Raw genomic sequence first — 71283 nt, forward strand, 5'->3', positions numbered from 1 at the left:
TTCCCAGTCAGGGCACACAGGAGAAGCGCCCATCTGCTTCTCCATCCCTCCCCTTCTTGTTTCTCTCTCTCCCTCTCTCTCTCTCTCTTCTCCTCCCCTCCTGCAGCCATGACTCAATTAGAGCGAGTTGGTCCCAGGCACTGAGGATGGCTTCATGGCCTCTGCCTATGGCGCTAAAAAATGGCTCTAGTTGCAATGGAACAAGGGCCTCAGATGGGCAGAGCATTGCCCCCTAGTGGGCTTGCAGGTGGATCTCGGTCCAGGCGCAAGCAGGAGTCTGTCTCAGCCTCCCCTCCTCTCACTAAAAAAAAATAAATAAATAAATTAGCAAATCAATATCCAATGATTGGAAATCACCTAAATATCTATTCATAGGGAACTGGTTAAATAAATAATGGTTGTAAACAGAACAAGTGAGCTTTTTGTGTACTAGTGTGGAAAGACTTTCAAGAAATAGGCAAAGCCTGACCAGGCAGTGGTGCAGTGGATAGAGCATCGGACTGGGATGCGGAGGACCCAGGTTTGAGACCCAGAGGTCGCCAGCTTGAGTGCAGGCTCATCTGGTTTGAGCAAAGCTCACCAGCTTGGACCCAAGGTCACTGGTTTGAGCAAGGGGTTACTCAGTCTGCTGAAGGCCCACAGTCAAGGCACATATGAGAAAGCAATCAATGAACAACTGAGGTGTCACAACGAAAAACTAATGATTGATGCTTCTCATCTCTCTCTCTCTCTCTCTCTTTTTTTTTTTTTTTGTATTTTTCTGAAGCTGGAAACAGGGAGAGACAGTCAGACAGACTTCCTCATGCGCCCGACCGGGATCCACCTGGCACGCCCACCAGGGGGCGATGCTCTGCCCCTCCGGGGCGTCACTCTGTTGCGACCAGAGCCACTCTAGCGCCTGGGGCAGAGGCCAAGGAGCCATCCCCAGCGCCTGGGCCATCTATGCTCCAATGGAGCCTCGGCTGCGGGAGGGGAAGAGAGAGACAGAGAGAAAGGAGAGGGGGAGGGGTGGAGAAGCAGATGGGCGCTTCTCCTGTGTGCCCTGGCCGGGAATCGAACCTGGGACTTCTGCACACCAGGCCAACGTTCTACCACTGAGCCAACCGGCCAGGGCCTTCTCATCTCTCTTCATTCTTGTCTGTCTGTCCCTGTCTATCCCTCTCTCTGACTCTCTCTCTGTCTCTGTAAAAAAAAAAATGTAGAAAAATGTTAGAAGTATGTGTGTAAGTACACAGCCTTTGCTGTATAAAGGAAATGAAAAAGAATACACAGCTTTTTTTTTTTTTTTTGTATTTTTCTGAAGCTGGAGACGGGGAGAGACAGTTAGACAGACTCCCGCATGCACCCGACCGGGATCCACCCGGCATGCCCACCAGGGGCAACGCTCTGCCGAGACCAGAGCCACTCTAGCGCCTGGGGCAGAGGCCAAGGAGCCATCCCTAGCGCCCGGGCCATCTTTGCTCCAATGGAGCCTTGGCTGCGGGAGGGGAAAAGAGAGACAGAGAGGAAGGAGGGGGGGTGGAGAAGCAAATAGGCGCTTCTCCTATGTGCCCTGGCCGGGAATCAAACCGCGGTCCCCTGCACTCCAGGCCGACGCTCTACTGCTGAGCCAACCGGCCAGGGCCAGAATACACAGCTTTTAAGGCTTGTATATGCATAGGATTATCTGAAAAGATAGAGGAGAAACCATCAATGGTGCTTACTTAATAGAATCAATGAGAGAGACTCTTCAATGTTTACCTTTCAATATTTTTATGTTTGAACTGAATAAATTCATTATTTAGTTGAATTAAATAAAAAAACAAATACATCACTTTCTTTAATCTAGATGTCACATTTATTTCCCCAGATACTGGGGTTTAATAGTGTCCCATTATTGAGAAAAATTGAACATTTTTTTTCTTTCTTTTTTTTAATTTTTTCTCTGAAGCTGGAAACGGGGAGAGACAGTCAGACAGACTCCCGCATGCGCCAGACCGGGATCCACTCGGTACGCCCATCAGGGGCGACGCTCTGCCCACCAGGGGGCGATGCTCTGCCCCTCCGAAGCGTCGCTCTGCTGCGACCAGAGCCACTCTAGCGCCTGGGGCAGAGGCCAAGGATCCATCCCCAGCGCCTGGGCCATCTTTGCTCCAATGGAGCCTTGGCTGCGGGAGGGGAAGAGAGAGACAGAGAGGAAGGGGGGGGGTTGGAGAAGCAAATGGGCGCTTCTCCTATGTGCCCTGGCCGGGAATCGAACCCGGGTCCCCCGCACGCCAGGCCGACGCTCTACAGCTGAACCAACCGGCCAGGGCCAAAATTAAACATTTTTATAGACAAAAATGTATATGGGGATGTACTATTTTCTAAGTAATTTTGCATAAATTAACACATCAACTTTCTTAAGCCTTATATAGAACAGATGGTTACTCTCATTTTTTAGAGGAGGAAACTGAGGATCAGAGAGGTCAATGGTCTTGTCCAAGGTCACCCAATCTGTAAGGAAAGGAATGGAACAGGAGCCCAGGGACCTGGTAACAGGAACAACAGGAAATATAGATAAAATACCACACCTTCACCTGTCAGAAAGCCAGTCACTCATCAAAAGGAGAATATTATTTCTGTCTTCCTTACTGGTTTGGGGATTAAGTGAGATGACATATGTAAAATTCTTAGCGTTCTGCCTAGCACAGAATCAATAATCAAAACCTTTCTTTAATTATTGAAATGTTTTATTTAAATAATGGAATAAGATGTTTTAATTCAACTGATATTTATTGAACTCTCTACATGTGTACCATATAAACTCAGAAGGGGAGACGTACACGAGAATTGAAGGAAATATAAGAAACAGTCTTTGCCCTAATGATGCTTATCGTCCTGTTGGTGAGAGAATGTTTAGGTAGATACACACCTCTTGTCTAGAAATACAGTTTATGATTGTTAGTATTTATCTGATTTTTTCATGCTAAACCTCATTGTAAAATTAAAAAGCAGCTGAATTTTTATCCATTTTTATGTGCAATGCTTTTAAATGATAAATGACAAATTTTGCAGTGAAAATTAAATGTTTTTTCAGATTATTTGATGCCATTTTAGATAGTGTTGTGTGCAACTTTTACACTATCAACCACCCTCCACCCTGAAGTCCTGGGTACATATCTAGTCCCCTTATCATCCTGTATTAATACTGTTTTGGGCATAAATGGTGCCAAAATTGTGGTGTTGTCATGTGTTACCATCATTATCTAAAATGTTGTTGTATTGACATACACGATGCTCACATTGGGCTTCTGACAATTCACAGATCAGAAAAATAAGAACAGAATAATGCTGCATTTCACTGAAAAGTGTCATATAAGAAAGAGCAGCATTCTTCTTTCTGATTTAATTTTTTGCCCCAAAGTTTGAGAATGAGAAGATATAATTCACAATTCAAATGAAAAAAGCCCTGACTTCCTTCTATCTTGTGGAGAGGACCACAAATGTCCTTAGTCACCAGAGAGCTTGGTTTGTGTGGAAACACCTTCATCTACCACCACTTAAAAATGTGGCTGGCAGCCCTGGTCGGTTGGCTCAGTGATAGAGCGTCGGCCCAGCGGGTGGAGGTACCAGGTTCAATTCCCAGTCAAGGCACACAGGAGAAGCAGCCATCTGCTTCTCTACCCCTCTCCCTCCTCTTTCTCTTCTCTCTTCCCCTCTTATAACCCTGGCTCAAATGGTTCCAATAAAGTTGGCCCCAAGAGCCGAGGATGGCTCCATGGCTTTGCCTCAGGTGCTAAAATAGCTTGGTTGCTGAGCAATGGAGCAGCAGCCCCAGATAGGTAGAGCATGACTGGGTAGGAGGCTTGCCAGGTGGATCCTGGTTGGGCGCATGCAGGAGTCGCTCTCTCTGCCTCCCCGCTTCTCATATAATAATAATAATAATAATAATAATAATAATAATAATAAAAGGTGGCTGGCAGAGCCCTTAGATGATGCAGACCACAAAGGCCAGAATAACAAAAACAAATGTAACTAGGATAATAGGCCAAGATCTGGAGGGCATGGGTCCACCTTGAGCTGCTTACACAGGTTAGAAGAAAGGCATTCCATGGGAAACCTGCTGCCTCTTCCAGTAACAAAACTAACAAGAAAGAGAACCCTTCCAAAGTATTTGGCACTTCTGGGTTTAGGTAAGCAAGCTGCAGTATTCAACTTTTCTCCAGGTGACTTACAGACTCATTGTATATATATATGTCCAGGATCTGGAAAAGAGCAAGAGACAGAATGGTGCCAGATGGTAATAAAGTGTCCAGGTCCCTTGTATAAACAACACTTAGTCAACCCTGTTCGCAAGGTATATAGGAGAAGAGAAAGCAAGGAACAAGCCAAGACTGCCTATGAGAGAAGATGAAGAGTCTGAAGAAAGACTGAGCATTCCTCCATGTATGTAATGAACACAGGAACAAAATCTCCCCATGAATAAACATCAATAAATAAAAATTTAGATCTCCTTATGTTATCATTGCTTTCCTGAATTTTAACCGGCATTTTCATTTTGTCTCAGTTTTTAAAAAGGGGGTTCAGCCTGACCAGGTGGTGGTGCAGTGGATAGAACATCAGAGTGGGATGCAAAGGACCTAGGTTCAAAACCTTGAGGTCGCCAGCTTGAGCGCGGGCTCATCTGGCTTGAGTGCAAGGTCGCTGGCTTGAGTGTGGGATCCTAGACATGACCCCATGGTCATTGGCTTGAGCCCAAAGGTCACTGGTTTGAGCAAGGGTTACTCACTCTGCTGCAGACTCCCGGTCAAGGCACATATGAGCAAGCAATCAATGAACAACTAAGAAGCTGCAACAAAGAATTGATGCTTCTCATCGCTCTCCCTTCCTATCTGTCTGTTCCTATCTGTTCCTCTCTCTGACTATCTCTCTCTGTCAAAAAAAAAAAAAAAAAAGGATGGGTTCAGTGTGGACCCTGCACTGGAATAGAAAACTCACCAGTATCAGTTCAAAGAACCTGGAGAAGAATGTTTAAGATACATGAATGCTATTGACTCAGAGAAAAGAGAAATGGCATTGATGGGAGAGCTTCAGATGTTGAAGAGTTTTGGTTTGTCTTGAGCAAATTAGATGAAGTAAAAGAAATTGAGACTGGATACTGTGATAGTAATGCCCATCAAAATAAAAACCACCACTTCAGGGACATAGGTGCTGGTGTAAGACTTAGAGAACCAGGAAGTTATCGTGACAGGTAACGGCTGACAACACTGCCATCACAGAAGTTTGGCCTAAGCATATGCTCTGTATGGGCACTGGCTCCAGCAAATGCCATAACACACACACACACACACACACACACACACACACACACACACACACACACACAAACATTTCTATGGATGAAGAAGGGGTGCTATAATAAATCTAACTGAAAGTATCCTCACAGGATGATGATTTCTCAGAAATTCCTAACTGGCCAGGTCATGATAGGTAATCATGCCTCAAGCATATTTTACTTCTTTAGCAGGATACTGTCTTTGCTTTAAGCACGCCCTGTCCATTGTTTCTGTGCATCTGGGTTAACATGTCTTTGAAATTCCTCTTCTTCAGATCTCTTGGAAGAGAACCACCCTCAAGAGAGCACATAATTGTAACTATCCTATAATCTAATCCCTACCTTGTTTTTTCCCCATCTTTAAAAAATCTTGCTGCATTTCCTCCTTAATTTCAAATGCATAAAAGAAATTGCAAAACTCATTTTCCAGAGCATTTGAGATTTTGTTTTCTGGCATTGTCATCAGTTTGTTTCACATAAACTTATAAAAATTATCCATAGGTTTGGACGTGTCTTACATCTGATAAGATGTGGTGGCCTTAGACAATGATGAGTTATGGACAAAGCAATCCTGGGTCATTAATGTCAACGCATGGTATTCATGGTATTTACAGATGACAATAAAGAGAAAGAAAATGAGCTGAGTCATGCAATCAATAGAGAAGATAATGTTCTTTGAAACAAAAGTCATTAACATATTGGGGGTGAAAATAGAAATCTATGAAGCTTGGATTGGTTGAAGAAGAAATAGAGCATGGGGGTAGAAAGGTAAGAATTCAGACCAATTAGAGCGATGGAGGCCAAGTTCCCCACCATGATGACAACTTGTCAACCTAGCAGGGATAAGTTCAGGTCGTGAGAAGTAATTTCCACCAGGCATTCCCATATCGGGAGAGACATGCAAAGAAAATGTGGCTCCGTGTTCACTTATAACAGATCCATGGTTCTCATGAGGGCCTGCCCAACTGAGTGGTGGACACATTAGTCTTCTGTGGTTGCCATAACAAAGTCCCACAGACTGGGAGCTTAAACAATATAGATTTATTTTCTCATAGTTTTGGAGGCTAAAAGTCCAAGATCATGGTGATGGCAGAATTGGCTCCTTCTGAGGGCTGTGAGAGAGAGATCTGTTCCAGACCCACTTCCTTGGCTTCTAGATGTCTGTCTTCTCTCTTTATCTTCACATTACCTTTCCTCTACAGATGTCTGTGTCTAAAATTTCTCCTCTTCTTTTTTTTTTAGTTCATGTGTGAGAGATAGACAGACAGACAGACACAGACAGACAGGAGAGAGATGAGAAGCATCAATTCTTTGTTGCAGCATCTTAATTGTTCACTGATTGCTTTCTCATATGTGCTTTGACTGAGCAGCTGCAGCAGAGCCAGTGACTCCTTACTCAAGCCAGTGACCTTGAACTCAAACCAATGACCTTGGGCTTCAAGCCAATGACCATGGGGTCATGTCTATGATCCCACACTCAAGCTGGTGACCCCGCACTCAAGCTGGTGAGCCTGTGCTCAAGCCAGCAAACTTGCGGTGGTTCTCTGCATTCCTGTCCAACTCTCTATCCACTGTGCCATCACTTGGCCAGGCCAAATTTCCTCTTCTTAGAGGACTACCTGCCCTGGCTGGTTAGCTCAGTTGGTTAGAACATCATCCTGGAGTATAGAAGTTACTGGTTCCATCTCTGGTCAGGGCACATACAGGAACAGATTGATGTTCCTGTCTCTCTCTCTCTCTCCCTTCCTTTCTCACTAAAATCAATAAATTAAAAATAAAATAGAATACCAGTTATACTGTATCAGGATCCACTCCAGTGACCTCATTTTAACTCAATTACCTCTTCAAAGACCTTTTCTCCAAATAAGGTTACATTCTGAGATACTAGTACTAGTACTTCAAAATATAAAGTTGTGAGGGGAACATAATTCAGCTTACAACAGGGAAGAAGAACAAAATGTGGTCCAGACTCTTCTCTCAGATTCACTCCCTCTGTTTGCCTTAGAGATAAATGGCTTTTGAGTGTTTAGGGAGTTGGGGCCTCACCTTTGTAGCAGTGAGGGGAGACAGGACCTTGGCTTCAACTTTCAGTCCTGTGTCTACTCCTTTGCTATTCTCCCCTCCTCCCATTTATTTATGAAGATACCATATTTATTCTGTATAAGTTCTCAAATTCTGGATCTAGCTAATTGCATTTCATGTTGTCATTTAACACATTCTTCTATACCCTGTATTTCTTTCTTTCCTTTTTTTTAACGAGAGAGGGAGGGACTTACAGGGACTGACAGAGACTTGCAGGGAGGGAGAGAGATGAGACACATCAACTCATACCGGTAGCACCTTAGTTGTTCATTGATTACTTTCTCATATGTGCCTTGACAGGGCAGCTGCAGCAGAGTCAGTGACCCCTTGCTCAAGCCAGTGACCTTGGGCTCAAGCCAGTGACCTTTTGGGCTCAAGCCAGTGAACATGGGGTCATGTCTATGATCCCACGCTCAAGCTGGCGACCTTGGGGTTTCGAACCTGGGGCCTCTGCGTCCCAGGCCTATGTTCTATCCAGTGCATCATTGCCTGGTCAGGCATGTACCCTCTATTTCTGGAAGAAAACTGGTAATTAAATCTAGAGGTTAGATCAGACTCAGGTTCAATTTTTTTGCAAAATGATTCCCCGTAGTGAACATGACTGACACCGTTTTATGAAACAAGCTGACTGCTAGTTCACCCCAGGAGGGGTGGGCCTGTGTCACCTGAAAGGAATGTTCTTGCACAGATAAGTGGACCCATTAAGTTATTTACTGCTTTGGATTACACAGCTCTCAACAAGCATGTACTGCGTGACTACAAGCCACTTGTGTCAGTATGTGCCACTTGGCTCTATATAACAAGCTTATCTGTTTTGGGGGCAAAAATCCATTGCCTTGCTGTTACCTAAAACACTGCTTCTGTCCACAAATTCCCTTAATAAGCTCCTCTTCTCTCTCTCTGCCTCCCAAACAGCCTCTTCTCCAGATCCTCCATGAGGACAAACTAGAGGAAAGGAAAACTCTTTTTTACTTAAGCAGGATTGTGTTTGGAATTCTTGTTGGGCGTCCCTCTACCCTGCCACCCTGAGTTTGACCATGTCCTCTGTTGGAGGCAGGTCCTCCAGCAAGGGATCCCATCCCTGCAGGTGTGTGAGTCCTCTGCCCAGGGAGATGAGCCAGCCGAGGGCAGGGATGGTGATCAGCAAGGCTTCATTAAGATGAGGCTTCAGGGCCCTGGCCGGTTAGCTCAGCGGTAGAGCGTCGGCCTGGCATGCGGGGGACCCGGGTTCGATTCCCGGCCAGGGCACATAGGAGAAGCGCCCATTTGCTTCTCCGCCCCTCCCCTCCTTCCTCTCTGTCTCTCTCTTCCCCTCTCGCAGCCAAGGCTCCATTGGAGCAAAGATGGCCCGTGCGCTGGGGATGGTTCCTTGGCCTCTGCCCCAGGCGCTAGAGTGGCTCTGGTCGCGGCAGAGCGACGCCCCGGAGGGGCAGAGCGTCGCCTCATGGTGGGCGTGCCGGGTGGATCCCGGTCGGGCGCATGCGGGAGTCTGTCTGACTGTCTCTCCCCGTTTCCAGCTTCAGAAAAATACAAAAAAAAAAAAAAAAAAAAAACAAAAAAAAAGAAAAAAGATGAGGCTTCAGAAGTGAGCCTTGGAGGAGGAGGAGACATCTCCCAGGTGAGCAAGGCAGTGTCGGGGGTACTGCAGACAGAGGAGCAGCACAGGCAGAGGCAAGATACCTAGCACTGATCCTGCGGTGTGCTGAGGACCTGGGATTACTCCTCGGAGAGGCTGGGGAGCTACTCTAACTTTCCTGGCAGCTCAAGACATAGGGCCATTTCCTAGTTTATTTAATAATAGGCAAACACTCTGGTGTCTGCTCATTTCAGTTCATGGTCTCGGAACAAATGGACCCAATTAAAAAGCCATCATAGCGGAATTCAGTGGAAAGGGGAAAAGCCCTTGATCAAATCAAGGCTAAGCAGCCCTGGGGCTGGTTTGTGCCCTGCTTCGATGGAATCATTACTTGCACTCTGCCCTCTCTTCTCCCAGACACTGCCCTAGACCTGCAGACCTTCCTGTCGCCCCTCCCCCATCCTCCACTCCCCTGCATCACCCACTAGCCTACTGTATGGCATCCCACTAGACCTCCTCTGGATCTGTTTCATTGTCTGCCAAATCTTGCAGAAAAAAACCACTAGGAATCCTGTTGACTATTCCTTCAATATATATCTCTTTTTGTTTGTTTGTTTTAAGCCAGAGGAAGAGAGAGAGAGAAAGGAAGGGAGAGAGATGAGAAGCATCAACTCATAGTGGTGACACTTTAGTTGTTCACTGATGGTTTTTCATATGTGCCTTGACTGGGGTGGGGTGGTGGTGCTCAAGCTGAGCCAGTGACCCCTTGCTCAAGCCAGCGACCTTGGGGTTTCAAACCTGGGACTTCAGCATCCTAGGTTGATGCTTTATCCACTGTGCTACCACACGCCAGGCACAATACATCTGATATTTATCCATTTCTCACCACCTTGTGGAGGCTGAAAAATAACTTTCCTCTCACCTTTCTAAGTTCTTCTGGTTGTACTAATAATCAAATTAATGTAATAGGAGAAAATGACCAAATTTATTAAATATGTACGTACAGGGTTAGTGAGACCCAAGGACACATGGGGCAGTTGAGGCTTGTATACCATTCTGGACCAAAGAGAGGGAAGAATAGGATTTCTTGGACCAGAGAGGGAAGAATAGGATTTCTTATTTATTATTATTATTATTATTATTATTATTTTGACAGAGACAGAGTCAGAGAGAGGGACAGATAGGGACAGACAGGAAGAGAGAGAGATGAGAAGCATTGATCCTTTGTGGAAGCTCCTTAGTTGTTCATTGATTGCTTTCTCATATGTGCCTTGACCAGGGGTCTACAGCACTGCAAGTGACCCCTTACTCAAGCCAGTGACCATGGAGTCATGTCTGTGATCCCACGCTCAAGCCAGGGACCCCGCGCTCAAGCTGGTGAGCCTACGCTCAAACTAGATGAGCCTATGCTTAAGCCGGCGACCTCAGGGTTCGAACTTGTGTCCTCTGCACCCCAGTCCAATGCTCTATCCACCGTGCCACTGCCTGGTCAGGCAGGATTTCAAAGGGAAAGTAAGCATTTCACAGGTAGATTAGATTGACCACAAACATGTATGTGGTCAACAAATTCTTGCCGGGTCATGGAAACAATGAGACACACTGGGGAGTCTAACACTTGCTTGATCGTCCCTGTCTACCAAAATTAACTCATATATGTTAAGGTCAATATGCTAAAGGTCCCTGCTTGATGGGAGGTTTTTCTGATTTCCTTTAAGCAGGTAAAGGAGGGTGGTCAAAACTTCTTTCTGAGCCTTTTCTTTCTTAAGAACCAGCTTAAAATCAACATTGCAAAAAGCATATTTTGGGGTTGCAGACTCTGCTTCCCCTTAAACTCCATTGCTACCACCTGGTCGTAATCCCCATGAATTCCTGCCTGCATTCTGGAATGAACTCCTTCCTGCTCCTGCTGCGCCTATCCTTGCCCCAGCAGCCAGACTGAGCATTCTAAAATATAAATCAAATTGTATCTCTGCCATGGCTTTCCACCTTGCTCAATATCCTACCAGATTTCCTTGATCTCTGGTTTCCTGTCTCCACCTCAGTCACACACAGGCCTCCTTACATGAGCAGCCAGACTTCTGCATTTTCTGTTCCCTCTGGAAGGCCCTTCCTGCAAAGAGGCACCCCCCCCCAACACACATACCTCCTTCAAGTCTGCTCACATGCCCTCTTTTGGCCTCTCCTGAGGCGAATCACAATTTCCCTAGCCTCCCAGGTCCCTCTTCTTGCTGTTTTTCCCACAGCACTTATCACTTTTTAACAGACCATGGAATTTAAAATTTTAAATCTCTAGCCTGACCAGACGGTGGCGCAGTGGATAGAGCGTCGGACTGGGATGCCAAGGACCCAGGTTCGAGACCCTGAGGTCGCCAGCTAGAGTGCAGGCTCATCTGGTTTGAGCAAAAGCTCACCAGCTTGGACCCAAGGTCGCTGGCTTGAACAAGGGGTTACTCGGTCTGCTGAAGGCCCTCTGTCAAGGCATATATGAGAAAGCAATCAATGAACAAGGTGTCGCAATGTGCAACGAAAAACTAATGATTGATGCTTCTCATCTCTCTATTCCTGTCTGTCCCTGTCTATTCCTCTCTCTGACTCTCTTTGTCTCTGTAAAAAACAAACAAACAATTTTTTTAAAATCTCTGTTGCTTTTTCTCTCTCTCAGCCCACTAGGATGTAAACTCCATAAGGGAAAGATCTTTTTTTTAAAAAATTCATTGATGTTTTCTAAGTACTGTACAGTACCTAAAAGAGTACCTGGAACAGAGTTGGCTCTTGGTAAACATTTGTTAAATAAATGAATGAATGAACCTGGCCTGTGGTGGTGCAATGGGTAAAGTGTGGACCTGGAATGCTGAGGTCACGGGTTTGAAACCCTGGGCTTGCCTGGTCAAGGCACATACAACAAGCAATCAGTGAACAACTAAAGTGAAACAACTATGAGTTGATACTTTTTTTTTTTAATTTTTTTTTAAATTTTTTAAAAAATTTATTCATTTTAGAGAGGAGAGAGAGACAGAGAGAGAGAAGGGGGGAGGAGCAGGAAGCATCAACTCCCATATGTGCCTTGACCAGGCAAGCCCAGGGTTTCAAACCGGCGACCTCAGCATTTCCAGGTCGACGCTTTATCCACTGCGCCATGACAGGTCAGGCGAGTTGATACTTCTTGCTATCCCCTTCCTCTCTCTTTAAAATCAATAAATAAAATATTTTTTCAAAAATTGAATAAATGGGCCTGACCTGTGGTGGCGCAGTGGATAAAGCGTCAACCTGGAAATGCTGAGGTCGCCGGTTCGAAATCCTGGGCTTGCCTGGTCAAGGCACATATGGGAGTTGATGCTTCCAGCTCCTCCCCACCTTCTCTCTCCTCTATCTCTCCCTCTCTGTCTCTCTATCCCCCTTTCTCTCTCCTCTCTAAAATGATTAAAAAAAAATGAATAAATGGCCCTGGCCGGTGGCTCAGTGGATAGAGCATCAGTCCAGCATATGGATATCTCAGGTTTGATTCCCAGTCAGAGCACACAGGAGAAATAAGCATCTGCCCCTCCCACTTCTGTCCCTCTTCTCCTCCCGCAGCCAGTGGCCCAATTGGTTCAAGCATGGCCCCAGGTGCTGGGATAGCTTGGCTGGAGCGCATCAGCCTCAGGCGCTAAAAATAGCTCGGTCCCCAGATGCAGTTGCCAGGTGGATTCTGGTCAAAGTACATGCAGGAATCTGCCTCACTATCTCCCCTCCTCTCACCCCCTTAAAAAAGAAGAATGAATGAATCAATAATAATAATGTTCCTGCTTCAAAGGGTCATTGTGAAACTTACAATAATTTATTAACTTGCTTTGCAAAGGGAAGAATAAACATAATGAATATCCACTGATTCTAGGTGCCCAGCAAAACAGTTTTTACAGTTTGTGTCATTTATTCTTCACTGTGAACCTCACTTATTTATTCAACAAGTAATTAGTGTGTACTTACTATGTAACAGTCACTGTTCTGGGCACTGGGGATAAAGTAGTGACCAAATTGGATGAAGACCCCTGTCTTCTGAGAACTCTTATCCTAGCAGGAAGAGACGAACAGTACAAATAAAATATAAAATGAGTATAAGTATTGCTTATTTTAGTGATGAAGAGAGTGAAGTGCCCAAGCCATCTGATTAATGGGTGTCAGAACTGAGATTCAAATGTAAGTCTGACTTAAAGGGTTATTTGCTTCTTATGCCTCCTGAATGAGGGCATCTGGGTTCATGTGCAACAGAAGTTTGTGGAGGACGTGTGTGGGTCTAGAGCAGGGGTCTCAAACTCAACTCAGCATGTGGGCCGCAGAGCAAGATCACAGCTGTTCGGCGGGGCCGCACTAGGTCTACAAAAGGCAACTGTTACGCAACACTTTTCTCACTGCAGTTGAAAACAAAAAAAATCAGTACAACAAGCACAATCGTACATGCAGTTTACTCAGTGTCACAAAACGACCAGAAACTGTAGTTCGCATCACAACTGCTGTTAACTAAGCTAATATCTAGCTAGGATGCTAGAGAAATGAAAAATACAAGTAGGCCTCTAGGCTTACTTAATTTTATCCAAAATATTTTAAACTTCGTGGATTAGTCTGCGGGCCGCACAAAATTGTTCGGCGGGCCACGAGTTTGAGACCCCTGGTCTAGAGCAAAGATGTAGTTTGGGGCCCAAGGGCTGGTTGAGATGTCCTCCCCTTAGTGTTTTCCACTTCACCCCAAGGGCCCAGCACCTAGGCCTCCCCTTCCATATGACTGAGAGAGGCATTTTACTTACTGATGTGCAGGAGAGATCTAAATTATAGGTATCTTGTGGATGGTGGGCAAACCCTACTTCTGCCCAGATGCAGTCACAGCGGGGTCTGGGAAGCCCAGCTGAGCTTGGTCACACCTCCCAAGGGATGGAGTACAGTTTTATAGGCTTCCATGTGAGGAAGCAAGGACTTCTAGGGGCATACAAAGGGCACAGACTCTGGGGGGTGGGGGGTTGAAACACTGGACTAGGGCAGGGGAAGGAGCTGGGGGTGCCAGCCTGGAAAAATGCCCGCTTGGAGTCATGGTCATACCTTCCCATGGCTGACCTGGGCTGAGGGCAGAGGTGCTGTGTGCCCCTAAGTCTGAGCTAGGGAGGCAGCGTCCTGTGAAGAGGGCTTTCTCTCAGGCAAAGGGGTTGCCTAGGAAGAAGAGTTCCCTTTGTCTCTGGAGGAAGGGGAGGGGGTACAAACAATGTTGGGGTATCAGGGAGTACAGGAAGGACTCTTGTAGGGGAGTGAGACCTTTGCAGAAGCCCCAATCTCAGAAAGGGAAGAAGGTTCTGGCTTCCTTCAGAAGAGCTCCCAGACTGAGGGCGGGGCTGGCCCGCAGGACCTGGGAATCCAGCCTCCCCTTTAGAGGGCCATTGTAGCCCCCTCTCCTCAACACTCAGGTGTGTCCTCAGACCCAGGGCTTGTGTGCCTTCCTGGAAATAGAGGTCTGGGACCCCTATCTGGGACCTCCTTGACAGTAAGCAGGAGGTCAAAGGGACATCATGAGGTTGTCATCAGGGAATGTCCTCCTGGCAGCTTCTTTGAAACTCCAAGCTGGGAGACTGGGCCTGAAAGGGGCAACACCTTGCAGAGCAGCTGTGTCTGCCCCTCAGTCCTGCCTTCACAGAGTCATCAGCTAGACACTGTGTGCCTTTGCAGGAATAAAACACCCCACAGTGTGGAGTGCTGTTCCAGAGCCAGATGCACATGGTGGGTCAGCCAGGGGCTATAGGGCTATAGGGTTCTGGATGGAACAGTTCCTGGCAGCATAGGGGCAGGAGGCTGGAACTGAGAGCTAAAATGTCACCCGTTCTCACTCTTTCACTTGAGAAGAGGCAGCAACCTCTTATCAATGCTGGTCAGCCCATACCACCAGGAACACGCCTGTAGCCAACAAAGCTAAGTTTATTACTAACAGCAGCAAAGACTTCACACCAGGGGGTCCCTGGGGTGCCTCCAAAGAAAGGAGTTAGGGAGATGCTTATAGGGTTGTGGGGGCTGAAGTTAGTCAAAAAATGGTCTTGGGCAAAGATTGGTCAAAATTTGCAAAGCAGGGAGTTGCTTTGCAGGGAATTGGAACAGTCTGTGATCCCGGGTTGAAAACACAGGAGTCCTCACAGAGCATTACTATTAGATCAGGTTGCTGTGGTCTTCTCTTGGAACACGTAGCTAGCACAGATACAGGCATATTTATGAGTGGGAATTTAGAAAGCTTGAGCAAGACATCATGGCTTGGTCAGGCACTTGCTCAGTTTTGCAAGTCATGGTATGTTTTGCAAATTGTATCTCCTGTTTCAATTCTTGGCCTGACCCCAATCTCACACCCCACAACAACCTGGTTGTCAGCAGGATCATTTTCTTCTCATCTCCCAGGAGGTCTGGAGTCCAGCCCCCATTTCTGCGTCTGGACACCAGGGGGCAGCAGGGCAGCATCCATGAACCTGGGGCTCACAGTAGACTGAACAGCCAGGGAAGGGCACTGAGCCAGCCTCAAGAAGGAAGGAATGAATGGGTCTGAAGCCCTGAGGTGCCCCTTTTTCTTCCCTTTGCTCCCAGGAATTCTGAGAGCAGGGAGCAAAAAGGGGAGGAAAATAAATAGGAAGGAGGGAAACTGAGGGAAAGGTGGAAGAATGGGGAAGGAAGGAGAGAAGGAGGAAAAGAGGGAGGGAGAGAGGGAGGGATGGAGGGAAAGGGGTCCACAGAGCTGGCAGCTAGATCTTCTCTCCACTCCCTTTCTTTTCCTGCCATCCCTAAACCTGTCTACTTCCATGTCCTGTTTTAGTCTGACCCCCTGGCAGCCCCTCCTGGTCCCTCTCTGACCCCCATAGGCTGGCCAACCACTGTGGCCCATCTGTGTCTCCGGGTATCTACGTGGTGCCAGGGGTGACTGCACCTCCCCCTCAGCATTCACACGCGCACGCACACATGCACGCATGCGTGCATACACACACGCACAGGCTGTGTGGTGACCCATGGAGTAGGCTTTAAATTTCCTCCCCCACATTTTGTAATTGCTTTGGTCACAAAGGCTGGTTTAATAGTTTAATCCCACTATGAGGTGGGACTTTTCATATGGCTGCTGACTTGGAATTTGGCTCCAGGATATAAATCTGAGGACACACAAGGGTAAAATACCCCCACTTTCTAACAACTGGAAACAACTGTGCTCAGACACCTTCTCTGAGTTTATTACTCCAACCTCTACCACTGTCCACTCTAGGCTCAGGGAATTGAAGACATCCCTGCAGTTATGAGTTCTTGACCTAATGGGAGGGGGAGAAGGCGATATGAAGGAGAGAAAACTGATTCCTACCGCAAGCCAGGTGAGGGGTGCTCTAGGAAAACACTCAGGGAGATTGGGAGTGTATTAGAGTCTCCGCAGGAAAAGTGGGGCATGCTAATGGTGTTTGGAGGGCTCCACACAGAGAGGCACTGGTGGCTATGATGTCATGGGCAGAGAAGCAAGGACGGACGCAAGAGAGGGCTATGGCAGTACCGGGGAAGATACACTGGCCCATTTCCTCCCCACCTTGCCCAACACCTGGGGCCCAAAAGAGAGGTGAGGAGCGTCCTCCCAGCACTGGGGAAGACAAGGAGTGAGCAATAAATTAAATAGAAATTAAAAGGTTAAACTGGACTAAACATTGTTACTCAAAAGTGACTCAAAGTTTTGGAGTTTGCCAAATATTGCAGTTTATAGATGGGAAGGGGAAATGATCACATCACTGGCTAGAGAGCATTGATGGGAGGAAAATAAAATAACTGGGTGTTTGTCCCTTATTGCATTCTCACTGTTCAGTAAAAAGAAGTCTTATTGGTTCCATTTTACAGATGAAGAAACTGAATTTGTGGTCACAGAGCTGGTGATGGCTGTACTGGGCCATAACACTGCTCCTCCTGCCTCAGTTTCCCTGTGCTCTCCAACCTCCTTCTCTCCCCAGGACCTCTACTTTGTAACCCTGAGTTCAGCGCAAGCTAAAACCATAGTTGGTAAAAACAGGACTAAATAGGGATTTCCAAGGTCAGGCCCAAGATAAACCCACCCCTCCCACAGATTCCATTCAGGCTTCTTCTGAGAATGCCCACCTCAGACCTTGAACGTGAGCTCTCACTCCCAGGAGCCACAGACTAGCTACAATGAAGGCAGCTGAGGCAGCAGGAGCATCCAGATAGTCTCACATCTAGCCTCCATTCTGACCACCATGTAACCTTGGGCAAGGCACAGCCCTCTCTGGGCTTCCAGTCCCTCTAAGCCAGGGGTCCCCAAACTACGGCCCACGGCCGCATGCGGCCCCGAGGCCATTTATCCAGCCCCCGCCACACTTCCGGAAGGGGCATCTCTTTCATTGGTGGTCAGTGAGAGGAGCATAGTTTCCATTGAAATACTGGTGAGTTTGTTGATTTAAATTTACTTGTTCTTTATTTTAAATATTGTATTTGTTCCCGTTTTGTTTTGTTTTTTTTTTTTTTTACTTAAAAATAAGATATGTGCAGTGTGCATAGGGATTTGTTCATAGTTTTTTTTATAGTCTGGCCCTCCAACGGTCTGAGGGACAGTGAACTGGCCCCCAGTGTAAAAAGTTTGGGGACCCCTGCTCTAAGCAGCCAAACCATCCCCAGGGTCTCTGCCAGGTGAGAAAACTGATTCCCGCTGGTCATGTCTCCCACATGCTGTCTCATAGTGGCCCTCAGGAGGTAACAGCCTCAGGAAGCAATGCCAAAGTGGGGAGGTGAGGAGCAGGGCAGGAAGGCCCAGAAAGTAGGGGCAGGGAAAATATTTTTGAGCAGGCGTATCCACTGAACACTGCTGGACAATAGTCTGGTGGGGCCATTGTGCTGGGAGTGGAAAATCCTTTTCTATTCCATCTCCAAGGGCTGAAAATAGTCCAGGGTGGAGCTCCTGAGGACTGGGTTTGGGGCCGACAAGTGACTTGCCCGGCCTGGCCCATTGTTTCTGGCTGGGACAGGGCTGAGACTAAACACCTGGCTAAGCTGGAGCCGAGACTAAGGCAAGCCCGGGAAGCACCTACTAGAGGAAGTATTGCTGGACTGCGTTGAGCCCCATTGCACTTGTAGAAACTGAGGCCCAAAGAGAAGGGATTCAGCAAGTCATATGATGCATCAGGGCAGAGGAGGATGAGAGTTTGACTTCTGGGGCTCATTTCCCCCTATCAACCCCCACCCCCACCCCCAAAGCACATTTCCCTTGGGAAGGCAAGCAGATTCCGCACCATGCAGCTCAGTCACTCCTGGCCAAGCTCTACCCTTCACCCCACAGGAGACAGCAGCACAGACATTGGACTGGCTCCATCAAGACCTGTGGGGTACCAATGAAGTCACTTAACCTCTCTGGTCACCTGTTGCAACAGAGGCTCACTGCCCAATCTCTAGTCCTTAGAACCGTGAGCCCAGTGGGTCTTGGGAATGCCTGGAGGAGCAGCTGTTACTTGTGCCTTTGAGGATAACCTAGGCAGCTGATGCTCTAATCGAGACAAGGAGAACTGGAATGTGGGAGGCAAGTTCTCCAGAGAGTGGCCCAGAAAGGGAAGGCAGGTGGCCTCAGGTCACACAGTAAAAGCTGCCTATTCGTTGCCTGCTTTGGCCCAGCTCGAGTCCAGTACTCCCACGCTGGGACTCTGGGATCTTGGTTGAACCAAGGAGATGCTATGGCACCACTAGTCAGGGAGAAATGGCTAAAGCTGCTTCTGTGAGTGAATGGGAGCTCTCTAGTCCAAAGGGGCTGGCTCCAAAGGTTGGTATCAAGGGCATCCTCCTCCTTCTCCCACTGTCCATTCTCCCTGCTGCCCTTCCACAGCCAGACACCTGGAAAAAATTTTGTAAACACACACAGGCCTGTGTGCCTGAAAGCCACCTGGCACCAGGAAGGGCAGAGGGCGGTCCCACATCTTACTCCAGGATGGACCTGCTCTCCTTCTCCTACACCCGGGGGACGCCTTGGCCACAGGGGGCCCATGGTGCTCACTGGCCAGACACACTATCCTTTCCTTCAAATCACTTATCCTTATGTGGTTGCATATTAACATATCAATTCCATGAAGGTAGAGTCTGACTGGCTCGCCTTCATATCCCCTTGGCACAGTCCCTGGTCTGTAAATGTTTCCCATGTGCCAGGCCCTGACCTAAGTGCTCCAGTGTGGTAACTCAGGCAAGCCTCCCAATGACTTACATGGGAGGTAGTGTCTCATTTTAGAAATTAGAAAACCCAGGTACCACAAGACTAAGTAATCTGCCCAAGGTGCCATGTCTGGAAGAATTAGAGACCACACTCAAACCCAGGTGGTCTGGATGTAGAATCTGTGTGCTCTTAAACCCATTCTCATCACACGACCTCTCTCATCTTAATCACATGAAGGATCATTTTCAGAGCCTCCTTCCTCAGAGGGGTTTCGAGTGGCATGGGAAAGGGAACTAATCTGTGTGTCATAGGGATCTGTATACTTACTTAACTGCCTGTATAACCTGGAGCAAGCCATCACATCTCAGAGCCTGTCCCCTCGTCTGCTGAATAGGGATAAGGATGTCTATTTCACAGTTGTGGTGAATAAATGACATAATGGATGTGAGAGGGTCTGGCACAGTGTCTAGGGCATAGGTTAGCACATGAATTCCCTTCCTCATGCACCTGACTCTAAACAGATCAGCCCAAATCTACAGTGACACCGGTGGTGACCTGACCTGGACCTAGACTGGCGCAACTGTGTCCTGGGAGTATCCTAGCCTTGGAGGGTGAGATTGGGAATGTCCTTGGGGACTCTCCCTCCCTCCTGGGCCCTGAGATACCTGCTCCCCAGGGCAGAGACCCCTCTGTGCCAGGACCCTTACCCTGGTTGCACAGAGCTCATTGAGAACAGTCAGAAGGCATTGGCGCCCGCACCCCACCCCCCAGGTGTCCCTGGCCTCAGCTGCAGCTCTGTCCACCTGGGGCAATGGAGGTGACAGCAGGATTCCCACAAACACACCAACTTGCAGCAAAGGAAGGAGAGCAGCAAGGGCAGTCTGAGCCCTTGGCATATGTCCAGGCACCATGCTGACCTCCTGAGTGACCTTGAGCAAGGCCCTGGTCCTCTCTGGCCTTGAGTCTGCAGCTGGGCTGGATAATCCCTGGGGTCCCTCCTTGTCAGGTGGCTGTGCCCTTTCACAGTGGCCTTCAGGAGTCAACAGCCTCAGGAAGTGATGTCCGGGTGAAGAGGTGGGAAGGTGGGGATGGCCCATTGAGTAAGAGGAGATATTTTGAGAGCAGGCAGTCCTCCCCCCCATATCACTGCTGGACAATGGTCTGGGGCTGGGAGTGGAAAATCTTGCTCTTACTTGAGCTGAAAATAGCAAGCACAAGGCAGCAGGATCAGGAAACTCACCCACTAGGTGGGTGGCCTGGGCACTAAGCAGCAGGCCAGATATCCACATTGAGGGACCAAACAGTCCAACTGGGGTACAGAGGTGTGACCCTGGGCCTGTCCCTGGTTCCCTTAGTGTCTCCATTCTCCACCCGCACCAGTACCTGCCACAGGATTAGATGGTGAGTCAGTTATCCCCTGTCCTCTAGGTCTTGTGTCCTTAGAAATCTGCAGGCAGCTGATTAAAGGAAGGCTTCATGGGGTAGACCATAGTGTTGTCTCCATGTGCTGTGGGGCCCTGGGTTTTTGGGGTCTCTGCAACTGCTAGAGGTAGGTGGGCAGGAGACAAAAGGAATGGGTACTAGAGGAACTTGGGCCCATGGTGGTCACAGCCCACACCCAACCACTGATGCATACTCAAGAGTCCCCCAAAGTCATGATTTATAACCCTTGTCGTGATGTATAACCCTTGGGAATCAGAGCCCAGCATTTACGTCCCTGACCAGCAGAGCATCTAACCTGGGTAGGGTGTTCAGCCTGGACTGGGATGGGCTTCAGCCTGAGCAGCAGCTAGTAGGAAAGTGACAGACTCTAGTCTACAGCAAATGCTCAAGGACAGCCTGTAAGAGGTAGTCACAAAAAAAGCCCATAGGGGCTCAGCTTACATTAACAAAAGTATAGAACCTAGAATGTGGGAGATGAGCATTTAACTCTATTTTGGGCAGGTAACCCACATTGCACAATGCAGAGTAATCATTTGGTCATGGCTTGTGATGGGTCCCTGTCATATAAAGTAACTGTGGAGCAAGACTCTAAATTAGAGCGACCCCTGGCGGTGCCCCCCCTTTTTTCTGAAGTTGGAAATGGGGAGGCAGTCAGACAGACTCCCACATGCGCCCGACCGGGATCCACCCAGCATGCCCACCAGGGGGCGATGCTCTGCCCATCTGGGGCGTCGCTCTGTTGCAACCAGAGCCATTCTAGCGCCTAAGGCAGAGGCCACAGAGCCATCCCCAGTGCCTGGGCCAACCTTGCTCCAATGGAGCCTTGGCTATAGGAGGGGAAGAGAGAAACAGAGAGGAAGGAGAGGGGAGGGGTGGAGAAGTAGATGGGCACTTCTCCTGTGTGCCCTGGCCGGGAATCGAACCCGGGACTCCTGCACGCCAGGCCGACACTCTACCACTGAGCCAACCGGCCAGGGCCAATGCCAAGATAGAGTAGGAAGGGTGGAGAAGTCATAGGAAGCAGGAAAAGTGGGGTGAGGAAAGAAACTACTCTCAGGTAGAGTGGGTCTATAGGGCCAGGGGTCTCTCAGAGGGAGAGAGAATGAGTCTTTATCATTGAGGTTAAGAGTGGGCCCTGTCAGCTTTGTCCTATCCTTGCCCAAAGGCTAGTGGTCCCTGTCCAGCTAAGCTCCACAAATCTCTAGAGTGGTCCTGGCTGGACCTAGAACCTGTCACAGGTAAGACCCATCTCCCCCACACTAAGCTCTGAACCAACCTGAGCACCAACCATTATACCATGTAGCTGGATTTTTCTTGGAAGCAGAGGTCTGAATTGGAGACTATTCAGAGCAGATCAGGGCAAGAAAGGAGCCTTGACCTTGCCTCCTTGTGACCCAGCCCCTGCCTCATCCCTGCTTTGAGCCTGGGCCCCTGCCTGGGATGCTTCCAGTTCCTGCATACCCTGCCCTCCTACCATCATGTCTTTGCCCAGGATGTACCGTGTCCCAGGATGTTCTCCGATGAACTGCTTTTCTTAGAAGACACGGGTTAGGTGTCCCCCCCCACTCCAGGGACCCTCTGGTCTCAGCCCCAACCATTCAACATTATCCAATGGTGTGCTAGAGCAACTTGTATCTGCTTACAAGAGCCAGCTGTTAGATTTTCAGGAATTTTGCAGGGAGGTTGACTTCATATTTGTAGTCTAAAATTGGCCATCATAAGAGTGTTTGCACCATGGCAATTGGCAATGCTACAAATAAATGGTTCCCCTGATGTGCTTGGAGGGCCAGTTAAATAGTTTAACATTTACCATTACTAGTCATCTCTATTAAGTCCTAAATCGGGGGATCCCAAGGACTGGACCCCCACTTCACTCCTTTCTGTGCCTGGCAGAGCCATGTACCAAAGTCAGTTTAAATTGGGAGATGACCTGGGCTCTGGAGAGGAACATTTAAGAGGCCACACTGCTGAGGCAGCTAGCAGGAAGGCAGGCAGCAGACAAGAACAGGTTGGAGAAAGGAACCTAGTGAGCTGGGGAAAGGCTTCTCAGACTGCATCCCCATCCTCCAACCACACAAAAGGGCACAGTTCAGCAGACAACAACACTTTTAGTATAAGTTACAGCCTCAAACTGGCTCCCAGCCTATGGGAACCTCCAGATGGGTTTATGACATCAGCTTCCAGTGGTTCATCTCTTGGGCTGGGGTACTCCTCATTGCTGAGTCCACTGTGGCACCCAGACCTGCGCCAGACCCAGTGTGGGAAGCTCTAGCTCAACCCTGACTGCTTATCAGGGTCTGGTAGTCAACCTGCGACCCACCCCTCCCAGGTAGCTCAGGCCCAGTCTCTGCTGTGGGACCTTGGTAAGTCACTTTTCTCACTGGGCCTGTTTCTTCCCTTGACGTGGTTCAGCTGGGCTCCAGCCTAGGTACTCTGGCAGGCACAGCCAGCTCTTTCTGTGGCTGAGTCAGGCAGCATTGGCTCTGAATCCTTGCCTTTCTTGAGACCTTATTCCCCAACTGACACATACAAATGGTGATGGGGTTGTGGGGACTGTTGAGTCTCTGGACCAGAGAGTGTCCTGAGCCTCTGCCAAATGACAGAGTGTTGTGGTCATGGCTCCCTTGACCATCCAGCATGAGTCATTATGATCCATATCCGGGGAGACCATCCCATTTGAACAAGTCCTAGTTTCTACAGTTCCATATAAGTTTGCACAGGCCAGAGGAGTTCAGGTCTTATAGCCTGATATCCTTAGTGTTCCCACCACCAGCCAGCATGGACTCTGCCTGCCTGGAGTTCTCACTGCTGGTCGACCTGTCTTCTGTCTTGGTGTCAGTCCTGTGAAACTTGCGCAGGTCCAGCCTGTGGTCAGCCTGGGCAGTAGGAGTGGGATTTGTGGGTGGCTTGGCATCTCGGGCAAAGCGCACGAGCCTCTGCCCAGCCAGGAAGTAGAGCACAGGGTCAAGGCAACTGTTAGCACTGGCCAGTGGCCGGGTGATCTTGTAAGCCATGTTGATGGCGTTGAGGGTGTGGCAGCTGACGTCTAAGGAGCGGAAGGAGTAGTAAAGGGTACGGGTGACGTGGAAAGGCAAGAAGCAGATGGCGAAGACAGCCAGCACCACAGCAATGGTGCGCACGGACTTGCGCTTGGCCCGCGGCAGGCCCCCCGCAGTCCCGTAGGCTGGCTTTAGCAGACGCCGGGCCATGAGCACATAGCAGACCAGGATGGTGGCGAAGGGCACCACGAAGAGCAGGCCCAGCATGACAGAGGTGTAGGCCAAGAAGTGATTGAAGAGATATGGGGCTGAGGTATCGTGACAGGTAATGCGGCTGCCACGTTCGCTGGTGGTGACAAAATAGAGCACGGGTGCCTGGCAGACCAGCACCAGCACCCACACAGCGGCTGCCACCCGCCGAGCGTAGTGGGCACGGCCCCAGCGCAGCCAGCGCAGTGGGCGCAAGACACCCAGGCACCGGTGCACACTTATGCAGGTGAGGAAGAAGATGCTGCAGTAAAGGTTGGTATAGAACAGGAAACGCACCAGCTTGCAGAGCAACGTGCTGAAGGGCCAGTGGTCGCCACGGGCGTAGTAATAGACCAGCAGTGGCAGGGAGGCCGCGTATAATGCGTCTGATATTGCCAGGTGGAACATGTACGTGGTGGAGGCATTCCATGTCTTGAGGCGGCACAGGAAGACATAGAGCACCGCGACGTTCAGACACAGCCCAAGCACGCACACCACACCGTAGGACACAGGCAGCAGCACGTACTTGAAGTCCTCATTGAAGCGGCACTTGTAGCCCAGCTCATCCCCATCCCAGGTGTCATTGATGGTGCCATTCCAGAGGCCCAAGCCTTCGGCCATTGCCCTAAAAGAAAGGGAGTTGGGTATAAAGAACAGTCATTAGGATTGTGACTGGGGCTCACTGAAGAGGCCTAACACACCCACATGACCGGGGCCATGAGCGACTCCAAGTGCCCAGATTCCTTTGGTTAACACCTGCCCAACCACGTTCAAGGCCTTTGTTGCTATCTGCCTGGGCTCCCCGGTCCCACAGGTCCCAGAACTTCAGAACCTCAAAAATGCATGAGATTGATAAATAGCAAGATCATACAATTCTAAAACTTTAGAACAGGGATAGGCAAACTACACCCTGAAGGTCAAATCCAGCCCACTGGTCTGTTTTAAAAACAAAGCTTTATTGGAACACAACACAACACACTCATCCATTTACAAAGAGCTGAATAGTTGTGACAAAGACCATATGTTCTGCAAAATCTAAAATACTCACCATCTGGCCTTTTACCAAAACAAGGTTTGACGACTGCACTAGAACCTCAGGAGCACAGAGTTTTAGATCTGGGATTTTGAACTCTGGAATCTGAGGATCTCAGAGGGTATCATTTCAGATTCGTGGAGAGGGGCCATTGAGGCGGATGGGCTCCACCCAGTGTCCACTACCTTCTAAAGCATTTCTGGCCAACAGGCAGCCCATACCTCCCTGGAGGCATTAGCGCATTCTTTCCCTTAGCTCAACCTTTGGCTCTCCAGGAGGCTCTGGCCCTGTGTGTTGTATTTGGTATTGAGGAAGTATTTCCAAGGGTCTCCCTCTTCAGTCACTCATTCACTCGCTCAGCAAATATTTTTGAGAAACTTCTCTGTTCTGGCACTTTCTGCATCTCTAAACAGCAGTGCTACTCCCTGGCCTGTGAGGCTACCAGAGGGGACAGTGACCCTCCTGAAGATGCCAGGGAAGTCTGGGTGGAGGAGGGAGTGGGAACAGATGGGGACTTCATTTGTGGGTCAAATTCAGCTTCCTCCAGGCCTACCCAGGCTTTCTTCCACATTATCACTATCTCGAGGTTCCCCTACCTCGTCATAGTGGGCATATAACACACCCACAGGGACTGACTGCCCAGGAAGCACCTAGAGAACAACTTGCCCACCTTCCTCCTCTCCCTACCCAACCAATGTGACCAATAAGAACTCTATGTCAGGCCCTGGCCGGTTGGCTCAGTGGTAGAGCGTCAGCCTGGCATGCAGAAGTCCCAGGTTCGATTCCCGGCCAGGGCACACAGGAGAGGCGCCCATCTGCTTCTCCACCCCTCCCCCTCTCCTTCCTCTCTGTCTCTCTCTTCCCCTCCCGCAGCCGAGGCTCCATTGGAGCAAAGATGGCCCAGGCGCTGGGGATGGCTCCTTGGCCTCTGCCCCAGGCGCTAGAGTGGCTCTGGTCGCGGCAGAGCGATGCCCTGGAGATGCAGAGCATCGCCCCCTGGTGGGCGTGCTGGGTGGATCCCGGTCGGGCGCATGCGGGAGTCTGTCTGATTGTCTCTCCCTGTTTCTAGCTTCAGAAAAATCCAAAAAAAAAAAAAAAAAAGAACTCTCTGTCAGCTGAGAGGCAGGGTACAGATATCCCAGTCTGGAGGGCAGAGATGTGCCCAAAGGTCCCAGAAGGCTGGCTGGAAATCCTAGCAGGAGTCCCTGGTGGGCAGGCTTGGGACAGACACAAAGAAAAACTTTGTAACAATGTGAAAGGGGAGGGAGAGCTGACCTTTTTAAAATCCTACTACTATGTGTGTTTTACAAATGTCACTTTATTCCATCCTTACAACATGTTTTGGGAACCAGGTTATCATACCAGATAAAGAGGCTGAGAAACAGATCATTTAAGTAATTTGCCCAAGGTCACACACAGCGGGGGGCAGGCTACAGTTCCCACCCAAGTCTGTTCCACAATGGAAGGTGCTACTGGAGGGAGGTCATGAACTCCCTGCTTATGGGGCTGTGCCTTGTGTGTGGGGGTGTCTGGGAGTTCAGAGGAGGCAGACAACTTGTGAGGCTTCCGTACCCTGAGAATCTGGGGCTGTATGATTCTTTTCATTTTGGAACCTGGGGTCCTAAGAGGTTGGGATTTGTGGGTTCTATAGTGATATCCCCTCCTTTAGACCTTAAGCTTCGTGCCGGGCTTGGCCTCCCAGAAGCAGTTCAAGCCCCTTGAAGTTGAGATTAAGGGGCCTGAGGGACACACAGGTCCCCAGTTTCCCTTCTTTCCAACCCCACCCCCCAGATCTTCCCTGTCTCCTGTTGTTCGCCAAGTGCAACCAGGAGGAAGGGCACCTACACCGGTGACATCCCTCCTAAGGTCACAGGTTTCTTCCCAAGGAGCCAGGGCAGCTCCAGGGTGAGGAGGCAGGGAGAAGCCTGCGCAGTTCCAAGCTGAGAGGGGGCGGTATGGAGGGATTCTGGCAGTGCCAACCTGCTGGGATTGCCCTGGCCTGGGGCCGGGACTCAGGACCTGGCATTAAAGCATTTCCTGCATCCCACCTCTGCTCCAGGCAGCCCAGGGCCACCTCCACCCTTGCTGTTGGAGGCACTACACCAGACTCTCTGCCTCCAGCCTCAGTCCTCCCCCAGTCCGGAGGGATCTTTGTAAAAAAAAAAAAAAAAAAGTCATTCTCCTGCTTGAAACCCTCCATTACTCTGCCTGCTGTCAAGAGAAAGTCTAGTCCTTCAGGCTGGCACTGGAGGTTCTCATAATCTACCTCTGCCAACCTCACCAGCCCCAACCATCCTCTGTGACTTCAGTTTCCTGAATGTGCCCAACACTTCTCCCTTCCCAGCCTTTGCTCGTGTTGCTCCCTCAACCTGGAATTCACTCGTGCCCTCCACATCTACCTGTTGAAATTATAACTCTTTATCCTTCAGCGCAGCAAGCCCCAGTGATTACGAAGACCCTGGCCTCTGGAGCCAGACCTCCTATTTCCACATCTGTATGGAATCTATATCATAGGACCGCTGTGAGGATTAACTGAGCCATCTGTGTGAATGTTTGGAGCAGTGCCTGGTACATAGTAGGTATGCTGTGATGTTATGAGCTTCAAGGCTCCGTTCAGATGTGGCTGTTTCTCAAAATCTTTGGGACATTCTCTCAGGCCACTAGTGGAGGAGCAACAGGTCTTGACTGAAGGCTGTGGAGCAGATGAGTGTGGTGGGCCAGGGGAGTGATGCTGAGCTCAAAGCTGGGGCCATGCCTGGGGACCACTGAGGGGAGAGATCGGAGAGCATTTGGGAGGGAAGCTGGAGAGACTGGCCCAGAGGAAGTCTGAGTGGAGGAAGGCAGGAGAGAGAGGCAGAGAGGAGGTCTGGTTCAGAGGTCAGGAGGAGCAGGAGGAGGGAGAGGAGGAATTCAGGGTCAGACATGGTGAGTGTGGAGTGTCTGAGGGGTATGGTGGGATGTGGGATGGTCGAAGGCTGGGACATCAGATCTGACACTCTGAGAAGAGGGCTGGGGGTTGCCAGCTTGCAGAAGCTACAGGAGGAGTGTGGAAGCCAGAGTCCGAGACTGAGAATATGTAGAGGGGCCACAGTCCCTGGCCCTCCAACCAGGGACACCAGCGTGGGGTATCCAGCTCTGCAGTGAACCTCAGTGACATCAGGCATTTCCTGCCCTCCTGAGACTCAGAGCTCATGGACTGAATCCCCTGGCCTTAGAGGACTGCAGCCATAAAACTTCCCTCATGAGGTCCTCTTCCCCACTGCAGATAGGGGAGTGCCCCTCCAAGACACCAGTCCCAGCTCTGCACTGCGGCGTCAGCTCCGGCCCCAGTGCCGAGGTCTGGCAGGTCTCTCCTCAAGGTCAGGGCCAGAGCCCAAGTCAACATCCCCTTGCTCTGCACAATGCTCTAGCTCATCACTCGTGGTGGAATTTCTGACATTAATGAGAGGGGTGGAGACTTCCTTAAGTCTTTAGTGAACCTAGGGAGCTGCACTTTCCACCTGTTTTAAGGCATCCTGGCCCCCACCCTACCAGGCCAGCTGGGGATTCCATTGCCATGGCCCCTGTCCAGACTGATTCTGCCCACCCTCTCCCTCTACAAGCTGGCTCACCAACCTGTGATTACATCGTTCCTGCCTCCCCAGCCCCTACTTGTGGAGACAGCCAAGTTCCGAGCCCTCTCTTCTGCTTTTCCTGACTTCAATGCCCTTGAGGCCTCACTCCCTGCTCCCCTGACGCAGGCTCCTGCCTAACTCGAACACCACTCACCAGCCCGTCCATTCCCAGTACTGGCTGGCCCTGCCCTGAAGAGCTCCGAGTCTGGAGGGAAATATGAGTTGTGTAAGTGCTCTACCAGGTTTCCTTGCCTTTGTGCATGCTGTTCTTTCTGCCTGGAAAACCTTTCCAGAACCCACACTGCACTCCATCCTGCCCAAATGTCACCTCTTACTGACACTCTCCTCTTAATACCTTCCCCAGGCATTCCAGTAATTTGTCCAACCATCCTCTACCCTGACACATTCGGGGTGCCCCCAGAGGATTGGGGCCTTCTGATTCTTTCCTCTGTCCCTATTATCCAGCAAGAGGCCTGATTTAAAGCAGATAGATATATGCGTTGTATAGAATTGTGCACCTGATACCCGTATAATTTTGTCAACCAGTAACCCAATAGATTCAATTAAAAATAAATAAAGTAAAATAAACTAAAGCAGGTATAACGTAAATGAGAGAATGAATGAATGAAGCAAGCACAAAAGGCTACGGAGCCCAGAGTAGGTTGAGTTTTATGACGGTGGCTCTACTTTCCCTTATTCCTCTGAGAGCCACCCAGAGGACAATGACACTTAAAGATTTAGCAGCTGCTGACCCTAGGTGGCAGGAACCACCCCAGCTCTCCTGGGGCTCAGTCCACCTGAGGTCTGCTCCTGCTCTCACAGGACTGTCTCTCTTTCAAAAACTGCAGAGAAGGCCCTGTCCTTCTCTGGACTGAGGGAGGGTAACTGGACCCAGATATTCTGGAGATGGATCAGCTGTCTGAGCTGGCCACATTCTTTTACTTCGCCTATCTCTGGCTCAGATCATGCGGCAGTTTGGGTCAGGAGCTTCTGATCTTGGATCCCTACCCCTCACTTTGTAGGAGCCAAGCTTGGGCTGAGCAGCTTCCCTACAGCATCTTTATTTCACTCCCCACCCTCATTCCCCAGTAAACACATAGAGGTGAAGCTCCTTGTTCAAGATCACACTGCCTGGAATTGGAAAAATGGGGCTTGAGACCCAGGGCCGCTGGCTCTGAAGCCTAAATTCATCACAGCCTAGATGCGAGAGTAGGGCAGGGGTCCCCTTGATCTACCCTCGGTTCAGTGTATACACACACATGCATGCTCCTGCCCCAGCCTCCCAGCCAGCGGACCCCACCCTTGTATGTCCATACCTGACAGGTCCCTGCTCTCGCTGTCAGGATGCTCAGTGCCCACTGAGGCTCCTCACTCATGAATGCACACGCTTGGACAGGGCTGCAGGGAACTCGGCAGGAAACAGGAAAAACAGGTCCCCCGCCTGGGGCCGCACCCAGCTTCCAGCATTTCTCAGGGCAGGCAGTGCTGTGGGCTCCTGAGACACAGAGATGGAAACAGCTTGGTGTTTGGGTCACGGGAAGTCAGCCAGGCTCCTGGGGCCACCCTTCTCTGCTCCAGCCTTGGCCTGAAAGAGGCAGATAAGTGACTTGGTGTGTTGGTCCCTAAAGGGGTATCCCTGCCCACCAGACATCCATCCTCAGCTCACAGGCTATGCGGATGGCTGCTCCCAGCCTTCTTCCCCAGAGCCCTTCCATAGGAAGGTGGTTTTGCCAGGGAAGGTCTCCCCATATCCTGCAGAGCTGAGCCGAGCCTCCGGAGCCCTTTTCCTTGGTTTTGGTTCTGCACTTCAGCCCCACAACAGGGAACGATCAATACCCTCCTTGCCCAGTATGCACTTGACAATACTTCAGTCAACACAGTTTTGCTCAAGCTGAGTCTCTATCTGGAATACCCTGTGTCGCCCTAATCATTCCTCCATAGGTGTTGTAAACACACCTGAACACACACAGGTATGGACACACCTAGATATACAGCTACACACACACTCACACTCAAACACATACAGTCCTAGCCAGGGCCTGGAACAGCCTTTAGAAGTCACTCGTGCCAAGCTCCCATTTGACAGAGGGAGAAACTGAGGTTCAGGGCCTCACAGTTAGGGACATGGACAAGATCAGAAGCCAGGCCTTCTGGGTTCTGGCCCTGGTTTTTGTCTTGCCTGGGAGTTCCTCACACATGCTGGGCACAGGGATGTTGACCTAGTGGAGGGAACCCTCTGTGTGGACAGTTCCCAACATCCATCAGAATCTCAGACACATCACAAGGGGAAAATAACATCCCTTCCCCGTCTCCTTCCCTTCTCTACAATGGGGGAGTGGAGTCCAGAGAGCCGAGGCCAGGTCCCCAGGCTGAGTGCAGTGCTGCCGGGTAGAAAGCAGAGAGAAGAGCTGGTGGCTGCAGGAATAGGACAGGGAGCAAAGGCCCTGGGAAATAACCCTGGGCCTGTGTTCCTAGTGTACCTTGCCCCAGGAGCCTCCGGCTGACCTGGGCTAGCAGGCTGGTAGCTATGTGCCAATCTGCTCTAGGCCTAGTGACAAGGTAAAGAACTTAACCTTTTCACCCCACTCTGCCCAGGGTCACACCCTGTCTTCTCCTTGGGAGATGCCTTCTTCACTCAACAGACTAAGGTGAGCACAGAAATTTCTCAAAGCCATCCTCCAATTTCTGAGAAGGGGATCCACCACCCATCTTTCCCAGTTTCAAACTTCCAATATGTCCCTGACAACTTCTCTTTCCCACCCAAGTGAAAACCATGACTCACCAAGTCCTGTCAGTCTAACCCGTGGAGTGGCTCAGAGACAGCACTTCTCTCCACTTCCGGGACTTGGGCCTGCATTTCTGCATTGCACTAATCCCCTCCCTGGTCTCCTTGCCTTTACCCCCTGCCCTCCTGTTCATCTTTTACACAGCAGTCACAGGTCTTCTTAAAACATGAATCTGATCATATATTGTAGAGCTCAAAACCCCTTCCATGGCTCCCTGTTGCTCTCAGGCTATGTCTAAGCTCTTGAGCCCGACACTCCAGGCCCTGATTGGTCCCTGCCACCCCTCCAGACAACCCACCCTCTCTGCTTCCATCCTTATCTTCTTGTGTCAAGCACAGCAAAAGCAGCTCCATGGTCTATCTTTGCTCAGGAACACCATCCCTTATCTTCTAACGGCAAATATGACAAGGGTTGAGTGCTTTCTTTGTGGCAAGTTACATGTTTGATGGCTTTTCAGACCCCTTCTCATTTAATTCTGAGAAGCTTAGCAAAGCAACATAACCTCTCCAGGGTCACAAAGCTAGCAAGTTGCAGAGCAGCCCTGTCTGACTGCAGGAGTTGGGCCCCTGACCACTACCTCCTTCCCTCCAAAGCCTCGGTCCTTTCCTCCAGGGGGCTCCCTGACTGGCTCTCTTTGAGCCCCATGGCTCTGCTTTTCTGGCAAGTTCTTTTTTTTTTCCTAGTTAACTCTCTTCATTTATTAGGACAACTTCAAGTAGGCCAGCTTACAAATAAGCAATACACTACAAATGGCTCTTACTTGTTATATAGTTCTTAAGACAAACGTGTTTATACTTTGACTGAACATTCACGTAGACACTATAAAGATGATGATTGTGCCACACTATTCGGTGCAACTTCTTGCTTTCATTCATGGTTTCTTCAGTCTTTTTTTCAGTGGAAAAATGATTGTCTAAAAGGTTTGAATCTTCTATGTATAGGTTTTCTCCTGGTAAAAGGTGGATATTCCCATCAGCTGTTTGTAATATGATTGGCATCCATCTTTCCACCTCTTCTCATGCATGATCCAAACAAAATTTGTGCAAGTCAGAGAGAGAGGCCAAGTTTTTGAGCCTTCTTATTCCATAGAACTGTGGGGGCATCAACCTAATTTCTTTTGATGTGAAACTTGTAGTTGCCTCTGACGGAGATATAACCACTGGTGGCCCATCATCTCCACAAATTCTGGGGAGACCGGTGACAGCTCACACAGGCAGCACAGGAAAAAGGCCTTGTCAAAGGGACGGGTGTCTGGCAAGTTCTTTACCAAAGGGAACACTCTAGAGGCGAGGCCCAGGATCTACTCTTCCTGGTACTTTCCAGGTGTGAAGCAGCTATGATGGTCATTGTACTCGTTTCACAAGTAAAACAAAACAAAACAAACAAAACTAAGGCCAGAAAGGTTAGCCCAAGGTCTCACATAAGGTCACCAGTGAGTCAAGGGTAGGGCCAAGCCAAACATGCATACTACCTGCCCCACTGACTTGGCTCTGCCTCCACCCCACCCCGGGTCCTCGACTAGTGAGCCCAAAGCCAACAGAAAAGGCTGTGACAGTTCCCAGGCCAGCTGAGGAATTTCCAGGGTAGTTAGGTAACATTGCAGCTCCTCCACTAGAGTAAATCTGAAATGTACTCGCTCACCTGCCCAGCTAGTTGGCCCCGTCCAGCCTGGGAGGGGATTGTGATCAATCACCATTCTGGAAACCCCGTTGCCTGCTTTTGCTGTGAAGGGAAACAGCAGACCCGGACCAGGATCACCATCAAGGAGTATGGGAGAGCACTGGGTAGGTGGAAAATTCCAGTTCTGCCTTTCCTAGCTGTGGGACCCAGACAAGTCTCCTCACCACAACCGAAGTCTCAATACCTTTGCAGTCTAAGAACATTACCTGCCATTACCTGCCCCATAAGGTTGTTGATAGTTAAAGGAGATGATTTACAATTCCATTTTATGAAATAATTGAAAGAGATATGACATTAGCCAGTGAAGAAGGCAGAGACGATGGAAGTTTCTTAGGAAGACAAAGAGGGGCGGCAGGAAACCCACAGAATTTTGGGCAGAGTAGCAAGGTCACAGACAGACTGGCCACTGATCAAGGTTTCCCACACTGAAAGCCATCCTCAGAAGGGAGGGAAGTCCAGGGAATCCCAGCTGAAACTAGACCCCACCACATTTCTTCACTCACTCACCTTTTTACAGAGATTATCTTTTTTTATGACTGTCCTTGTATAGATCATTTGGGGATGGGACATTGTCAAGTTTGGCCAGGAAGAGGGGTAGTACATGGGAGAAGACCCAGAAATAGGTAATAACAACTCAGGATAATCAGCGCTGAAGGAAGCAGAGGCAACAGGGCTGAGGCAGATAAAAAGGACCCTAATGGGCCCTGGCCGGTTGGCTCAGCGGTAGAGCGTCGGCCTAGCGTGCGGAGGACCCGGGTTCGATTCCCGGCCAGGGCACATAGGAGAAGCGCCCATTTGCTTCTCCACCCCTCCGCCGCGCCTTCCTCCCTGTCTCTCTCTTCCCCTCCCGCAGCCAAGGCTCCATTAGAGCAAAAATGGCCCGGGCACTAGGGATGGCTCTGTGGCCTCTGCCTCAGGCGCTAGAGTGGCTCTGGTCACAACATGGCGACGCCCAGGATGGGCAGAGCATCGCCCCCTGGTGGGCAGAGCGTCACCCCATGGTGGGCATGCCGGGTGGATCCCGGTCGGGCGCATGCGGGAGTCTGTCTGACTGTCTCTCCCTGTTTCCAGCTTCAGAAAAATGCGCAAAAAAAAAAAAAAAAAAAAGGACCCTAATGGGAATGGGAGATGGTCAAGGAAGGCTTTCTGGAGGAGAGAATACTTGACCTGCATTTTGGAAGGGGTCAAATGAGTGAAAAGAGAAGAAAAGCAGAGTGAGGTCCTGGCCGGTGAGCTCAGTGGTAGAGGGTCAGCCTGGCATGTGGATGTCCTGGGTTCAATTCCTGGTCAGGGCACACAGGAGAAGCCACCATCTGCTTCTCTCCCCTCCCCCCTCTCCTTTCTCTCTATCTCTCTCTTCCCCTCCCGCAGCAATGGCTCAGTTGGAGCAAGTTGGCTCTGGGCACTGAGGATGGCTCTATGGTGTCACCTCAGGTGCTAAAATAACTCGGTTGCTGAGCAATGGATCAACAACCTCAGATGGGCAGAGCATTGCCCCATAGGGGGCTTGCCTGGTGGATCCCAGTCAGACGCATGCAGGAGTCTCTCTCTCTCTGCCTCCATGCTTCTCACTTAAGAAAAATAATCTTAAAAAGAAAGAAAGAAAAGCACAGTGAGTAAAAACCAGAGCGAGAGATCACACAGTATGTTTGAGAAACTGCCAGTCATTCCTTAGGATTGAGGGGAGAAGAGAGGGCAAGGCTGGGTTAAAAGACAGGATCTTAGAAGTCATCCTCTGTCCCCTCTCAAATGTCTTCCCCAGAGCTGAAGGCCAGCAGCCCCCAGCCTTGCCTGGAGTGCTTTCTGCACCACAGGCACTGGGGCCCATCTGGGGAAATAGCTGAGGGGGTAACTTCAGATATTATCTACAGGTGCTGTTGCAATGGAAAGCCTCTGTGGACTTCTCCAGGAAGCCCCGGGGCCCTGCAGCCCCTTCTGGAGGCACTCTCCCTCTTGGGAACCACCGGGATCCTGGCTACGGGAGCTCAGAGCATCTGAGTGTGCGGGTATCAGATCAGCTGGACTGGTTCTCCCACCTTATAGATCAGGTAACAGACTCCTTAAGACGAAGGGCCTTACTCAAGGTCTGGTGTTCTAATTCCAATATTTTCAGTGTGCAGTGGAGCACCTCCACCCTCACCCAGGGCAGGACTCCAAACTACTTGTCATACCCCTGCCCACCACAGGGCTATAGAGATGCACTGCTAAACTGAACCAGTTCAGAAACACAAGGCCCTGGATTCCACATCAACCTATCACAATCCAAAGGCCTCCGGCTAGACTCAAAGGCAAGAACTCAGGGTTCAGGTTCCAACTAAGAACTGTCCATGTTGTGCAATCTCAATCAAACGGGTCCCCTCTCTGAGCCCTGGGTTCTTCACTGGTCAACTGGGGAGAGTCACCACTACACAGTACAGCTCATGAGGAATGATAAGACAGGGGGACAGGTGGGTGATCCATGGACTAGAAAATCATGCCCTGTCCTGATGTGGGAGCTGTGTCTACCCATCATGGCAGAGAGACATTGAGGCACTTCTCAGCATAGGACCCTCCTGGGTGACCCAGCAAAGAGGCCATGGTCAGAACTGTCAGGAAAAGTTCCTGAAAGGGGGCTGTGGTCAGGTCTGAAGAGAAGCAGGAAGGGTCCAGCTTGGAAGGAAAGAGGGAGAATGGAGAACCCAAGGTAGAAAAAAGGGATAAAACTAGAGAACAGGATACAAGTGAGTCTGTGATTCTGAAACTGTCTCATTCTGAGTATTTTCAGGATTCTGAGTGCATAGGTTTTTACAGTTCAACTCCAAGACTCTCTGGTTCTGAGAGTGAATGCTAGATGTCTCTTCATTTCTGTTACTGGTTGCTTCTGATAGCCTTTGGCTTTGAGATTCTCAGAATCACGGGAGGGAGCTTCCCAGAACACTCAGCTAGAGGCAGAGAGGCAGCTTTCGGAGCTGCGCACAGCCGCGAGCTCTTTCCCGCTCCTCCACACCGGCGTCAGCCCGCTCACCGCCTGTAAAAAACGGCGAAAGAAACCACGTTTTGGGGGTCCAACCCAATGCCACCCAGGAGGAATTGAAAAAAGCTTACAGGAAGTTCACCTTGAAGTACCACCCTGATAAGAATCCAAATGAAGGAGAGAAGTTTAAACAGGTATCTCAAGCTTACAAAGGGCTCTTTGATGCAAAGAAAAGGGAATTACATATATGACAAAAGAGGAGAACAGCAATTAAAGAAGGTGGAGCAGGTGGTGGTTTTGATTCCCCATGCACATCTTTGATATGTTTTGTGGAGGAGAGGAAGGATGCAGAGAGAAAGAGAGGTGAAAATGCTTGGCATCAACTCTCAGTAACCTTAGCATATTTATATACTGGTGCAACATGAAAACTAGCTCTACAAAAGAATGGGATTCATGACAAATGTGAAGGCCAAGGTGGTAAGAAAGGAGCAGTAGAGTGCTGTCCCACTGCCGATGTACTGGGATGCAAATAGGAATTCATCAGGTAGGCCCTGGAATGGTTCAGCAAACTCAGTCTGTGTGCATGGCGTGCCAGGGCCATGGGGAACGGATCAGCCCTAAAGACAGATGTAAAAGCTGCAACAGAAGGAAGATAGTTCAAGAGAAGAAGACTCTAGAAGTTCATATTGACAAGGGCATGAAAGATGGCCAGAAGACTACATTCCATGGTGAAGGAGCCCAAGAACCAGGACTGAAGCCAGGAGATATTATCATTGTTTTAGATCAGAAAGACCATGTTGTTTTGACTCGACGAGGGGAAGGCCTTTTCATGTGTATGTATTGATACATAGAGCTGGCTAAAGCACTGTGTGGCTTCCAAAAGCCAACAGTTACTCTTGACAATCGAACCATAGTCATCACCTCTCATCCAGGTCATACTGTCAAGCATGGTGATATCAAGTGTGTGCTAAATGAAGGCGTGCCACTTTATCGTAGACCATATGAAAAGGGTCGCTTAATCATCGAATTTAAGGTAAACTTTCCTGAGAATGGCTTTCTCTCTGCTGATAAACTTTCTTTGTTGGAAGAACTCCTACCTGAAGGGAAGGAAGTAAAAGAGACTGATGAAATGAACCAAGTAGAACTGGTGAACTTTGATCCAAATCAAGAAAGATGGCACCATTACAATGGAGAAGCATATGCAGATGATGAGCATCATCCTAGGGGCGGTGTTCAGTGCCAGACCTCTTAATGGGGTCAGTGAGTAACACTCACTGCTCGCCTTTTATATACTGTAGTGAATGAGTGAGGACTATAACCATAATATGCTCACTACTTGCTATTGTTTTTGTTTTAATATTCAACTATAGTAGTGTTTTAAAAGTTAAATGAAGAATAAACTCAAATATAAAAGCTAAAATAAAAAAGAACCACAGGAGTCTGGACTTTTAGAATAACAATCATAAGTCTCTCTCTCAGGAGTCACAAAGTCTCAGCAAATAGCTGAGACTTTGCCCCCATGTGCCTTACCTTAGAGCAGCAATTCTCAACCTGTGGGTCGCGACCCCGGTGGGGGTCGATTGACCAAAACACAGGGGTCACCTAAAGCCATCGGAAAATACATATTTATTATACAATACATATTTCCGATGAAGCAAGAACAGGTACAAAGACTCAGTGGTGTGGTAATGTGGACTGTTTGCATAAACCAGGGTCTTATGAGGCTGGAATAGAGGTTTGGTGGCACAGAATGTGCATGTGTGGTGGGGGAGGGGCTGCTACGGGACTTGCATGGAAAAACAGGCTGAGGAACTTGGCCTCTATCCTGAGGACAATGAGAAGCCGTGGCAGGGCTTAAGTGGGCAAGAACATGGTTGGAGCTGACTTTTTCAAAGATGGTGCCACATGGAAGGTAGACAGGATAGGGGAACCTCCCCCAACAGAAGAAGGCCATATAGACCCCAACAAGTCTGAGGGAAGACCTCCTCCCACACTCCAGTGCCCAGGCAATGTCATTGTCACTACAATAACAGTGACTGGGTACCAGGATGGAGGTCCAAGGAGGAAGCAGTTTCCCAGGAGGGCCCAGGCTGCCCAGTCTCCCAGCAGGGACTGTAGTTACTCATCCTGAACCAAAATTGACTGAGGCCTAAAAGAAGGTGTGGCAGAGGAATGAAGGAAATCTTCTACTCAAGAACCAACTGTAGCTCTCCACTGAGCAAGGCATTCCTCTTCCACTATATACCCATTTCACCCAGTCATTCATTACCCAAACACTCACTGGCACCTCTTTTAGCCCAACCTGTGTTGGGTGATGTGGACACAGAAATAAAGCAGGCCTGGCCTGCTGACCCCTAGGTCGAGTACAGAGATCAGTATGAGCCCCCACAGACAGCCTCCCCCCAACCCCATCAGACCTGAATGGCTGGGGAGGCCAGGCCTGAGAACACAAAGGCAGCCCAAGGAGGTGTGAACCAAAAGGTATACCAGACAGGTCCACAGAAGGCAGTTCAGGGAGAGGAAAGATTTCATTAGGGGCACTTCCACTTCCTCTCACCAGGTCAACAAGGCTTCCCTAGTCCTGTGGGCAGGCCTGAGTAGGCATTATATTATTAGCAGTTGGGTAATCAGACCACAAGCAAGATCTAAAGACAGATTTTCAGGGCAGAATTCAAACTTCCTTCAGCCTGACAGTCACAGAACCAGGCCACATCCAGATGGGGCTTCTGTCTTGACTGGGGATGTATAAGCTGGGGCAGGTAGGCAGGAGCCCCAGCTTTTACCTTGGCTTTGTGACCTTGGCAAGATACTCTCTCTGAGCCCCTATTTCCTCATCTGCAAAATAGAGATAATTATTTGTCACTGACAGGGTTGGTGGAGGATAAAGTAAGGAACATTTGTAAATTACTACTAGCAAGCAGATGGGGTAGGGCAGAAGTCAGTCAACAGTTAAAATTCCCCAGCACATTTCCTTGCTATTGCATCCATTTTCTGTTATTGTCTTCAAAATGTGTTTAAGTCTATGGGTAGCACACTTCTCCCCTGTGCACTGCACTTTACAGCATACAAAGCCCTTTTCAGACCGCAATCTAAAGAATCTTCATAGCAACCTTGCATTTGAAGAGGCAAGGCTCATAACGTCCAATTTACAGATGGCAAAACCAATCAATACCTGGAGGGACACAGTGGCCTCTCTGAGGGCTACAGCTAGGAGAGAAGACAAATCAAAGCACCCACATTGTTGCCCATGAGGCCTTGGTGATGTTCTCATACTCTTTATCTGGTGCTTGGGAGATCCAGAGGCCTCAGAGTCCTGCGTATCCTCAGCAGGACAGATACAGAGGGGCCATAGCCTCACTCTGCAGCGCAAGTTTGACACTCATTTATGAGAGTCTCCCACTGTGATCCTCCAAACCATTTGGCCAGATGCCAGGACAGTCCAAGGCAAGAAGAAAAGTGACAAGCCATCCGTGCCAGGGCCTCCCATATACACACTCTCAGCACAGAACCTTAATGGCTTTAGTCTCCTTTTAGAGGCTGGCAGGGTAGGAACTGCCCCAAGGTCACCCAGCAAGTTAGGGGCAGAGCTGGAATGAGATCGATCACTGGTATCCTGGTTCCCACTGGGGGGAGGGAGAGTCCTAATTGTCTCCAAATTCCTCAACAGAAGCATCTGAGGGGTCAGGGAAGTGTTTAAACAAGGGGGTAAGAGCTCAGAGTTTGAACAATGTCTGGATGGTTCTGGTGTCAATATCATAAATGTCCTGACCTCCATGCACTTAGCATTACTCAATCCATTCTCCACCCTGCAGCCAGAGATCTTTTTGAAATGGTGCTCTCTGACCATGAATCTTTCCTGCTCAAAAACCTTCCATGGCTCCCTATTGCTTTCAGCATCAAGTCCAAATTTTTGGCCTGCACACTCTGGATCCTGTAGCATCCTAGGACACACTGTTCTGACAACCTGTGCAACCCACTCTGTTGACCTGATTCTGGTTTCCCTTTCTTTGTAATGACATGGAGCTCCACTATAGACAGGCCTTCACTGGGAAAACTGGGGACAGGGGACAGGGGATAGGGGCTGCTGTTGCTCTTTCAGTTCAACTCAGCCCTGTGCAGGGTGCTGGCAACACATAAATAAGCCTTAGTTCCTGCCCTCCAGGGGACCTCAAACCTAGGGATTGGAAAGGAGACAGACAGAGGCCATGACAGTCCAAAGTAGGACCAGGGCTGTCACTATTGAAACTGTGAGCACCCAGAAGAACCCAATCTGGGATCAAAGAAGGCTTCCCAGAGGAGGAGACAGCTGAGCTGGGCCCCAAGGCTGAGTAGTTTTCCAACTGCGGAAGATGAGAATAGGAGGGCATTCAAGCGGGGAGCCTGGAATACGCAATGATCCGGAGACAAGACAGTACCGTGTGTGTAGCAAACTCCATGCAGATACTAGTGGGCAAAGAGTCAGGTGGGAGAGGGGGCTGGAAATACTAGCAAGGATCAGTTCTTGGAGACCATGAGTATCAGGTTGAAAGGTTCAGGCTGTGTCCTGCAGAGAGGTTCAGGCTGTGTCCTGCAGAAGTCCTAAGAAAGTTTAGCCCAGGCATAACAGTTGGGATTTGGGTTTTAGAAAGTTCCCTCTCGGGACTGACCCCACTCCGACTCCCACCCCTAACCTGTGAACCTGTCCAACAGGACATTGGTGCCCAACAGGACCCACACATCAGCTCCTCAAGAGCCCTCAGATTCCACATCATTGTTATTTCCTTTTCACAGATGAGGCCATGAGGCTCAGTGAAGGGACATGCCTTAGCTAGGGTTACATAGATCTGATTCTCCAGAGCTTCTGTGGGCCCTTTCTGCTCAGAGAATCTCCTACCTCAGCCAATCCTACCCACTGAGATAACTGAGACTTCACTGGGGCCTCACTCTGGCCCTCAAAAGTTTCCCACTACTCCAGCCTAGATCCAAAACAAACCAAGCACCTCAGGCTGTAAGCCCAGGGACACCAAGGGTACTATGCTGAAAGGAACACCTGCCACCAGCCCCACAGACCCCAAAATGTCAGTTCTAGTCCACAGCAGGGCCTGGCCCTCAGGTCTGGCTCCAGGGGCGTCCAAATTTGCCATTGGCGGCCGTAGTTGGGGAGTGGAGGGAGCTCACTGCCTTTCTCCAGACTGACCCTTCCTACAGCACCGCCTGCCAGATTAAAAGTCCCCTGACAGAGGCTTAACTGTCCTTCCAGGCCATTGCCCCAACCCTTCCCCCAACCCCAGTCTTCCAGACACCCAGGCAGGGGCTGGCCACCCTGAGTGCCCTTGGAGTGAGCGGGCCTCCAGGGGTTCACGGGTTTCAGGCCGCCACGGGGGCGCCTACCCCGGAATGCGCGCGCGCACGCACACACACACACAAACACACAAACAAGTTCTACTAGTTCAGCTACTGATACCGTAGGGGCGCACGCGCCCACCCACCGACACACAGACTGTCCCAAATACGTGGACACAGACTCACCAGGGTATCCGTCCACACTCCTAGAGATCAGTGCTGCGGGGGAGACAGAGTTCCACCACCAACCCGCGGCGCGCTCACACCGGCTCGCAACCGCGCCCCACTCCGCCAGCCACTCGCGCGCCGCTCTACCTTCCCAGCGCCCAGTCCCCACCGCTGCGTCCCGGCCGCGCCCGCTCACCTCTCTCCGCCTCCGGCCCCTCCAAGCGGCCCGCCCCTCACCTCCGCGGGTTCTCGCCAGCCCGCTTCGCAGCGGCCACCGCTCCGGGGTGCCCGGGCTCGCGTCCCTCGCTGCCGCAGGGACCCACGTGCCAGGGGCTCCGCCCGCCCTCTCGGAGTAGCTCCCACCCCGGCCGGGTCAGGCGTGGGCGGGAGGACTCTGGACAGACTCTGGAACCGCCCCGCCCCGTCCCGACACCCAGTCACCCGTTCGGGGACTCTGCCTAGCGATACGGTGGCGGGGTCAGTGCGTCTGCTTCGGGTGCTGAGCGGAGAGCGGCCGTAGTGACCATACTACTGCCTGGCCGAGGTTTTCAGAGACGCTGAAGTTTTGCAAAGTTTGTCTAGTGCTTGTGTGGCTCCTGGCGTCACCCACAGTGAGAGACCTTGCGCTGAACCTGTGCTCTCTCCTCTCAGGGACCTGCTTAGAGCACCACGCTGCAAACTCACTTCCCTTGCTTGAGACCTGGTAGGGGAAGGGAGGTGGGCGCTCCTTCTTACCTCAGGAAGAAAATCTAGGCATTCAGGGTCTTGCTTCTCTCCAGCTCTAGAGAGGAGGGTAGAGGAAGCCTCCCCCATGCTCCTTTTGCTTCATCTCGTTCAGAACGAGTCACTAGAAATTTACTGAACATCCCCGCTTTTTGATCCCTCTTGAGCTGCTTTCCACGAGCAGCCTTTTCAGACTACTCCAGCCACACATACATATCGCTTCCGTCTCTGCCCTCAACCCCACTCTGATGGCCTTTCCTGGCCAAGGACCCTTCCCTTCACGGTGAGCTTCAGGAGAGCTGGGACCAGGTCTGCCTTCTTCCTACTATGGTTCCAGAGGTCCCAGGAATTGTTGAACGTGTGAATGGGTGGATGGATGGATGAATGAATGAATGAATGAATGCCCCCCTTCTCATTCTGGTCTAGGTGCCAGGAGAGTAGGTTGTGGCTCAGCTTTAGCACCAACTCTGGGAGACCTTGACCCAGTTCCAGTCCCTTTCAGGGCCTCCTCTTCTGTGAAACAGAGGCAAACATACCCTCCTGCCAACCAGTGTCCATCAGTCGGGGCTTTGGACAGTCAGTGTCTGGACAAGTACACAATAGGCCTCTTTCTGTGGCCAGGGAGCTTGTTCAGGGCCATGGGGCCTTGGGTCCTGCTGAGCTTCACATCAGCTGACAGGCACCTAGCTGCTGGCCCCAGGAGGCACCCAGGAAGGATGCTGGCTACAGCCTTATCAAGAGTAGGAGTAGAATGGACACACAGCCCTGTATAGCTGAGCCACCTCTGCAGTCCTCCAGAGACCCCTACCTGGAAGACACAAAGTTCTCTTGTCCAGCCTCCTCCTCCTATTATCCAAACTGGTCCAAGCAGCTTCTAGGGAACAAGGAATCCCTGTGGCCCCTATTCATGGATCCTGGGCCTTAGGGTCCCAGTACAGGGAAGTCCCCCTGGGCATTGGAGGCCCTCTCTCTCTTCTGCCTTCATATTTCTACTGTAACTGCTATTTAGGCCAAGAGGGAAAAAATTCCTTTGATAGCAAAATGAGGACCCAAGGCTCTGCCTCAGCCTCCAGCAGACTGGAGGGTGGAGAGCCCAGGGTCCTGCTCCCACTCTAGTTCATCTCTGTTAGTTTATAGCCAAAGAAATTGCATCCTTGAGACACACAGTGTCTATGCAACAGGAGACTTAGTGAGGCCTGAGGAGCAGAGGAGAGGGACTTGTGCTTGAACCCCATGGCCTTAGCTTCAGGTTCAGACTTTTCTCTAAGCCTATTTCCTCTTCTGCAAAATGGTCATAATAATCCACTTCTCACTGGCTGAGGTTCTTTTTTCAGGGTTTTACCTGCTGTCCTGCGTTGCCCAGGTGTGAGGGTTAGTATGCTCTCTAACAGGAGGCTGGAAGTCTAGGTCCCCTGACATCTTTCCCAGACACTCTCCATCACTGGGCTTTAGAGTCAAGTCCAGCGGGCTCCACATCCCTCAGCCGAGTTCCCCCTTACTAGGGGCTGCCTGAGGACACCCATCCCACTTCAAGCTGAGCACCTTTGCTTTTTATCTTTGTATTTATTTACTTTTTCTGACAAAAGTGTTGAAAAATATAGAGAGCTTCTCATGGCTGAAGGACTTTAGATCCATTGACCCAGTCAGGAAATTGAGGCCCAATGAGTCCCACAACAAACCCCATACAACCCCATCTGGAAGGGTGGAATAACACCCAAAGAGCCTCCATGCAACCAAGCAGCCAAGATCAGCTAGTGGTGAAGGCCCAGGCACCTAATGATCCCCGCGAGGAGGGGAATGGAGCTATGGGAAGGCGATGGAGGAAGGGGTTCCATTAGCGGCGGCAGGTTGGGATACAGAAGGGCAGCCCAGCAGTGCGTCTCCCCGTGTATTAGGAGGCTTCCTGTCTCACCAACCCTGAGGAAGTATTTGCCTCTCTTAACCCTTCTCATCTTCCCTCTCTCACCTTCTGTTGTCTCCCCTGAGAAAACCTACTCTGAGAATCTGTGCTGGGCGTGGAGCCTGGGCCCTGGCACGGCCTCAGCCTCCTGGCTGAGTTGAGACATGATACCTCCAAGCCCTCCTTCACAGGCCAGGGTGGTGTCTCTGTTGTCCCTTCTGGCCATTGCCTGTCTCACATACTCTGGTAGCCCCCAAACCCTCAAGACAAAGCCCAGCGCTGCAGCCTGCAAGGCCAGCTCTCCTACCTTCCCGTGTCACCTCCTGCCTCCGACCCAGCCATGCTGCAGTACTGGGCCTTCACTGGCACTTGCTTTTCCATCGGCCTGCGGTGCCCTTCATGCTTTTCTGCCCCCTTCTCATGACTCCCCAGCATCACTCTTCTAAGGGCAGGCCCAGGTCCCATCAGGTACTTCCTTTTATCACAACATTTACCACACTGTCGTCACTGTCCGTGTCTATCTCCGTGTAATGGGGATCTCTTTGAGGACAGGGCTAGGGTCCATCCTGTTCACAATCAAATGCCCAGCACCCAGAACTATCCCTGTCACCTGGTCAGCCTCCATGAATAAATAGAGTAGGAATTCTATTTAGTGATCACCTTCTTTTATGCTAGTCACTGTGCTAAAGTATCTCATTTACTCTTTTTTTTTTTCAGAGACAGAGAGAGAGTCAGGGAGAGGGATAGATAGGGACAGACAGACAGGAACGGAGAGAGATGAGAAGCATCAATCATTAGTTTTTTGTTGTGACACCTTAGTTGTTCATTGATTGCTTTCTCATATGTGCCTTGACCGCGGGCCTTCAGCAGACCGAGTAACCCCTTGCTTGAGCCAGCGACCTTGGGTCCAAGCTGGTGAGCCTTGCTCAAACCAGATGAGTCCATGCTCAAGCCAGCAACCTCGGGGTCTCGAACCTGGGTCTTCAGCATCCCAGTTCTACTCTCTATCCACTGCGCCACCGCCTGGTCAGGCTCTCATTTACTCTTCACCAGAACCCTGTGAGGCAGGTGTTGTCATTACCATTTTTACACATGGGGAAACTAAAGTTCAGAAAGGGGAAGTTAATGTTCCAATCACACAGTGAGTCTGTGGTAGGTCCCCTGGTCCTGGAACTGCAACCTGCTTGGAAAGAAGGCCCTGCTGAGCTCCTGGAGTGAGACATAGCATCAGACCCACACTGGGGCTCCAGTTACATGGGGCTGGGCTGGCTCCAGAGCCTTGTCTTGGTTGCTTTCTGGAAGCCTGGACCGTCTGCCCCCCTTACTGACTGGGAACTGTGCTCCTCAGGTTTCCCAGGCAGAGGCCAGGCCTCTGATGCCAAATGCAGACTGAAAGCTCTGTCTGTCAGCATGGCAGAATGCAGGCACCCAGGGGAGTTAGTCTTGAGACAGGAAGCCTGGTCCAGACCTAGGCAAGCCTCTGCTCCACCATCCCACAAACAGGGCCAGCCACATAATTTGTAGGACCCAGCGTAGAATGAAAATGCGGACCCCTCCTTTTAAAACTAGTAAGAATTTCAAGATGGGATAGCAGAGCATTAAATCAAGGGCAGGGCCATCTACATGTGGGGCACTGTGTAAACTGTACAAGTCACACACCCATGAAGCCAGCCCTGTCCTCAGGCCTTGGTTTTCCCAACTGTCAAATGGAAAAATGATGACCAGCTGGCCAGGCAGTGGTGAGGATGAGGTTGGAAATATAAGCAGGTGGCCCAGTGGACAGCATGAGAGTTAGGTAGGAGTCCCCATGGATGCCATTTGTTACCTAGGTCACAGTGCTGGGTAGCAGACCAATTCTTGCCAGGAGTTTGATTTCTCACTAAGTTCCTTTTTGCAGACCTAAAACAAATGCTCAGAGAAGCAAACTGACTGGCTGAGAGGCTCCACGGAGGAAACAAAGATTAGAGCCCTGGCCTTTGCCTCTGGTATTTTTTGTATATAGGAGAGAGAGAAAGAGAGAGAGAGAGAGAGAGAGAGAGAGAGAGAGAAGAGAGAAGGGCAGGAGGGAGGTGTGGGGGTGTGGTGGGGGGAATGTGGCTCAGGACAAAGAGGGCCACTGTGCAGACACAAAGACCTGACCACAGAGTCCCCTGTGGGGGCTGGGCCAGATGGGTGGATAGAAAAGTCCCATGGTGGCTGGGGAGGTGCCAGGAACTGCCTCCCAGTCTCTCCCTGGTCAGGATAGGGGTAAGGAGGTGGCATGCAGGAAGTAGAAAATGGGTCAAGGAGGGGAAACAGACTCAGGGCTGTATTCCTCACCCGAGCCCTAGGCCTCCAGAGCCAGCACTGACCATACCGCCTCTCTCCAACTTCTCCTAGGAGCCCTCCAGCTCAAGGAATCCCCCTTATGCCACCAAGCACCCCGCTTCCCCCACCTTTGTGAGAGTGGGATTCAGGCTGCTGACCATGTGACAGTTCCAACCTCACAATTCTGCTCAGAAACTTATGGCTACTCTCTATCACCATAGGAGAAGGAAGCATAAGCCTCTCTGTGTCATTCAAGGCCCTTTGTCACCAGTCCCAGTGACCTTTTCACACTCCCTGTCACCACTTCCCATCAGCCTTCCACACCCCAGTCATATGGGACGTGTCACCAATTCAGACTACTCAGTCCCTTCACATGCAAACCCTTGTGTTTGCTCAGGCTTTTCTTTCTTTCTGGAATTCGCTTTCCCCTCCCTAGTACTGGCTGAAATCCTCTTTTTCTTTCAGAAACCAGCTTAAAGACTCCCTCCACCAGGCAGCTTTCTTCTACCTCGACACTAGATTTAACTTCTACACTGCCACAAGTGTTGGCTTTACTCATTCTCTTGCAGGGCTTATCCCATGGTGGTTTAAGCTATAGTTTGGATCCACAAAGCCTGCCTGGAGGAGGGCGTATTTGAGCTCAGGGAACCAAGAATATTAGTCCTTTCTCAAATATTTTATCTGAATCAATCTGTTTGATTCCTGAGTTCAGATTGCAAAGAGTCCATAGTTCAGATTGGCAGGAGTTGAGTGTGCAAGGTACCTTAAAAAGATAGATACACTGCAAGGACTGATTCACAATGGGTTTTATTTGTTTGCTTATTTAAAACATGCCTAAATTTATTTTCAGTTCTGTAGTTGACTAAGTAATTCATTTCTGCTTTATTGTTTTTGGGGTTTTTTTATTCAGTGAGAGGAGGGGAGGCAGAGAGATAGATTCCTGCCATGTGCTCCAACAAGGATCTACCTGGGAAGCCCACTAGGGAGTGATGCTCTGCCCATCTGGGGCATTGCTCTGTTGCTCAGCAACCAAGCTCTTCTTAGTGCCTGAGACAAAGGCCATGGAGCCATCCTCAACACCTAGGGCCAACTCGCTTCAACTGAGCCATGGAGAGGTAGAGAGAGAAAGAGAGAGAGAGAAGTGAGGGGGGAGGGGTGGAGAAGCAGACGATCGCTTCTCCTGTGTGCCCTGACTAGGAATCAAATCCGGGACATCCACATGCTGGGCTGATGCTCTACTACTGAGCTAACTGGCCAGGATCTGCTTTATCTTTATTATTTTTTTTCTTTATTACCTTGAGGTAGCTTTTCTGTTTTGTTTTGTTTTTTCTCCAAGCTTATTAAAGTGAATGCCTATTTTGTTTAATGTCATTCTTTTTAAATAACATAAGCAGTTAAGGCTAGTTTCTCTCTGAATTCAACTTTGGCTTCATTGCATAAGTTTCTTGTTTGTTTTATTTTTATTGAATTTATTACAGTGACACTGGTTAACAATATTATACAGGCTTCAGGTGCACTATTTCACATCATCTCATAAGTTTTATTTGTTTGTTTGTTTGTTTGTTTGTTTTTAATTCAGTGAAAAGAGGACAGGCAGTGAGACAGACTCCTGCATGCACCCTGACCAAGATCCACGTGGAAAGCCCACAAGGGGGTGATGCTCTGCCCATGTGGGACCACTGCTCCATTGCAACTGAAGCCATTTTTTAGCACCTGAGATGGAGGCCATGGAGCCATCCTTAGTTCCTAGGGCCAACTCACTACAATTGAGCCATGGCTGTAGGAGGGAAAGAGAGAGAAAGAGAGAAGCGAAGGGGGTAAGGTGGAGAAGCAGGTGGGTGTTTCTGTGTGCCTTGATCAGGAATCGAACCCGGGACATCCACATGCCAAGCTGACACTCTAGCCAACCGGCCAGGGCCATCTCATGGGTTTTTATATGTAAAGTTTTCTTTTTGGGGGGTGACAGAGACAGAGAGAAGAACAGACAGACAGGAAGGGAGAGAGATGAGAAGCATCAACTCTTCGTTGCAGCACCCTAGTTGCTTATTGATTGCTTTCTCATATGTGCCTTGACCAGGGGGTATAGCAGAGGAAGAGATTCCTTGCTCAACCAACCTTGGGCTCAAGTCAGTGACCTTGGGCTTCAAGCAAGTGACTTTAGGGTTCGAGCTATCGACCATGGGGTCCTATCTATGATCCCATGCTCAAGCCAGTGTCCCTGCGCTCAAGCTGGTGAGCCCACTCTCAAGTCAGTGACCTTGCGGTTTCAAACCTGGATCCTCTGCGTCCCGAACCGATGCTCCATCCACTTCGCAACTGCCTAGTCAGGCATAGGTAACGTTTTCTTTATCATTATTTTATAATTAGTTGATAACTGAATTTTTAATTTCTCTTTAACCAAATCAAAAGTCTTTTTAGGGGAATATTTAGGTTTGGGGGTTGTTACTTTAAGTTGTTTAAAGTTGTGTTATGAATTTCTAGTTTTATTGCAGGTATGTAGGGGACACTGGTTTAATTAAAGTCTACAGTTATTGTTTATTTTATTTTTTAGAATTTACTTTATATGTGTTCCATAAATTTTTTAAAAAGAGATGTGTGTTCTATTTTTAGGCTTTACTTTTTAATATCTAATTAGTCTATTGTTATATATGTTATATTATACATACCTACATACATACATACACATTTTAAATAATGTATATTCATATTTAAATAATGCATATTTATATATAATCTCTCCAGCTGATAATGATACTACTTTTTTTTTTTTGAATTTTTCTGAAGTTGGAAACGGGAGGCAGTCAGACAGACTCCTGCATGCGCCCAACTAGGATCCACCCAGCATGCCCACCAGGGAGCGATGCTCTGCCTATCTGCGGCATCGCTCCATTGCAACAAGAGCCATTCTAGCGACTGAGGCAGAGGCCATGGGGCCATCCTCAGTGCCCAGGCCAACTTTGCTCCAATGGAGCCTTGGCTGCAGAGGGGAAGAGAGAGACAGAGAGGAAGGAGAGGGGGAGGGGTGGAGAAGCAGATGGGCGCTTCTCCTGTGTGTCCTGGCCGGGAATCAAACTCAGGACTCCTGAAAGCCAGGCTGACGCTTTACCACTGAGCAAACCAGCCAGGGCTGATACTACTTTTTTATTTATATCAACCTCTCCTTCTTTTTGTATTTTGTCTATTTTGATGCTCTATTATTTAATATAAAAAAGTCTTCCTCACTACAGATTATATATATTTTGTTAGATTTCTTTTTTTATTGATTTTAGGGAGAGAGAGAGAAAGGGAGGATGAACAGGAAGCATCAACTCGTAGTTGCTTCCTGTATGTCATTGACTGGGCAGGCCCAGGGTTTCGAACTGGTGACCTCAGCATTCCATGTTGATGCTTCACCCACTGTGTCACCACAGGTCAGGCCAGATTATATATTTTCTGATAAATAAAAGTATCCTTTTTTTGTTTCACTTAATGTACTTAGCCACAATTTTCATTATTCTTATTTCACTATTACCTTCTCCTACTTTGCACTTACCTAACATAGCTTTGTATCTTTTTTTTTTAGAGAGACAGAGACAAAGACAGGAAGGGAGAGAGATGAGAAGCATCAACTTGTAGTGGCCACACTTTTGTTTTTCATTGATTGCCTCTCATATGTGCCTTGACCAGGGGCTCTAGCTGAGTCAGTGACCCCTTGCTCAAACCAGAGACCTTGGGCTCAAGTCAGCAACTTGGACTTCAAGCCAGTGACTATAGGCTCATCATGTCTATGATCCCACGCTCAAGCCAAGTGACCCTGCACTTAAGGTGGTGAGCCTGCACTTAAGCTGGATGATTCTGCAGTCAATCTAGCAACATCAGGGTTTCAAACCTGGGACCTCAGCATCCCAGGTCAACACTCTGTCCACTGTGCCACCACCAGTCAGACTTCTTTTTTTTAAGAATTTTTTTCTTCAGTTCACTGAATTTTACTGAGAGAAGGGGGGCCAGCAAGAATTGTCAGGTCATAGTTGCTTCACTTTAGTTGTTCATTGCTTGTTTGTTGCTTGATTTTTGTGCCTTGACCAGATAAAACTATGGTTTCAAACCTGAGACCTCAGTGGTCCAGCCCAATGCTCTATCCACTGTGCCACCATAGACCAAGCTATGTTTTGTGTGTCTTATATGTAAACTTTCTTTGTCATTTAACTTTTTTATTTAAATATTTGAAGTAATATATTTACACTTTTCAAATTTAAAGATACAGTAAACAAAAAAAAGAATATACAGAGAAAAATGTCTCTCCATTCCTCTACCCAGTTCCCTCCTCTCTCTTCACACCCTAACCTGGAAGGTGGTTTCAGTAGTTCCTTGAGTTTCTTTGTGCAAATTCAAATACTTCTACTTGTTTTTTGTTTGTTTGTTTGTTTGTAATTCAGTTTAGAGAGGAGAGAGAAAGGGAGAGAGAGAGGAGAGAGAGAAGGTGGGGAGGAGCTGGAAGCATCAACTCCCATATGTGCCTTGACCAGGCAAGCCCAGGGTTTCGAACCGGCGACCTCAGCATTTCCAGGTCGACGCTTTATCCACTGCGCCACCACAGGTCAGGCCCTTCTACTTGTTTTTTAAACACTAAATGTAGCATATAATACACATGACCTTGCATTTTATCACTTAATTATATCTTGGAGTTTTTTTCTAAATTAGTATGTTGAAAGCTACCTCATTCTTTTTGGGGGCTAGATAGTATCCCCTTGTATAGATGTACCACAATATACTTAACCAGTCTTCTACTGGTGGACATTTGCGTTGTTTCCAATTTTGCTGTATTAACAATGCTATAATAAGTAACCATGTAGATGTTTTTTGTTCATGTAGGAAAGATCACAGAAATATTATTAGATCAAAAGGATTATGTATTTGTAAATTGGATAACTACTGCCAAATTGAGCACTGTTGGGGTTATTCCAGTTTACTCTCCTATCTCTGTGAGATCATCTGTTTCCCAACAATATCACTAACCCCATGATATTAAATTTTTGGAATTTTGCCAATCTGATAGGTGAAAAATCATATTGCAGTGTAGTTTGAATTTGTATTCTTCTTATTTTGAATGCATCTTTTCATAACGAAAGAGTCATCTGACATCCACTGCATTTCTTTTTCTATTGATATCATTATATCCTTTGGTCATTTTTCTGTTAGGTTCCTGGGTTTACTGATTCCTGTTAGCCTTTAATATTTTAGATTATCCTTCTGTCTGTTACCTGAATTAAAAATGATTTTTCCCAATTTATCATTTGTATTTGGACTTCCCTTAGGTTTTCCTTTTTTAAAATTTCTTTCTTTAAAAAAAAAGATTTTATTTATTGGTTTTACAGAAGGAGGGGAGTGAGTGAGAAGTATCAACTCATAGTTGCCTCACTTTAGTTGTTCATTGTTTGCTTGTCATATGTGCCTTGACCAGGCAAGCCCAGGGTTTCTAACTGGTAATCTTAGCACTCCAGGTCAATGCTCTATCCACTGTGCCACCACACAGACAGAGAGTGAGAGACAAAGAGAGAAACAGACAGATCACCTGACCAGGTGATGGCGCAGTGGATAGAGCATCATACTGGTATGTGGAAGACCCAGGTTCGAGACCCCAAGGTCGCCAGCTTGAACGCGGGCTCATTTGGTTTGAGTAAGGCTCACCAGCTTAAGCCCAAGGTCGCTGGGTCAAGCAAGGGGTCACTCGGTCTGCTGTAGCCCTCCTGGTCAAGGCACATACGAGAAATTAATGAATAACTAAGGAGCCGCAACGAAGAATTGATGTTTCTCATCTTTCTCCCTTCCTGTCTCTCTGTCCCTGTCTATCCCCCTTTCTGACTCTGTCTCTGCCATACACACACAAAACAAAAAACCAGACAGACAAGAAAAGAGAGAGATAAGAAGCATCGATTCTTTCTTGCAACACCTTAATTGTTCATTGCTTGCTTTTTCATATGTGCCTTGACCTGAGGGGGGGGCTACTGCAGTCCCCCCAAGCCAGTGACGTTGGTCTTTAAGCCAGTGACCTTTGGGCTACAGCAGAATGAATGACCCCTTGCTAAGCCAACGACCTTGGGCTCAAGCCAGTGACCTTGGGCTTTAAGCCAGTGACCATGGGGTTGTGTCTATGATCCTATGCTCAAGCCAGTGACCCCACACTCAAGCTGCTGAGCTTGCAGTTAAGCTGGATGAGCCCACACTCAAGCTGGTGACCTCAGGTCTCAAACCTGGATCCTCAAACCCAGGCCAATGCTCCATCCACTGTGTCACTGCCTGGTCAGGCTTTTTTTTATTTTAATGTAGAAATTTTTACTTTTCAGTGGTTGAATTTATCTATCTTTTCTTTTGTGGCTTCTGGATTTTGAGCCATAATTGAAAAGTTATTTTCTACTCCAAAATCTCTTCCCAATGTTTTCTTTTAATATTATTATATCTTATTTTTTACATGTATACCTATTATACATTTGGACATTCTGTGTTATTTTAAGTATTTCTTGTAAGCAGCATATGGTCAAGTTGAATTGTGTTTTTCAATGTGAAAATGTGAGAATATTTCAATAGAGAGGAATAGAGTGAAGAAGTAAAATGGAGTTACTATAGTCAAGCTACTAAATTATTAAAATCAAGTTGGTTGAAGTATGAGGAAAGATTCTATTCTTGTTTGAACCAGCCTGAGAACTTGAACTTTTGAACTTTTCAGTCTTGTGTCAACGCCTGAAAAGACACCAAATCTCCAGATCACCTTCTAATTACTCCCTGAAGGGGTAAGGAAAGAATGTTGACTATCCATACCACCTGACATCCATTATCCAGACCACTGGTGGTCTAGAGGATCACCATCTCAGACCAGCGGCTAAGAATGTAAGACTGATTCTACCACAAGAACCTTCAGCTTTTCTTCCTTCTTCAGAACACTTCTGGGTATTGCCTAGTTGCACTTCCGGTTTGGGGACCCTACGAACCCTTGAATAAATCTTTATCATTTATTTCTGAGTGAAGTCTCCAGACTCTTTTTTAGTTTGTTTCACAATAGCATAGCTTAATTTATTTGTACTTATTTGATAACTGATGTATTTTCTTGTTTTCCTTCTTTATTTTGTGCTTCCCTACTGCTATTTTGTATCCTTTGCTATACATTCTAGATTTTTCTTGTTTTATCTTTTGTAATGATTAAGAAAGCAGAGCTCCAGTTTGTAGTTCCATGAGCCTTTAGATTAGGTCAGGTACATATACTGTATATTAATTGGTAAGTACCCAATTACCAAAGCCAATAAACAGTATCACTTATTGAGTATGTGCCAGACACTGAGCTGGCTGCTTTTCCTGAGTTTCTACTATTGCTGGCTTTTTACAGATGAGGAAACAAAGCTCAGAGTGCTAAGTAGCTTGCTTCAAGTCACTCAATAATTTCTGATGATCTCCTCTGGATGATGAGGAATTTAGCAGGCTTCAGCCAGTCAGGGCCACCCCTAGAATTGGAGTGGAAGAAATCTCAGTTAAACAATATTGCTAAAAGGGTGTGTGTGTGTATAAATTCTTCAAAGAAAATCTTCACAATGGATTTCACAAGGGCCTCACTACCCTGTGATATCAAACTCTTGGATTTCTGCCACCTTCATTTTCATTTCTATTCATTTCTTTTGCCCACTTGGGTGGCACCCAATAAATAAACACTATATTAAAGCTTCCTGGGGTGCATGTTTCTTTTGAGAATACCAAAGCAATGATTTTTAGAGTTTTGTTCTGTTTCTTATAGAAGATGATTTCAATGATAAGCTCTTCATCTGAATCTTCAGAACAATTTTCTTCCTCCTCATGCATAGAATCTTTTCACAGTTACCTTGTTGATTGTTTTGTTCACCCTCTTGACCAGGCAGATCTAAAGCCAAGCCAGGCACCACCTCTTGACCCTCTCAATTTTTTGATGTATTGCTTAATAAAGGTGGAAGTCTTACCCTGGCTGGGGAGCTTGGTTGGTTAGAGCATTGCCATCGTCCCAAATACAGAGGTTGCTAGTTCAATCCCCGGTCGGGGCACATACAGGAACAGATTGATGTTCCTGTCTCTCTCGTTCTCTCTCTCCCTTCCTCTCTTGCTAAAATCAATAAATAAAAATTTAAAAAGAAAAAAAATAATGGTAGAAATTGCAATTGCACTATTAGACAGATGGTGTAGACACAGAAAAAGAAAAGCTGATGGGACAGATTAGAGAATTATCCCCATCAACCAGTAATAGCTAGCACTTAAACAGCTCTATCTGTCTCTCTACCTATCTATCTAAACTATACTACATAATATCTGTAGTATATATAGTATAATGTATATATAAATTCATTTTTATATGTGTATCTTTAAATGCATATATATATTAACTATATATACCCTAAATTTACATATACACGTCAATTCAGTTCTTATAACAACCATCTAAGATTGGTACTATTACTATTTCCATTTTACAGATGACAAAATGAGGCACAGAGAGGGTGAATTACTTGCCCAACCTCACATAGTTAATAATTGGTGGAGTCAGGACTCTGTTTATAAGCTTTCTGGCCCCAGAATCCGTGCACTCAACCAATCTGGCTTGGAAAACAATCCTGTGTTGTTGTGGTATAGTCAAAAGTCCTTCTAGTCAGTACTGTCCCTGGGTCCCTGAGAGAAGTGTGTGGGTGAGGATTAGTCTGTTTTATCTATTTTGGAACCATTGGTTCTTTATTCATTAATTCGTTTAATACCCTGATTCATTAATTCAATAAATATTTATTGAGTGCCTATATATTCCAAGTCCTGTGCTAGGTGCCAGAGACACCGAGATAAATTAGATATGGTCTTTGTCCTTCAGGAGCTTGTAGCAGAAGGGGAGAGAGCACATGATCAGTTAAGGACAGTATGACACATGCTGTTCTGTTCCAGAGGGAGGAGCAGGTAGGTGGTGTGTCATCCAGGAATGTGTTTCTCAATCTCTTCCCATCTTCCATCTAATTAGTGCAATGTCTCCCTGGCATTTTGCCTTATGACCTTCTGTTATCTTTAATTTATAAAGTATCACTGCAAGTTTTGTATCATTGCGTGTTTTCCTTGATCATTTTCACAGTGGGCGATTCAGTCATATCTGCTATCTTTTTTTCAATCCCAATAATGGAGTCTTGTTCCTGTGAGTGTTGGGGAGTCTAGAGGGCTGTGAGGAGGGCAGATGGGCACTTTATAATCAGCACTCTGGCTGTAGTGTGGAAAATAAATTGAATAGGGCAGATGAGGCAGGCAGCTCCGTCAGGAGCCTGCTCAGTAGTTGGCAGTGAAGGATGAAATCTGAGCAAAGTCTGTGGCTGGGGGAGTGGAAGAAGGTATAGCCCCAGGGAATATTAAGTAAATAAAATCAAAGAGACTTACTAATTCATTTAACAATGTTTAATGAACATCTACGAAGTGGCAGGTATTATGCCAGGTGCCAGGAATACAGTAGGAAACAAGATATGCACAGCCCCTGCCTTCACTGAATGCAGAAAGGGAAGATGGACAACAGGAGCTTTTACGATAAAAGATGATAAATGATGTGACAGGAGAAGTACAGGGCACTACAGAAAAACAGAAGGGGAAATGTGAGGGAGTTTGGGGGACGTATCTAGGTTTTTGCCCAGATTTCTGCCTTGGCTGCAGGAGTAGATGCTGATGCCATCATCTGAGTCGGGGAACCAGCAGGGCAGAACTCCAGCATGTTTCCCGGAATCCCCCAAGCTCTGGACAGGCAGGAGCAGGGGCAGTGGTAGACAAGTGACTTTTTTTTTTTTAATAATTTTATTTTTAATGGGGCGACATCAATAAATCAGGATACATATATTCAAAAATAACAACTCCAGGTTATCTTGTCGTTCACTTATGTTGCATACCCATCACCCAAAGTCAGATTGTCCTCTGTCACCTTCTATCTAGTTTTCTTTGTGCCCCTCCCCCTCCCCCTTTCCCTCTCCCTCCTCCCCTCCCCCCCCATAACCACCACACTCTTATCAATGTCTCTTAGTTTCACTTTTATGTCCCACCTACGTATGGAATAATGCAGTTCCTGGTTTTTTCTAATTTACTTATTTCGCTTCGTATCATGTTATCAAGATCCCACCATTTTGCTGTAAATGATCCGATGTCATCATTTCTTATGGCTGAGTAGTATTCCATAGTGTATATGTGCCACATCTTCTTTATCCAGTCATCTATTGACGGGTTTTTTGGTTGTTTCCATGTCCTGGCCACTGTGAACAATGTTGCAATGAACATGGGGCTGCATGTGTCTTTACGTATCAATGTTTCTGAGTTTTTGGAGTATATACCCAGTAGAGGGATTGCTGGGTCATAAGATAATTCTATTTTCAGTTTTTTGAGGAACCACCATACTTTCTTCCATAATGGTTGTACTACTTTACATTCCCACCAACAGTGTATGAGGGTTCCTTTTTCTCCACAGCCTCTCTAACATTTGTTATTACCTGTCTTGTTAATAATAGCTAATCTAACAGGTGTGAGGTGGTATCTCATTGCAGTTTTGATTTGCATTTCTCTAATAACTAACGAAGATGAGCATCTTTTCATATATCTGTTGGCCATTTGTATTTCTTCCTGGGAGAAGTGTCTGTTCATGTCCTCTTCCTATTTTTTTATTGGATTGTTTGTTGTTGAGTTTTATGAGTTCTTTGTATATTTTGGATATTAAGCCCTTATCTGAGCTATTGTCTGAAAATATCATTTCCCATTTAGTTGGCTTTCTGTTTATTTTGTTATCAGTTTCTCTTGCTGAGCAAAAACTTCTTAGTCTGATGTAGTCCCATTCATTAATTTTTGCCTTCACTTCTCTTGCCATTGGAGTCAAATTCATAAAATGCTCTTTAAAACCCAGGTCCATGAGTTTAGTACCTATGTCTTCTTCTATGCACTTAATTGTTTCAGGTCTTATGTTTAGATCTTTGATCCATTTTGAGTTAATTTTAGTACAGGGGGACAGACTGTAGTCCAGTTTCATTCTTTTGCATGTGGCTTTCCAGTTTTCCCAGCACCATTTATTGAAGAGGCTTTCTTTTCTCCATTGTGTGTTCTTGGCCCCTTTATCAAAAATTATTTGACTATATATATGTGGTTTTATTTCTGGGTTTTCTATTCTGTTCCATTGGTCTGAGTGTCTATTTTTCTGCCAATATCATGCTGTTTTGATTGTCGTGGCCCTATAATAGAGTTTGAAGTCAGGTATTGTAATGCCCCCAGCTTCATTCTTTTTCTTTAGGATTGCTTTGGCTATTCAGGGTTTTTAATAGTTCCATATAAATCTGATGATTTTTTGCTCCATTTCTTTAAAAAATGTCATTGGAATTTTGATGAGAATTGAATTAAATTTGTATATTGCTTTGGGTAATATAGCCATCTTGAATATATTTATTCTTCCTAACTAAGAACAAGGTATATTCTTCCATCTCTCTATCTTTTTCTATTTCCCTTAACAATGGTTTATAGTTTTCATTATATAAGTCCTTTACATTCTTTGTTATGTTTATTCCTAAGTATTTTTTTATTTTTGTTGCAATCGTGAAGGGGATTGTTCTTTTGAGTTCGTTCTCAAATGTTTCATTGTTGGCATATAGAAAGGCTATTGACTTCTGTATGTTAATTTTGTATCCTGCGACCTTACTGTATTGGCTTATTGTTTCTAGTAGTCTTTTTGTGGATTCTTTGGGATTTTCGATGTATAGGATCATATCATCTGCAAAAAGTGATACCTTTACTTCTTCTTTTCTGATATGGATGCCTTTTATTTCTTTGTCTTGTCTGATTGCTCTGGCTAGAACCTCTAGTACCACATTAAATAAGAGTGGAGAGAGTGGACAACCCTGTCTTTTTCCTGACTTAAGGGGGAAAGCCTTCAGTTTAGTGCCATTTAATATGATGTTAGCTGATGGTTTATCATATATGGCCTTTATCATGTTGAGATATTTTCCTTCTATACCCATTTTGTTGAGAGTCTTAAACATAAAATTGTGTTGTATTTTATTGAAAGCCTTTTCTGTGTCTATTGATAAGATCATGTGGTTTTTGTTCTTTGTTTTGTTGATATGGTGTATTACATTGACCGTTTTACGTATGTTGAACCATCCTTGAGATTCTGGGATGAATCCCACTTGATCATGATGTATTATTTTTTTAATGTGTTGTTGTATTCAATTTGCTAGTATTTTGTTTAGTATTTTAGCATCTGTATTCATTAGAGATATTGGTCTGTAGTTTTCTTTTTTTGTGCCGTCCTTGTCTGGTTTTGGTATGAGGGTTATGTTGGCCTCATAAAATGTTTGGAAGTATTGCTTCTTCTTCAATTTTTTGGAAGACTTTGAGTAGAATAGAACCAAGTCTTCTTTGAATGTTTGATAAAATTCACTGGTATAGCCATCAGGGTCTGGACTTTTATTTTGGGGGAGGTTTTTAATGGATTTTTCTATTTCTTCTCTACTAACAGGCCTGTTTAGGCTTTCTGCTTCTTCTTGACTCAGTCTAGGAAGGTTGTATTGCTCTAGGAATTTATCCATTTCTTCTAGGTTGTTGAATTTAGTGGAATAAAGTTTTTCATAGTATTCTACAATAATTCTTTGTATATCTACAGTGTCTGTGGTGATTTCTCCTCTTTCATTTTGGATTTTGTTTATATGAGTTCTTTCTCTTTTTTCCTTGGTAAGTCTTGCCAAGGGTTTGTCCATTTTGTTGATCTTTTTAAAGAACCAGCTCCTTGTTCTATTAATTTTTTTCTATAGTTTTTCTGTTCTCTATTTCATTTATTTCTGCTCTGATTTTTATTATCTCCTTTCTTCGGCTGGTTTTGGGTTGTCTTTGTTCTTCTTTTTCTAGTTCCTTAAGGTGTGAAGTTAAGTGGTTCACTTAGGCTCTCTCTTGTTTGTTCATATATGCCTGAAGTGATATGAACTTCCCTCTTATCACTGCTTTTGCTGCATCCCATAGATTCTGATATGTCGTATTGTCATTTTCATTAGTCTGTATATATCTTTTGATCTCTGCACTTATTTCTTCTTTGACCCATTCATTTTTTAAAAGTATGTTGTTTAGTTTCCACATTTTTGTGGGATTTTTTTCCTCTTTTTTGCAGTTGAATTCTAGTTTCAAGGCTTTATGATCAGAAAATATGCTTGGTACAACTTCGATTTTTCTGAATTTGCTGATGTTGTTTTTGTGGCCCAACATATGGTCAATTCTTGAGAATGATCCATGTACACTGGAGAAAAATGTATACTCAGTCACTTTGGGATGAAATGTCCTATAGATGTCTATCATATCCAGGTGCTCTAGTGTTTTGTTTAAGGCCACTATATCTTTGTTGATTTTCTGTTTGGATGACCGATCTAGAGCTGTCAGCGGTGTATTGAGGTCTCCAAGTATGATTGTATTTTTGTCAGTTTTTGTTTTAAGGTCAATAAGTAGCTGTCTTATATATTTTGGTGCTCCTTTGTTTGGTGCATATATATTAAGAATTGTTATGTCTTCTTGATTCAGTATCCCCTTAATCATTATGAAATGGCCATTTTTGTCTCTGAGTACTTTTGCTGTCTTGTAGTCAGCATTATCAGATATGAGTATTGTTACACCTGCTTTTTTTTTGATGTTATTTGCTTGGAGTATTGTTTTCCAGCCTTTCACTTTGAATTTGTTTTTATCCTTGTTACTTAGATGAGTTTCCTGTAGGCTGCATACAGTTGGATTTTCTTTTTTAATCCATTCTGCTACTCTGTGCCTTTTTATTGGTGAGTTTAATCCGTTTACATTTATTGTAATTATTGACACTTGTGAGTTCCCTATTGCCATTTTATATCTTGCTTTCTGTTAGTTTTGTGTCTTGTTTGATCCTTCTCTTTCGTTTTTCTATCTTTTGTTTTTATTTGGTTGTATTCCATACATCTTTCTTCTGTTGCTATCTTTTTTATCTCATGTGCTTCTGTGGTGGTTTTTTCAATGGTGGTTACCTTTAAATAATGAAAAGAGTTCCTACCCTGTTCATTGTAGCGCACTATTTTGTGAGTACTTTTGCACTCCATCATCCTTTGCTACTGTTAATCTCCATCCTCTCCCCCCCTTTCTTTTTGTTGTTGTCACAGTTTAAATTTGGTTTTATTGTGTTCTTCTTGGAGCTTTTACTTGTGGCTTTGTTTTTTTTTTTGTTCTTTGTATCTGATTGGAGAAACCCCTTTAGTAATTCCTGGAGTGGGGGTTTTTTGATGATAAATTCCCTCATCTTTTCTGTATCTGTGAATGTTTTTATTTCTCCTTCATATTTAAAGGACAGCTTTGATGGGTATAGTATTCGTGGCTGGAAGTTCCTCTCTTTCAGGACTTTAAATATTGGGGCCCACTCTTTTCTAGCTTGTAGAGTTTCTTTTGAGAAATCAGATGATAATCTAATGGGCCTTCCTTTATATGTTGTATTCTTCTTTTCCCTGGATGCCTTGAGAATTTTTTCTTTGCTGTTGGTTTGTGCCAATTTCATTATGATATGCCTTGGAGTAGGTTTGTTGGGGTTAAGAAAACTCGGAGTTCTGTTTGCTTCTTGAATTTGAGGCTTTAGTTCTTTCCACAGGCTTCGGAGACAAGTGACTTTTAAATGAATAAATAAATGAATGTGGGTTTGGGGATACTCCCCAAGCGCCACCTAATCCTGAAAGAGGAAGATGGGGAGTGGTCCATAAAGAAACTTGAAGTTTCAGAAAGCCCAGCGGTTACTCAATACCCACAAACCGCTAGCTTCTTCTCAGTTACCCAACGAGCCACACAAGGCAGCTGTGGCTGTCTCCCAATGTTCAGCAACTAGAACTGGGCTGCCATGACTCAGTGTACCTGGGGCCTGGACAGTAGCAAACTCAGCATACCCCTGGTTATTCTGAGGCCACCAGGGTGGGTCCCACTGGTTGTTGGAGGCCTTCTTGGAACTGAAGGGACAAGAGAACCGGCTCTGCAAAGTCCCTGGGTACATGTCTCCAGAGCCAGGGGTCCTGCCTCTGGCTCCTGCATCCTTTAAATGTCCCTCTGCCTTAGCATCAAAACCCTGGCTCCAGGTCTGTCTGCCTCTATGTAAGGGACAGTCCCTCTATGCAGGGACTGGGTGACCCCCCTCTGTGTCCCCAGCACCCAACCCAGGAAACCCCTCTCCCTAGCACATAATAGTAAATGTTTCAAGGGTTAGTTCAGGGAGAGCTGTGCTTTGACCCTTTAGATGCTAGTCTCTCCTCCTCCCTCAGGAGAAGGTCCACAAGAGTCAAACACACAAGCCCCATTCTTTGCATATGGCAAGGAGCCTATGGTTACAATCCTGAATTCATAGGCTGAGTCTCTGAAAGCATCTGACCAAGTGGGAGAAGGCACCAACCCACTGCCCTGCCACTACCCCCGTCAATATCTGGGAGTCTTGGAATTGTAAAGTCTTAGAATCTGAAGGAGAGAAAGGCCCTCTGTGGTCATATCCTTCTACTGTCCTGAGGAGTCCCAACTGTCCTGTCCAGGCTCTGATCACAATGCCCTTGGCAACAGGAACTCACCCCAACCTGGGACCTGAGATCTGCCTTATTTGAATACCCTGAGGGTCTCCTCTTTATTTTTAAGACCACAGAGACACCAGCTGTCTCCAGGCTCCAGAACAACCCAAGAGAGCCAGGGCTGGGGGGTAGGAGGAAGGGGTCTCTGAACCTGTCATCTCCAGCTCTCTGCCATCCTGGAGAGATGAGGAAGTGAGCAGGAGGTTCTTTCTCCAAGTCCACAGTTATAGTGTCATCACATGCAATAACCAAACCACCAGTGGGGCCAAATTCAACCACCAGAAGTGTCAAATTCAAAAAAGGCAAGAAAGGGGTCATTTTTGAAAGCAGAAAGCTGAAGTGTTGTGGACTATTCTGAGGTGGTTTGCAATAGTGGTTAAGAGCACCTCAGTTGTGTACCAACAAGGAGACCTAGTGCTTAATCTTTCTGAGCCTCATTTTTATTATAGTTAAACAGGCAACAGCGTTGACTTGGAGGCTTGGGGTGTGGATAGAATGAGTGTGTGTAAAGGTTCAGCCCTGGGCAGCACTTGGGAAGTGCTCAGTGAATCCAGGCTCTCACATGGTGGTGTCTGGAGACCACATGAGCTGCACACAGCACCCCTGGCTCCTCAGAAGCCCCACACTGGCAGCCTGTGTTTCCTGACAGTCCAGGTGCATCCAGGCTGATAGCCAACTGCAGCGACTTCGGGAGAGGAGAGGCCTGCTCCACCTGGCAGTGACCCAACACCATTGGCTACACCCATCTTGTGGTCTCCTTACCCCCCGGGGTCTTTTCTACCTGAGAGTGAGCTAGAGCTTTCCTTCCTGCTCTAAAGTCACATGTTTGTATGTCTCTTTCAGCAAAATGCCATGTGTTTGCTAAAGCTTCCCAAGTGCCTACAGGGAACAGGGCCCTGTGTGGGGAAGTCCGGGGAACCAGAAGAACCATTGAAAGTGGGGACGGGGAGGGAGTTGCCACACAGTCCAGAGCTGGGAAGGAAGTGGCCAGGTGAAAATGCACACACTGCTTCCACGGCACCCTACACCAGTTCCAGTTAAATTCATTCATGACAAAGTTTTTTCTTTTTTTCTGACTGCAGAAATAATGCCTCTTTGTTACAGACAATTTGAAAAATACCAAAAAATATGAAACACAAAATAAAAAATTCTGACAGTCCTGATCCTTACAGATAACTAATGTCAAGATTTTGGTGTGTTTTATACTAGAGTTTTCTATGCATTTTACTGTATATACAATTGTATACTCTGCTTTTTTATCATTCACCATAATGACATAAGCATTTTCCTGGGTTTTTACAACCTAATAGCACAAGCATTTTCTGAGTTTTTGCAACCTAGCCAGTTAAATCCTACCCTGTTGATTTTAGCTCATCATTCTATGAAAATCCTTAACCTGTGTTGGGATTTGACTGCCTCCTCCCAGAATACAGTGGTGCCACTCTGAAGGTAGAGAGGGAAGGAAGAGGAGGAGAGGAATAGAACAAAAGGTGAAGAAGAAGAGGAAGGAGGAGGAGACAAAAGTGATACCACTAGGTTCACTCTCTGCTCTTCAGACTAAATATGTTTGTCACTATTGAGAAACCCCAGGGCAGTCACCTGATCCCCAGAGCCACCTGGGCTCACCCAATCTCCTTCTGAGTCTTTCCCCTGCCCATTCCATACACCCAAACCTACAAGGAAGAGAGATCACACCCTGTGAAAAAAACCTTTTCCCCCAGGGACCAATCCTGTCAACCTTAAGCAACACAGACTCTGCTTCAGCTATCCTGCCTGCACTTGACTCCTCTACCCACTTGTCACATGATCTTGTTTCTAGGTCTCTGCAGTATGGTCACTCTCTTCTGATCCAAAGTACACCTTAGCATGTCAGAGTCCTCAGAGCTCCAGGTGGGTCTGGCAGGGTGTGGAACAGAGTAGAGCAATCACCTTCTCTGTTCTGGATGCTATGCTTCTATTAATGTAGCCTACATTGGCACTTGCTTATTTGGTAGCTATTGCCTTTGGCTCATGTAGAGCTTATGGTCAGTTCAAACTCTGAGCTTCTTTTTGCATAATTGTTGGTAAACCAGTTCTCCCACATGCTGTACTTGAACAATCATTTGAAAAAATTTAATGCAAGACTTGATACTTTGTCCTCTTTATATATTTGCATTATGACTTTTAGCTCTCCCTCTTGACTTCTTGTTCTGGGTAAATTTGATACGTGTGTGTCATGTCTTTATAAAACCTGTTCATAAGATGATAATCTGCCTGGCCTGTAGTGGCATAATGGATAAAGCATTGACCTGGAATGCTGAGGTCCCTGGTTTGAAACCCCAAGGTCACCAACTTGAGCACAGGGTCGCAGCTTGAGTGTGGGATCACTGACATGATTCCAAGGTTGCTGGCTTGAGCCCAAGGTCACTGGCTTGAGCAAGGGGTCACTGGCTCAGCTTGAGTCCCTCAGTCAAGGCACATTTGAGAAGAAATCAATAAACTAAAGTGAGCCAACTATGAGTTGCTGCTTCTCATCTCTCTCCTCCCTCCCTCTTTTCCTTTTTGTCTTTCTGTCTCAGAAAGAAAGAAAGAAAGAAAGAAAGAAAGAAAGAAAGAAAGAAAGAAAGAAAGAAAGAAAGATGATAACCTGAACTGGTTCCAAGACAGAAATCCCCTTATCCAGAACTCCAGCATAAGCTTGATCAACTTCCTGAAAACCTGTAGGAAAATCACCTTAAAACATCCAATCATGCATAGAATGCACACAAAAGAATTGAAAACAGGTAGTATAACAAAACCATATGTATGAATATTCATAGCAGCACTATTCACAATAGCTTAAAGGTGGAGGCTTATGATATATTTAAAAAATATATATAATGGAATATTATTCAGTCACAAAAAGGAATGAAGTTCTGACACATGCTATAACATAGCTGAACCTCAGAAACATTATTCTGTGTGAAAGAAGCCAGACAAAAGGTCACATATGATATGACTCCATTTATAAGAAATATCTAGACTAGGTACAAGAGCTGAGGGGAGAGGGAAATAAGGAGTTACTGCTTAACAGGTATGGGGTTTACTTTTGGGGTGATGAAAACATTTTGAAACTAGATAGAAAGGATGGTTGAACAACTCTGTGAATGTATAAATACCACTGAATTGTGCACTTTTAAATGATTAATTTTATATTAAGTGAATTTCACCGCAGAGAAAATGCATCTGCAAAAGAAAAAGTCCAATGCATTTAGAAGATAGCCTTGTGTGGTTGCTGGGGACACTGAGATGAGTGAGACCTGCTGCCTGCTAGAGCAGGTAGAGCTCCAAACCTTTGAAGCTGAGAGAGGGCTAACCTCTGATATTTACCTTCCCACATTGTGGGTTCCTCTCACTGGTTACTATTATGACCACCATGCAGACTTCTCGAGCTGCTGCTCCTCCCATCTTTGTGATTGGGTTGGTATGACAAAGAACGCATCCTCTTAGTAAGTTTGCAGTGGAGAAACCTAACAAACATAATCTTAGCCATGTGATCAAGATTAGCATTAACAGTGGTAAGTCATGTTGACCTCATGTACCCTTTTTGTGTGTGAGTGACAGAGACAGAGAGAAACAGATAGGGACAAAAAGACAGGAAAGGAGAGAGATGAGAAGCATCAATTCTTTGTTGCAGCACCTTAGTTGTTCATTGGCTGCTTCTCCACATGAGCCTTGAACGGGGCGGGGGAGCTACAGCAGATATACTTACCCCTTGCTCAAGCCAGTGACCTTGGGCTCAAACTGCTGAGCCTTGCTCAAACCAGATGAGCCTGTGCTCAAGCTGTCAACCTCGGGGTCTCGAACCTGCGTCCTCCGCGTCCCAGTCCTCCGCTTCATCCACTGCACCACTGCCTAGTCAGGCAACTTCATGTACCCTTGATCTCATGTGATGAGAATAATACTTTACCTGTGTGATCTTACTCACAAGAACTCATAAATCCCATCTAATCTTGAGAAAAACATCATAAACACTAATACTCTTCAAAACTGTCAAAGTCATCAAAATAAAGAATGTTTGAGCAATTGTCCCAGATCAGAAAGAGATAGGGAAGCATGATGATTAATGTGATGTGGTATCCTTGGACAGAAAAAAGATATTAAGTAACAAAGCTAAAGAAGCCCTGGCTGGGTAGCTCAATTAGTTGGAGCATTGTCCCAATATGCCAAAGCTGTAGGTTCAATCCCCAGTCAGGGCACATACAAGAATCAACCAATGTCCTGGCTGGATGGCTCGGTTGGTTAGAGCATTGTCCTGCAATGCAGAGATGGCTGGTTCGATCCTTGGCTAAGACATAAGCAGAAACAGATAGATATTTCTGTCTCCCTCTCTCCCCCTTTCTCTCTCTGAATTCAATTAAAAAAAAAAAGAATAGGCCCTGACCAGTTGGCTCAGTGGTAGAGAACTGACCTAGCATATGGATGTCCTCAGTTTAATTCCTGGTCAGGGCACACAGGGGAAATGACCATCTGCTTCTCCACCCCTCCCCTTCTTGCTTCTCTGTCTCTCTCCCTCTGTCTCTTTCTTTCTTTCTCTTCCCCTCCACAGCCATGGCTCGATTGAAGTGAGTTGGCTGCAGGTGTTGAGGATGGCTCAGTGGCCTCTGCCTCAGGCACTAAGAATAGCTCAGTTGCTGAACAACAAAGCAATGCCCCAGATAGGCAGAGTATTTCCCCGTAGGGGGCTTGCTGGGTAGATCCCAGTCAGAGTGCTAACAGGAGTCTGTCTCTGCCTCCCTTCCTCTCAGTTAAAAAAAAAAAAGAATGAAAATACAGGAAAAAAGACAAAAAATTATGGCAACAGAAAACATTTTTTTTAAAAAAGAATAATCCAATGAATGCATAAATGAGTGGAACAAATTGATGTTTCTCTCTCTCTCTTTCTCTCTCTCACTCTCTCTCCTTTCCTGTATCTCTAAAAATAAATTAGAAAAAAAAGTTAAAGAAATCCAAATAAAGTATAAACTTAGTAAGTTAATATTAGTGCATCAACATTAGTTCATTAATTGTGACAAATATAAGATGTTACAATAGAGGAAATAGGGTAGGGGTATACAAGAATCCTCAGTTCTTATTTTTGCAACTTTTCTATAAATATAAAATTATTGTTTTAAAAGTTTATTTGCCTGTCTGGTGGTGGTGCAGTTGATGGAGTGTCAACATAGGATGTTGAGATGCCAGGTTCGAAACCCCAAGGTTGCAGGCATAAGTCCAGGCTTGCCAGCTTGAGCATGGAGTAGCTGGCTTGAGTGTGGGATCATTGACATGACCTCATGGTCGCTGGCTTGAGCCCAAAGGTCCCTGACTTGAAGCCCAAGGTAACTGGCTTAAGACCTAGGTCACTGGCTTGAGCAAGTGGCTCAGCTGGAGCCCCCCAGTCAAGGCATGTATGAAAAGCAATCAATGAACAACTAAAGTGAGGCAACTATGAGTTGATGCTTCTCATCTCTCTCTCTTTCTCTCTCTATCAAAATAAAATAAAATAAAATAAAAATTGGCCCTGCCTGGTTGGCTCAGTGGTAGAGCAATTGACCCAGCATGTGGAAGTCCCAGGTTCAATTTCCAGTCAGGGGACACAGGAGAAGTGACCATATGCTTCTCCCCCCCTCTCCCTTTCCCTTCTCCCCCCCCCTTCCTCTCTTTCTTCCCCACCTGCAGTCATGGTTCAAATGATCCGAGCACATCAGCCCTGTGCACTGAGGATGTCTCCTTTGAGCCTCTGCCTCACGCTAAAAATAGCTCAGTTGTGAGGACCCCAGTTGGGCAGAGCATTGGCCCCAGACATGGATCCCCGTTGTGGCGCATGCAGGAGTCTGTCTCTATATCTCCCCTACTCTCACTTTTTAAAAAAGTTTATTTTTAAAGTTTACTTTAAAATAGTATCTGAAAATTGCATCATTTTAAAACCTTTCTTACACGGGCTGTACCAAGGCTTTTCAGACAGAGATGTCATAGGAAAATGGACAGATGGAGTGTGACCTACTAGTATATCAGGTGACACTTGCTCTCAGGGCATCCTAGGGAGAAAAATAAGACCTTGCCAGATTGCGACCCTGCTTTTCTAAGTTCCTGACCTGCCTCTTCCTGACTTGGGAGCACAACTGTAGACACCAATACCTTAAAAAATACAGACAAAAAGAGTGAGGGTCTCTCTTCAGTAGCCTAGGACCCCACAGCAGTTCTGCTTTCCAGGCCCTGGACCACACATCTTCCCCAGGGGACTTACACCAGGAAGAACTTTAGTGAGATACTTCACTGTCTTCCCACAGGGTGGAGTTTAGAGGCCTGATGGTTATGTTCTAAGTTAACAGTAAAATATCTTTTTTTTTTTTTTTTTTTTTTGGTATTTTTCTATAGCTGGAAACGGGGAGAGACAGTCAGACAGACTCCCACATGCGCCCGACCGGGATCCATTCGGCACGCCCACCAGGGGGCGATGCTCTGCCCCTCCAGGGCGTCGCTCTGTCGCAACCAGAGCCACTCTAGCGCCTGGGGCAGAGGCCAAGGAGCCATCCCCAGCACCCGGGCCATCTTTGCTCCAATGGAGCCTCGCTGCGGGAGGGGAAGAGAGAGACAGAGAGGAAGGAGAGGGGGAAGGGTGGAGAAGCAGATGGGCGCTTCTCCTGTGTGCCCTGGCCGGGAATCGAACCCGGGACTTCTGCATGCCAGGCCGACGCTCTACCACTGAGCCAACCGGCCAGGGCCAACAGTAAAATATCTTAATCCAACATAATATCCACAGGTGCCCCCACCCCCTAACCAGAGGCCATATCCTTCTCTAATGAGCAAACATTCCTCTGCATAGTACGACCCTCAGTTTCCCTATGACCCTCAGTTTCCACATCTGTAAAATAAGGATAAAAATAATATCTGTTTTATAGGATTGTTGGAAGATGAGATGTGATGAGATAGTTCATGTCATGTGCTTAGCACAGTACCTGGTATAAGGTCTCAGGCTTCTGTCAAGGTTCTTGGGTAAAGCTGAGAAGTCCATAGGCTCCTGGGAAGTGGCACTTGCCAACTAAGGCCACAAAGTCCATCATGATACAGAAGCCAGGAGAGAGAGAGAGAGAGAGAGAGGGAGGGAGAGAGAGAGAGAGAGAGAGAGAGAACTGGCTGGATCTTAGAGCCAGTGGAAGAAAAGGAAAGGGATTTATTCATAGCCAAACTTGACTCTAAGGTTTATTGATAAGGAGACTGTTGCAGAGCGTCTCTCAAAGTCTTATGCACCCAACTATACCTCACATTTGCCAGTTTACCTTATGTAACTGCCTACATCCACCTCTGTGAAGACTAGTCCTGCACCAGGCATACACCTAGAGAAGCCAATGAGGACCAGGAGGTCCAAGACATGGGTTGATGTGAGCTGAGTTTCTGGAGGGTCAGTGATGTGTCAGACATTAGCCCTTTAGTTGATGGACTGTGCACAGGCCTGGGCAGTACATCCAGGGATAGTCAGAGTGGCAAAACAGTCGGAAATCTCAAGGTATATAAGCCCCAGCTGTACCCTGGCACCCAGCAGTGTGCCTAGCACACAGTATGTACTTATTTGGGGGGGTACCAAATTACTTTATTTGAAAGAATGATATAAATGAAAGAACATAAGTAGGTGATATAATACCACTTACAGAAAAGGTAACCCTAATGTGCATGCACTGCCTTGGTTACCAGGGTAGTCACCCCACTGGGTATGAGAAAAGCAGTAGGCTTAGCTCTCATCACCGTCTCCCAGGATGTGGTTGTCAAAGGGATAATCTGCTATGCCAGATTTCAGGGGCCTCCATCTTGTACAATTCAGTTACGTGGTCAACCAATTCTTTGATGGATTTCACCTCATTCAAGTAATGAGCGTCAATGAAGTCACACAAATGGGGGTCATTTACCTTAGTTGCCAATTGTGCGATTCCAGTAGTGATCAATTCACACTTCTTCCAAGTGTAATGCACACTCTTTTGCATTCAACCCATTCTCCCAGTTGTCACAGTCTGGCTTCTCGCTGTCCTGAAAGATTTGCCCACCGCATCAGTTCTGCAGCTTCATCAGTTTCGCAGCATGTTCCTTCTCCTTATGAGACTAATGAAGAAAATATTTAACAAAGTTCTTCAAAACCATACTATCACAGTCAAAGTAGTAAGACATGAACAGGCAGACATAGAAGGCATATTGCTTCAGGTTGCTCTGGCAGTTAATGGCGGCCTCCAAATTCTAGTGGTAGTTCTGGCGCACCTGTGAGGGGGACTCAGTCATCATGGTGGGTGGTGTAGAAGAGGTGACAGTGGTGGGGTCCTTGAGGCAATCCTTGGATACTGTGAGGAGGTGGCAGAGGGCTGGCTCTGAGCAGCAGGCTGGGGTCAGTATCCATTGCGGTTTCTACCCAAACATTGTTGAAGCAGGAAACCATGGCAACTCTCTGCAAAGGCTCTCAGTAGGAGCTTATTGAACACACAAATGAGAGAATGCAAGGTCCCTCTTGTCAATTGAAATTCCTAGTTTAAGGTGGGGAAAAAGGAGAAACTTTATTCAGATGAGTAGTTTGCAGACAGGGAAACACAGACTCTGCTGGATGCTAAAAGTTTGCCTTTTATAAAGTTCTCACTCTGGTTCCCAATTGGTCCATTTTTACGCAAATGAGAAATCCAAATTTGCACAGCTCATTGGTTCAAATCCCACAGCCCTGAGTGGTCAGAGTCATGTATTCTGATTGGTTGTTATGGAACAGTTCTGATTGGTCAGTATAGATGCAAATAAGATCATAGCTGCACAGTTCAGATTGGATGAATCAGGTCTCTCAGTCCTTTAGTTACTATTATACCAGGAACTTTCTTATAAAGGTTGACTCAGCAGAACTCCAGTGCCAGAGATTAAAAACTCAGTCAGTAGCTTTTCCCTGAAATGCAGTGTGTGAGAAGTCTCCGTCAGAGATGAATTTGGGCCCAGTTAACCATGGGAGTCCTTTTTGGCAGATACATTCCTTCTTGGGGTTCACACTGTACCCAAGGCCTTTGTGGTCTAGCAGGGGAGATGTGGCACACTGCACACCCAGGAAGAAGCTTGCCTAGCAGTAGGCCCAGATTGTGGCTGTTGGATACCTTGAGAGAGTGAAGTACTTCCTGGGTGATGTGTGAGAGGATGATGTGAGCCTGGATTGCTGAGCAAGAACATGCTGTATGTACAGGGCCTAGCTGTCCCAGGAGTGCTGGGGTTCCTGCATGACTCAAGGCAGGGCAGGGCTGTGGGCTGAAGGAAGGGTGGAGCACTCAGAAAAAGTGCCAATGAACCCCAGGAGGAGCCAGCCTCATCCCTGCGTTCTTGCTTCCTTCCTTCCTTAGTGTACTGCTTCTGGGCAAAGGCCACTGGAGAGGTTCACAGACAAGCAACAGCATGGATGGCACCTGCAGCA

General features: G+C 47.2%; 1 protein-coding gene and 2 pseudogenes across 9 annotated transcripts; 1 reads left to right on the top strand and 2 right to left on the bottom strand.

The window, feature by feature from the left end:
- Positions 1–6315: 6315 nt before the first annotated feature.
- P2RY2 (purinergic receptor P2Y2) lies at positions 6316–41750 on the bottom strand. 9 transcript variants are annotated; one of them, XM_066250496.1, is made up of 5 exons: positions 41604–41750; positions 29774–29952; positions 19923–24435; positions 12921–13004; positions 6316–6525 (listed from the first exon to the last, which is right to left on the bottom strand). In XM_066250496.1, exon 3 carries the CDS (start codon positions 24429–24431, stop codon positions 23301–23303), a length of 1131 nt encoding a protein of 376 aa, XP_066106593.1. In that variant the 5' UTR covers positions 24432–24435; positions 29774–29952; positions 41604–41750; the 3' UTR covers positions 6316–6525; positions 12921–13004; positions 19923–23300. The 9 variants fall into 9 exon arrangements, with proteins under 9 accessions (XP_066106593.1, XP_066106588.1, XP_066106584.1 ...); XM_066250491.1 differs by having other exon boundaries at positions 41563–41743; XM_066250487.1 differs by having other exon boundaries at positions 29774–30042; positions 41563–41743.
- Positions 36400–37128, top strand: LOC136320566 (dnaJ homolog subfamily A member 1 pseudogene; annotated as a pseudogene).
- A 27841-nt stretch (positions 41751–69591) lies between the features above and the next one.
- Positions 69592–71283, bottom strand: part of LOC136320567 (ferritin heavy chain pseudogene) — a 4404-nt pseudogene continuing 2712 nt past the window's right edge.

This window comes from Saccopteryx bilineata, chromosome 1, assembly GCF_036850765.1.
Source record: "Saccopteryx bilineata isolate mSacBil1 chromosome 1, mSacBil1_pri_phased_curated, whole genome shotgun sequence".
NCBI lineage: Eukaryota > Metazoa > Chordata > Mammalia > Chiroptera > Emballonuridae > Saccopteryx > Saccopteryx bilineata.

Bases quoted from the DNA above. Each gene is read 5' to 3' on its own strand.
- P2RY2 (XM_066250496.1), bottom strand. From the start codon at position 24,431: ATGGCCGAAGGCTTGGGCCTCTGGAATGGCACCATCAATGACACCTGG.